The sequence below is a fragment of the Crotalus tigris genome, unplaced genomic scaffold (genome assembly GCF_016545835.1).
Source record: "Crotalus tigris isolate CLP2741 ecotype Arizona unplaced genomic scaffold, ASM1654583v1 scf7180000019365.206954, whole genome shotgun sequence".
In the NCBI taxonomy this organism is placed as follows: Eukaryota; Metazoa; Chordata; class Lepidosauria; order Squamata; family Viperidae; genus Crotalus; species Crotalus tigris.
Genome location: NW_024097501.1, coordinates 1 through 72,089, shown reverse-complemented (window position 1 = coordinate 72,089; position 72,089 = coordinate 1). Strand labels below are relative to the sequence as shown.

The window sequence follows — 72,089 nt, the reverse complement described above, 5'->3', positions numbered from 1 at the left end:
AATTAATATTTTTGCTGAGTATCTTCAAACAAATCTCAGAACGTTTTTTTTAAAATGACTATGCAAAATAATAGTCAATAAATCCCTCCAAAACTGGAACGAATCAGTCCAGTTTTGAGAGATTAAGTTGAGAGATATAAGATATAAGAGATTATTAGAGATGAAAGTTATGCCTTCAACTCAGTGGTGGGATTCAGATGTGTGAACAACTGGTTCTCTGTGTGGATGCCATTCCCAGAAGTCAGTTCTGGGCCTGGGCCAGAACTCAACAAAAAATTAGCTACTGCTTCTGCTGAACTGGTGCGAACTAGCTGAATCCCACCACTGTTCAAACTCCTTTGTTTCTTGCATCTAGCCAGATTATCCAAAACTTTAAAAAATGGTCCTAAAATTTGCTTCCCAATTAGCTATTTTTCTCTTCTGTAAGGAAAAAACGTTCTTTATCATTCTTTGCTTTAAACTATACATTTTTAATGCAAGCACATATTACTGTCTAATTAATCTAACTTCAGGATATAGTTTGACTTTCCCTTTGGCTTCTGTTTCATTCCACAGCTTGGCCAGACTGTTTACTTGCCATTGTCTTCTTTCTAGTTGCATCATTCCTTAACTCACTGTGAATCTCTTGATTTACTCCGGTCGCCTTCTCCTTTTCCTCTGTTTTTGGGCCTTTATGGACATGCCGGGAGCCATTGTTCCCATACCACTGGACAAATGCTGTCTTTCCTCTTGCATTTTATAAAAAATCTGATTGTAGTTTGAGGGAGCAGGGAAACTGTTTCAAGATTCCTTTTTGGCATTTTTGATTTTTCTTGTAAAGGAATAATAAATATGAATTTAATGTATACATAAAGAAATACATTTTTAACAAGAACCTAATAGGTGTATTGTGATTCCTAGGATTTCTGGGTATTCCAGTGTTGTACAATGCTAGAAATGGTATTGAAACACCTTTTGAAGCTCTGCCATGAGGCTCTGCTGCCAACAGCAGGTGAATTGCACAGGTGATACACACTTGCATTCATTACATAAATTCTGAACTTATCAACTCCATAGTTCCTTTGAAGTTTTTTGTCTGCTTTTTTATATTGCTGGTTGGAATCAGTGGTACGTGATAACGGAATTGATCTAAATTTCTCTTTTTCTGGTTACAGAAGGAAATTGAACTTAGTTGTAGCTCATTGCCAGAATAAATTGGCAAGGTTTCCAAGACAGTAAACTTGATAACGTACTTGCCCATAAGTGCTTGTCATATCTTTTTGTTATTTGGGGGGTGGGGTGGAGGGGAGCGCAGCCATGACACTTCAAGTATTTCTAAATTCCAGCTCAGTTGCCCCTCCGGTCAGCATGCCAATGGTAAGACATGCTGAGAGTTGTAGTGTTGCACAACTTTCCCACCTCTGCTTTACTGAGATCAATAGTCTTAGCAATCATCAACCCATTGCTTGCTTTTTCATTTCAGGGAGGAGCCATTGCCATCCTCACCGCGTGTGAAAGACCAAATGACTTTTCAGGCATGGTATTAATTTCTCCTTTAGTAGTTGCAAGCCCTGATGTAGCGACACCAATCAAGGTAAAAACAAATAAACAGGTGTTCATTTCATTCCAGGCACGCTATCTAAATATATCGGCTAAACATCTTACTATCTTGAGATAATATCGCTTTCTTTCACCAGCCAAAACTCTCCATGTGTGGCAAAGCACTATTTTCTTTTTTAAAAATACATGAATTTAAGACTCTTTCTAAAATTGAGTGTAAGAAGGCTATGGTCAGTGCTAAATGAAGATGCCCTTTTCCTCACAAAAAGCAGAATTGAAATTTAGAGCAAGAACCTTGCACTAACCTTTTCCATTTCCTGTAGATTTATTTTGACAAATCTCTCTTCTGAAGCTGCTTTTGTTCCCTCAGTTTCCAGATGCATGATCTCTGGCTAAGTTCCCATGCTATGCTATGCCTTAATGCAGTTTGCTTAGCCTGGCGTGTGAACTCTTTGTGGTTTGTAAACCATGGTGTTTGATGGATGAAGCCCTGTGACATGTTCAGAAGGCATAGTTAAAACAATTCATAACCTAGCACAGAGTGTGCAGCTTTCTTTACACTTTGAGTATCCCTAGGGCGGCACTCCAACATGCAATTGGTTGGACCAAGACAAAAAATTATTTCCACAGTTGAATGCAGTTAATAGGATTGCTCTTCTCTCCTGTATTTAATCAACTTCCCCTTTCAGTCATATTAAAAATGCAATCTGGTAACAATTTGTGGAGGTCTCTTAGAACTATAGAGACCTCAGCTTCTGTACCAACCTCTATTGGTTTGACTAGAGTGATCGATATTTTTAGCTTCACTTCGATAGACAGTTCTAAAAATAATTATTTTAAGCAGGTGATGCTGATTTATTAAGTATGGGAAGGAAAAAGTAACAACCAGCCTCACAGCTAGTCAGCTGGTATCACTTAATAGTATGGACTCATTCATGGAGCTTAATCTCAGTCTACAGTCATTTTTTATTGTGGAGAAATTTCCTCACTTGATAGTTTCTGAATGTATGTATGTCCCATACCATATACTATCACCTTACCTGATATTGTGCAATATGATGAATCAGATCAACTAAGCCAGTGGTTCTCAACATTTTTAATGCCGCGACCCCCAACCGGTCATAAGTCAAGGACTACTCAACCGGTCGTAAGTCGAGGACTACTCAACTGGTGCAGCACTGTTTGCAGAATTGGACTTTTGGCCGGCTCAGCAGGGCAGAGACAGCCTGGACAATTCCTATTGGCTTTTGAAAGCCAATAGAATTAGACTCTATTCAAGAGAGTCTATTCTATTGGCTTTCAAAAGCCAATAGAATAAAAGGGAGTAGTACAGCTAAGGAAAAGGGAAAAAAATGGCAGACTGCGTTGTTTGGCGACCCCCGTGAAATGGTCGTTCGACCCCAAATGGGGTCCCGACCCACAGGTTGAGAACCACTGAACTAAGCAGACCTGACAAGAGTATTGTATATAGGTAGTCCTTAACTTACGGTCACAATTGAGCCCCAAATTTATGTTGCTTAGTGAGAAAGTTATTAAGTGAGTTTTGCCCCGTTGTATGACCTTTTTTGCCACATTTGTTAAGTGAATCACTGCATTTCTTAAATTAGTAAAACAGTTGTTAAGTGAGTGTGGTTTCCCCACTGACTTTGCTTGTCAGAAAGTTGCAAAAGGGGAGCACGTGACTCTGCAGCACTGCAACCGTCATAAATGTAAGTCAATTGTCAAGCATCCAAATGTAAATCACATGACCCTGGGGATGCTGCAATGGCCATAAATGTGAAAAATGGTCATAAGTCCCTTTTTTCAGTGCCGTTGTGACTTCGAATGGTCACTAAATGAACTGCTATAGTTTGAGGACTACCTGTATTCCATTTCCATCTCCCTAGATCTTTATTTATTAAACCATGTGTTGCAAAAACTTGTAAAACTATTTTTGGTCAATGATTCTCATTACAGCTCTCTTTTGTCAGCAACTCTTTAAACTACTGTACTTTCCAGTGTATAAGGCGACCCGGCGTATAAGATGACCCCCGACTTCGGGGCTGATTTCCATGCCTAGAAAGTCATCTTATCCGCCAGAAACTACCGGAATTTCCGGCATATAAGACGACTTGGTGTATAAGACGACCCCGGACTTCGGCGCCGATTTCCACACTTTAGAAAGTCATCTTATACACCATAAAATACGGTAGCTGAGTTTTTCCCTGGGCTCATGAAGAACCTTCTTTAAAGGGCTACTGAAAGGAGCTACATTTTCACTCCTACCTGCTCCTAATCTGGATTGTTGCCCCTTAAATGATGTAGATAGCAACTACAATGATAACAACAGCAACAACCTGGATGTACAGCCACATAGTCTAGTCTTTACCAAGCTTTAATGAAAACTTTTTGCTTAAGATAGGTTTGGATGAATGAAATTCAAAGCAAATGTAAGACAACTGTTGCATAATAACTACTATAACTACTTACAATTAGAGCATTAAATTAGCTCCTGATCTTGCTTATTCCAGATGTATCTAAGAAAGGAAGGCTGATGGGACTGAAGATTAGCAATATCTTTATCTCATAGATATGATTGGCTAAGTTTTTAAAAGCTGAATATTACAGAGTCTGTTTTTCAAACATTCCATTAATAAGCTATTTTTGTGAGGAGGGCATCTCTCCCATATGGATAATTATCATTAATTTGTGAGGTATTAATTCAATAACACATTCTTTCTATTAGCCTGATTCCTAAGATGTTTGGGTAGGCTATATCAACAATCATAGGCTAAGAATTAAACTGTTTATATTCTGAAAAATTCAAAAATTAATAGACAATATTTGTACATGGAAAAATCAGTTTAATAGACCGTTAGGTAGGAGGGCATGTCCATTAAGCCTGAATGTCTATTAAATCCAAATTTATGTCATTTATGTAATTATGCCAATTGTATAATTTGTCATTTGTGTCAGTTCATGTCATTGGGCTTACCATATGATGATGTAAAGTCACACAAATTATACTAATTTACCTAAATCCTCTGCACTACGTCAGGTAAAAGTTCTGTCCATTGTCTTCAAAGTCCACTAAACTGGGGTTTGATAAAATGAAGTTTCACTGTATCAGAAACAGAACTCTTCATTAGCTTAAATATTCAGCAAAGTGGAAGAAAAAAGATTGGTGATATTAAACCAACAAAATCTAATTTGGTAAAAAGTTGGAGAGTCCTAGAGGGAGTATTAGATGCCACAGTTACATTTCACAACATAGCCCTCTCTAGACAGGGGCAACATCACTTGCGTTTCCTATAAAGACCTTTGAAATTGTGTCAGCTTTGAAACTTTCTGTTCTGGGAGAACTTTTATTTTATTCTTTCATCATTAATACAATATATTTTCCCACAGTCTGTAGCAATCTTTGATACAGGAGGATCAGAGAATGTTATGGATATTATTACATTTAATGGATTCATGGAAAAATCAAGGTCACAGATTTCATTTTACATTTTCCAGGAAACGTTACTGCATGCAGTAATGAATGTGTCCTTAAAATAGGCCTGGCAGAGTATTTTCTTGGCTCTTGTTGTTTTTAAGTGATGACCATTTAATTAGAAAGTAATCTACAGAAGATCAGAGATAATTTAGCATTGGGGTCAGTTATAGAATCCTATTAGTGGAATATTTTTGAAGTATTTTCTTTTCTTCTTTGGTGTCTTCATATTTTTTTATTTAACTCCCAGAAACTAGCTGTTCAATAGATCTCTTTAGTCAATGTGTACACATTTTTCTATTTATTTGTATCCCTGCTACAGAATGTGTTTACCATGTTTAAAGAACTATACTGTAAATCACATAAGCTACAATTTTCACTGTAGGAAACTAAAATACAAAGTGAATAGCAAAAAGAAGGAACCCTGGCAAACATCCCTGACTTCCCTTGAAGAGTGGAAAAGCTGGCTTTCTCTCAACTTCTTCAGCCAGGATTCCTTCCCTTTTTTGTTGTCAGGAACAAATGTAAGAGTCCTAAAGTTGGACAAAGAGGTTTTGATGCCAGTTGCATGAAGCTTTCCCTTATAAACAGTCCTGAGAATCTTTTTGGCCTCTCTGGTACATTTGGAATAAATTTGTTGGCATTCGGGAACAGATCCTCAGCTGCAATACAGTAATAATATAGTGGTTAAACTAAAAAAAAAAAGTTTCTGCCACCTGCAAAACTGTCTGCTATCATTCTTTTCTTGCCATCCAAGACACTAATTATATTTTTCTCCCTCAGGTATTTGCAGCTAAAATACTTAACTTTGTCCTGCCAAACTTGTCTCTGGGATCTATTGACCCAAATGTCATTTCCCGGAATAAGAAAGAGGTAAGAATTGTATTGCCCTGAAAGTCAATGTATTGCTCTGTGATAGTTTGGCTTCTTTCCATACAGTATGAGTAGATCATAAGTGAACAATTCCATCTTGGTACAAATCAAGGAATATATCAAGGGAATAGAACATACCTATAATACATATAAAGAGAGAATCAAGTACAGGTAGTCCTTGTCTTACAATCATAATTGAGCCTAAAATTTATGTTGCTAAGTGAGATATTTGCTCCATTTTATGACCTTCCTTGCCACAGTTGTTAAGTGAATCACTGCAGTTGTTAATTAATAACCTGGTTGTTAAGTGAATCTGGCGTCCCCATTGAGTTTACTTATTAGAAGGTTGCAAAAAGTGATCACATGACCCTAGGACACTGCATAGATATGAATCAGTTGGTAAGCATCCAAATTTTGAACATGTGACCATGGGTTGTAAATGTGAAAAAACGCATGTCACTTTTTTCAGTGCCATTGTAACAGTCATTAAACAAATGTTTGTAAGTCAAGGACTACCTGTATTATACTGAGACTGAAATGGTCTCCTCTCCAGATATTTTTATCAGCAGTCTGAAGTAGGGAAAAGAAATTACAGGAAGGATTGTCTGTACTGGTTGATGGATTTATGTGAAATCTGTGAGGTACATCTGATTCCATCAATCTGCATGACCTACTAGCTTCCATTTATGATAGAGATAAGTGTTTTGATGAGAATGGAGGAAAAGCTTAAAATGAATCATTGCAACACTGTTTTTGCCATCGCTGTTTTGAAAGAAGAAAAGATGTGGCGTTTAGCTTCCTGTAGAAGAATTACAATACATTTAAATGATTTAGGTCTCTATGACACCAGTGAGTATATGATTGGTAGGTGTTAATTTATATTTACATTTTAATTTATTTACCGGACTTGTATGCTGTTACAAGTACCAGAGTCTCAGTGGCTAACCAAGTATAAAAATATACGCAGATTTTAAAGATTCCACTTTTTCAGTAGTCACGAAGTATTCCTGTTGGCCATTTTTCTTCTATTTTTTAATTTTTTTATTCTACAGACTAGGTAAGTCCTGTTAAAGATTAATGTATGCTGATGAAATTCTGATGGTAATGTTGAAAAAAGGTATGACATCCATATAGAAACAGAATACCAGTAATGCAGTAAGAATAAAATGCTCAAACATGTTCAGTCTGTTATATTTAATATGTATGTTTAATGTGAAGGTCAAAACATTAATTTCAGGAGGATAAATTAAAGCACCTTTTCTGGGGGATATTATCACAGATTTGATGTGGAATTAAAAAAAGGAGCAGGAGCATTCTGCCTCCCAACAAGTTAGCTGAAGGACAGAGGGATAGTAATCCATGTAGCAGAAATACCGTATATTCCGGCGTATAAGGCGACCTGGCGTATAAGACGACCCCCGACTTTGGCGCCAAGTCGCATGCCTAGAAGGTCATCTTATATGCCAGAAACTACCATTATTTCTGGCGTATAAGACGACTCGGCATATAAGATGACCCCCGACTTTGGCGCCAATTTCAATGCTTTCAAAAGTCGTCTTATACGCCGGAAAGTACAGTAAATCATTTCTGCTATATAACACGACTGTCCTAAGTATCAGTATCAGGAACTCAGAAACAATGTCATGACTGCTATTTATTCTCAGGATCACTGAGAAGTAGAGATCATTTAATAGAAATTATTATTACTACTATTATTATTATCATCATCATCATCATCATCTCCATTATCAATGGGGGGAAAGTCACAATACATTGCACAATACCACGTGACGTCGCGAGTTTGACATGCCTGGTCTAGACACTCTTTCAGCCCAGTCTGCTTCACAGGGTGGTTGTTAGGAAGAGGGAGTTGTGTCCATCAGCTGGTACGCCTGAATGAAAAGATTGACTCATTGATCAATCAATAGATTAAATAATATGACTCACGCAGTGACAAATTCTGCCTTTATATCTCACACCTGGTGGAAGAATGTCAGTTGTCAGTTTTGTGTTACAATGCACTTTTTCTCACCAATTCCCCTTCCTCTGTTTTTCTCCTGAGAACACCTTTATATTACCATCCTCAATCCCTTAAGAATATTAAGTAAGTTGTCCGTTGAGCCTAATGACATTGCCTTTATATAAGGCCTAGCTGTATATTTTTCTACATTATTATCAAAATTTAAACTGCCATGCCAAATGCCCAAGAAATTATATACATAGTCAAAGCTGAATGATGTAATACAGTAAAATGGGTTTTGGATGTATCTTTTAAGCAGATTAGTAAATAAACTACTGTATTAGTAGCCATTCACCTTGAGATACCCTCCTACTATACAGAGCAGTTTTTGAGACATTTAAGAACCTAAAGTTTGACCATGTTATTTTATCTGCTACTTTTAGTTTTCTTCTAAAAAGCAATATGTAAAAGATCTGCAGTTTGACAGAAATAAGTCTCCAGTTTCCTAATATCACCCACATTCAACATTGCAGAATACAAGTTCAGATTGTGCTGGGAACAGCCGCTATTTACATGTTGAATACATTAATCAAGCAGACCAATTTCTAGTCTCTATAAATATCATTGGGATAGTCTCCAAGAATTTCCTGATTTGTTTGTGTTCATAGCAGTTTGGTTTCTAAAGCAGAAACTGAAATGTAGAAGGATTTGAGACATTTTAAGATTTTTTTTCTCCTTCTGGTTAGTTAAATCAGATGCATACTTCTGAATCTCAATTCTTTGTTATGTGCTGGAGAAGTGTTCCCCAATCTGGTGCCCTCCAGAATTCTTAAGCTACCACTAATGAGATTCAAATGAGATGGAACTCCTTAGAGTTGTAGGGTGAAACATCAGGGACACACTAGCCCCCCACCAAAAAGGCCATAGATAAGATGAGATGATAAGATAGTAAGATAGCATTGTTGTAAGACACCATTATTTTTGGTCTTGCCTACCTTAGGGAGAGAACTTCTTTATTATAGTTTCAGTTGTAAACCGAAGATTGTAATCATATTTCTACTTGAATAAAGATACATACAGATGGTTAAATGTGACTATAGTACAGATGGACATTCTGAATCAAGCCTTCTTCCCCACACTGATGGCCTCTTCTTAGATGGAAAAATATCTGAAAAACTTCATTAGTATACCAAATTTGAAGATGGGGAGCAGTCAAAATATAATTCCTAAACTGTGAATATAAGGTGGAATAATTTTAGACATTATACTTGGCTTTTTATATCACAGCAACCAATATTATTATATCCAAGATTTAATCCAGTCACAGGATGATATAGAATAGGCATCATGTGTATAACAACTACAGGGAACAGCTAAGATGGTACTTTAAGAAGTTTCATTTGTTTAAAGAGCATATAGATCTATCAGACAATTAAATATTATTAATAATAAATTCATGTGTATATTTCTACAAGCAATATTATAAAAATCCTGTAATACCAAATAATATCCAGTACAATTGGAAATAAACTCTTTCAAAAATTAGTCATGACACCAAAGGTTATCAAAATCATGGAAAAGACCTCTTGATCTTCATTTGGTCTCACATGCAATAAATAAAAGATAATATATCATCCTCTGTTTATTTAATTTATATATAGCATCTCACATATGTATCTCTGGGTGGCTCACAAAATAAAAAAAATGAGCAGCAAAAAAAGTAAGAAAAAGAAGTAATAAAGCAACAAATTAAAGCAATTAAAAACAATTAAATGTAAAATATGGGAGATTATCAATCAACAGCTTATATAATCATTTCACCTGTCCATACCTCCATGGGTTTGCCATGGAGATACAGAGTTACTGTAGAAAGCTAATGCTACATTAGCAGTTTTAAATTAAAGACAACTCTCATAATCTACATCAGTGAAGTCCAAAGGACACAATTGATTTCGACTTGTGGGGCAAATATGGTCTGATGTTACTGAGTATCAGACTGAAAAAGCTTTATTAGCTCTAAAGTGATAATACGACCTAAAAGGGATCTTAGAAATCTCAAAACAAAATCTGAAAGTATTTTTTGAAAAGAGAATAATAAAATGTACAGAAGTTATCTTCAAGACTGGATGGAACATAACTATTTCTACATACATGTTTGCACATATACAGATAGATATATAAATTACACTCTATGCTGGTTATACTAAGCTTGAGGCAGTAATTTGTCAATATATGCTGAAAGCAGAAACCTATACATTAGAAATCTATGATTGTAACAAATACTAGGATAAAGCTATTTCTCATTTAGCAGTTACCTCACTGAGCAAATGTTGACAAATATGGCATTATTTTTTTAAAAAAAAACATTTTCTGACTAATGTGTGCATTTACAACCAAATTTTGTGCACTTGGCAACAAAAGCCTTCAGTATAAAATTAATCACTTTCAGACACCGCCTGATGTAAGGTTCTAATGAACTAATTAAGGTCACAGATCTGAGCTTGTTAACTTGGGGGTTAGCATTTTTTAGAGAAGCCTGCACTGCAGAGAAATGCAGCTCAGGAAAAGATAGCTTGCTTAAGCAATCTCTCTGCCCTGTGGTGGGGGGGACTGGTCAGGTGCAGGACTCTGCCCAAGAGAACTTTATCTAAATGAGAGGGCAGCAATCTGGTCTTCTCAACCTTTCTCTGAGAGTCACGTGTTCATGTAGCAACCATTTAGTTCCTTGTTTTTTTTTTTAATATTTTTTTTCCAAACTCTCCCCCATACATCTACCGTGGTATTTATCAGATGTTAACATACATTCTTTTTACACTCATATATAAGATACTTTTAATAAAATGAAATAAATACATACAGATGACTTTTGGTATTGCTCACCCATTTCCCCTTTCACTGTATCCACACTCCTTCTTCTCTACCTTCTTTCTCCCTTTCTTCTCTTCCCTCTTCTTCCTCTCCTCTTTCTTTCACCACTCTCCTCCCCTTTCTCCCCACTTCTCCTCTTCTCCTCCAACCTTCCTACTTCCTTCTCCCCTCCTTTACTCTTTTCTCTCTCCTCTCCTTTCTTCCCTCTCATCCCTCTTCAGATACAATTCAGGGGTAATGTCCGAGCAACTCCACTCTCCAAATTCCCTATCTGTATTATATACAATAAGATTAATTTTCTCTTACATTAATACTTCTATTTATCTAACCTTCTTGGTATATACTTCTATATAGTTCCTTGTTTTAAAGAGAGGGTGTAATGCATATGAGTTTAGAGAGAACATTAAAGTGCTGCATAAATTCTAAAAATCATGTTTCCAGGTCAAGAAGCAGAATGTATATTAGCATTACATTTATTGTATCCAAACTGAAATCTGCCTGCCAGATTGTAACAAGGAGTCATATATCTGTTTACTGTCATCTAGTGGTAGCTCAGATTTTTATAGCGTAGATATAGCAATTCTATAGTTGCCAAAGTAATCAAAAACAGAAAATGTGAAACAACATCAACCATGTATACTTTTCTGTAATTAAACTTGATGTAATTACCCAAAATAGAATCCAGATAGTCACAGCAGAAATCTTACTGCAAATTTCCATTTACTGGGTTATAGCAACAAAAAAAGCAGATTGGGTATTAAAAGAAACTTATGTAAATAAATTAATGGATGGTAGAGTCACATTTAAAATATAGTACAGTTCTGATTATCTCATTCTTAAATATAAATGTCGGATAAATAATGGCAAATAACTACAGGTAATCCTTCATTCAGCTACCACAATTGGGACCAACAAGCCAGCCACTAAGAGAAGCGATCACTAAGTGAAACCATGCATGTGCTTATGATCTTATTTCAGCTTTGCTGAAATGACCTGTGAAGATCATAAATGTGAGGCTTAGTTGCAAAGTTATTTTTTGTTGGCAATCTCTATATGAGGTTGCAGATTGATTGCAGTCATTGTACAGGGCAGTCACTAAATAAGAACTACCTGTACTGTAAATAGATTTTAAGTGAAGATTATACACTTTTGATCAGAAACACGAAAGACCTTCTGTACACAAAGCATGGATATTACTATTAAATTATTCCATACTGCTCGATATCCTGCCTGGATGAAGAGAGAATCTGTGGTTCTGAGGTTTTTTAAAGTTATGTAAAAACAACTTCAATGAAAAATCTGGACTATGTTCCTTAATGGTATCCAAAAATGAGCAAATGATGCTTAGCGAAATTAATGAATGCAGACTGAAAACTGGAAAAGAAGAAAAGTGACAAAAAGAAAGATCTTTGACTTGTCCTTTATTGTCTGCCTGCATCTCTCATTAAAATCATCATTATCCTCCACAGCCTTTCTCCAGAAGCTCTCAATTTGCAACACCTTCTGGCAGTTTCAGATACGTTCATGTTTATACCAAATCAGAGATTAAAAACCAAGTGTAACCTCTAGCTATTTTTCTTCTGTTCTTTCACTTTGTCCCTTGCTTGGACAGTCATGTAATGTCATACTTGGATCAGTAACTTTCAAAAGTTGCACGTCTGTGGAGTCTCTTGTATTTCTAAGAGTTTTTAAAATATCAGTATAAAATAGGGTTAGGGGTTAAGAACAAAAAAGCTCATCTCCTAGCTAGCATTTGTGGCTTTGTACTGGGGTGGGTGAAGGGAGTATGTCATACCAATTTTTATCATTCATTTTACTTTGTGGAAAGGGAACGTCTGTCAATTCAACCACCACTCCTTTGTGATTTTTTTTTCCTTTCAAGAGTGCTTCAACTGCTGCTTTTTAGTAAACGAAACTGCTTGGAGCTATGTTGCCTGTGTGTGTGAGATGCTGTGGCACAGCACCAAACAACTGGGCAGTTTTTAGGCGAGAGTTAGTTGCTAAGTAGCTAGAAGAACCCAGAATTTTTGTTTAAATTGAAAAAGAAAAGGCAAGTGGATTTGGGTGAAAATGTCAGAGCTCCTATGAAAAATGTCAGGCTGCTGCAAAAAAATTTTTTAAAAAATTACACTTTTACTGTTAGCATAATTTTCTTTCTCCCTTGCCCCTTCCTTGACAGAGTGTGTGCAAAATAAAATCTTTCCTGAAGAAAAAGAAGGGAACAAAAGTGTATCAAATAACATACAAGAACAAAATGTGGGTGTAATATTATGTGAACATAGCAATTCTCTTACGTTAACCTTGGCTTGGAGGAGGGAGTGACATGCCAGCAGAGTCAAGTTAGGCATTTTCTGAATGTTTGACATGCCAAGAGCAAAATGTTTCCCATCCCTTGGCATTAGAGCCTCTGTTTCATCTCTTCAGAAGAAAATTATTCTGGGGCCAATGCCTAAAAGGTGATACTTCAGGGTTTAATTTTTCATTGTTGTTAATATTAATATACCAGATCTAATGGTGACTAAGTTGCTTATAAGAACTGATCTCTCTCATAAGCTGGTGTTAAAAGAAGATCTTGATAATGGCATTCCTCCAGGTAGATAGTTGGTGCAGCAGGAAATACTATATAATACATAATTGCAGTGCTCTAAGCATGGTGGAGAGGCCGAGACTAAACAGCATGATCTAGAGCTGAGGTGAGCAACTGGCCCCCTTCTGATTTGTGGACTTCAATTCACAGGCTTCCTGAGCCAAGATGGCTGGTTCAGGAATTCTGGGAGTTGAAGTCCACAAGTCATAAAAGGGCCATAGTTCCCTACCCCGATCTACAGAGTCAGATTCCCTCCTGCCACTGAACCAGTGAGCACTCATCTTTTGGCCATTCACAGTCTGTGTACTGTGAATTGCTTTGACATAATTTTTTGGCAGACATTGACATACATTTGAAATTAAAAAAAATTAAGTTTCAAATCTGAATTCAGAGGGGAAGGGCATTTGCAACCTAATCAAATGTGAATGGGTAGGTGACCATTAACATGTATCCTCTTTAAAAAATATATTTTCCAAAATGGTAGAGAAAATGCTTATCAGAAGTTGATTATTTGCTGGCTAAAATGTCTGAAATGTTATTTTTACTCCAACAGGTTGAAACTTACCGTTCAGACCCTCTGGTTTATCATGGTGGCATGAAAGTCTCCTTTGTCATTCAGCTGCTGAATGCTATTGCCAAAATAGAGCGCTCTCTCCCTAAACTGTTTCTTCCCATCTTGGTGCTCCATGGTTCACCGGACAAACTCTGCGACATCCGAGGGTCTTACTTGTTGATGGATACTGCCCCAAGTCAGGATAAAACATTCAAGGTTAACTTATTTCATTTTTGCAGGATCAGACAGTTACTGTTTTTAAAGTTGTGCTCTGTTCATTGATTCAAATGTATTAGTCTAAGCAGATATATTTTAAAAAAAATCTAGATTATAGGCATGCTTTAGCTTTTCAGGTACTGAGAAGGCCCAGATGAAATAAGTTTTGGGATGATATTCAAGTAAAACTTTCAATTTCTTCCATTCATCATAATTCAAAGCCCATTCCTAGGTTGATTAATCCCATTGATTTTAGCAGAACGTAAACATGAGATACATTCACTCAAAAATAGAAAGCATAATGGCTATTTGTAAAAATCTCACTTCTGTGAAAATGCCCAGAGGAATGCCTAAAATTCAAAGAAGCAAGTTGCATTTCAGGAAGACGGAGTTAATTAATTAGTTTTCCTTAGCACATAATTTTTAAATCAGAAGTAGATAAAAGGATCGCCCGGAACTACACATGGAAATAGCATTGAACAACAACATAAAAAAGGGATTATTTAAAATGCAGGATCCATCCTCTTGGCTATTTCAAATTTGTGTATTGCCAATAGACAATAACCCTTTGTCTGAAATGGTATAGAGTTTCCTGCTTGAGCAGGGGGTTGAACTAGAACAGTGTTTCTCAACCTTGACAATTTTAAGGCATGTGGACTTCAACTCCCAGAATTCCACAGCCAGCAATGCTGGCTGTGGAATTCTGGGTGTTGAAGTCCACATGCCTTAAAATTGTCAAGGTTGAAAAACACTGAACTAAAAGAACTCCAAGGTCCCTTCCAACTCTCTTGTACTGTTCTCTGTTAGATATTTTCCAATCTCTACTGGAGCAACTGGATACAGTGAAAACATCACAGAGAATATATTTAGGAATTTTCCTTAGGATTTCTCTTGTGTATAAAACTCTGAAACATGATTAGACGTTCCTTATGCCACATCCTTTACTATTTATAAGAAATATTTATAGATTTGAGTTGGTGGAACGATGTACATTTTTAAGACAGTCTTATGTACATGACAGTAGACATTTATGGATGAGATGACTGAATTCTAACATAATAGATGAAATGTAAATTATAAAAATTGTGCATTTTTTTACTTACAATTAGAGGGGATTAGCAAAAGATAGATTCTACTTGAAATTTGGGGATAAGAAGACATTTATGTAAAAAGACAGGGTGATAACTGTAACTAAGTAGATAAACAAAAATATATTCTGTAGATAAGGAACAGATTAGGTTATTTTTCATAGAGTCACTGGGGATAGAGGCTATTGTCAGTATACTGAGTAAATGGGTATTCCAGAAAGGAAATGCCAAATCAAAAGAGAAAATAATGGCGGTGTTAGAAAAACTACACATCTGTGGAAATGAAGGTCACAGGTCAAAAACACATAGATAGAAGGAATGGAAAAGAGTTATAGATGCAACATTTAAAAGTTGATTATCTTGTTATTATCTTTTTCTTAGTGTCTTACATAAGAGGAGGAATATACAAAACAGACAAAATAGGGCATGAAATACTTAGTGGCGTTTCAATGAATAAAATATTTCAATAATACTTTTTTTACCAATCAGATATTTGAGAAATATACATATATCTTCCAGCAATGAACAGGATTTTCATTGTTTTATAAATATAAATATAAATGTGTATGAAAGGAGCAATCTTCAGTGAAATCCCTGCATCTATGCCCCAATGTGTTAATTCATGGACACTAAAAATATTGCAATGAAGAAAGATCAAAAAGAGTTTGTGTTAGTGCTGCTTAGCAGTGTTATCCAGTACATCTGAGCACTAGGAGAAAGTATGTGATTAAAATATTCTAAAGTATTAATCCACCTTCCTAACAAGCTAAAATTTACAAATACGAAAGTCCAGATTAGTTTCTAATTGAAGATAATACTTTAAAAATTGAGTTAATTAGATAGATATAGGACAAGATGTGGCATGTTAAATGGCAAGAAAGGCATAATTGCATGTTAAAATGGCAAGAAAGGCATATATTGGAAAAATAGTCTATCAGAAGTAATTTGCAATGTGTCTTCAACTTCCTTTCTTGCATCCTGCAGGTATATGACGAAGCCTTCCATGCTCTCCACAAAGAGCTTCCCGATGTGACTACTTCTGTTTTTAAAGAAATAGAAACATGGATTGGCCAGAAAGCAGCTGAGGAAGCCCACCAATCTAAGCAAAAGCCACTCTGAAACCCGGTGTCTGGTGGTTGGGGTATACTGGGAAGGGTTCTTTTTGTTTTAACAGCCTCTCTTTGAGGGGAAAGGTCTTATAGGGGGCTCCTGAATTAACTTATTTTTTACAAGAAATTGCTGTATTACCTGGCGTGGGATGGGAGGAGAATGCCATGCTCCATTTAAAGCAGTTACTCTACAGAGGAAAGAGCTAGCAAGGACATTAGTGTGGACTTTACAGCTGGGAGTGCCATTGTATTAAAGGACTTTGTCCAGTCTTTCGCCAAACCTAGTTTTTTTGGTTTTCCCAAGGAGTTCCTGAGGTGCTGAGGTAATTTTTTATATTGCAATAATTTTTGGAATGTTTCAAAGTTTGGCATCTTCCACAGCATTCTGTTTTTACTCTTGCCAGATTTTAATTCTTCCCTCCTGTTCTTTGAAAATTTTCAAGCCTTCTAATAGGACCCTTGTATTTGACAGATAGAGATAGGATTAGGAAGCTGAGGAATTCAGAACATCTCACAATACTCAAATATATATTCCAGATAATCTGGCCAAAGGGTTTTCCCCCATACAAACCCCAACAGGCCTTGAAAGAAGAGACCATTAGATGATAGAAACAGCATAGTTTTGCACTTTGAAAGGGTGTAGTTTGTACTCAGACCATTAACATTTAGCCCCAGAGTTGACACCATGGAGAAATGAGAGTATGTAAAATAATGTATCTAGATTCTAGAAGACTTAAAAGCTTTGAAGATACGTTGCTGCTCCCAGAAGCCAAATCATTTTTCAATGCAAGAAATGTAAATAGTTGGGCTGCTTTTTTGGTCCCTGGGTTACAGATAACTTAAAGTATATAGCTGAAAGTTATATTTAAGAGAGAAATAATAAAAATAATATATAAAGTTTCTGTAGGTTGTTCAAAGATATCTTAAGGAGGATGAAAGAGTACAATATGGAATAGATGCCAAGGCAGCCATTCCTTTGCCTAATAGCTTTTATGCCAGAGAACTGCCTTTGCCACTTGAAAGCTGGGAAATAAGTAAGCACTGCTTCTCCTTTTTTCTCAAATTCCTGCTCCTACTCTGACTTAGATGTTGGCCAGACACTGGTGATGCTTGGAAGGCAAGGAAACCAAAGAGGAGGAAGAAAGAGTGGGCCTAACATAACTGCTGCAAGAATGTAAAGAAATACAGATAATTCTAACTCTCTACTGCCATTGAGAGGCTGTTTGAATTTTTGCAGCAAGTTAACGATAGGTTGAAAAAAGGGCTTTTTCAGCAGCCACAGACAAACTTCCAAATAGCACTTAATCAGCAGAGAAGGTTACTGCTGAAAATTGTTGAGGAAAGCCAATTATTATATAGCATGTACAGTGGAAGACTGAGATGTGCATGAAGGAATTTAGAGCTTCTACAATTTGGCCACCTTTAAAAGGCTGCAGAGAGATTTTTTGAATCTCTTTGCTTCCATCTATTGGTCATTTAGAGTTTTGCAGCCTAGACATAAAGGCTTGGTGCACTTATGAATGGGACAAGGCAGCTGTGTGCAATCTCAATTTCACCTGATGTTGAAGTTTCAGCCTTAATTGTGACTAACTACTTAATAAAGAACAGCAACACTAGAAAAACATGAGGGAGCTGCCCATGGTAATCACATATTTGCTATGCAGCAAGTAGCATTTTCATGAGTTCTTTAGTGGAAGAAATTCTATATTATCAACTCTTGTAAAATAGTGAGTCTTTTCTTATAATCCATTTTTTAATTGCTACTCACTACACCTTTATTGCATGAGATCAATACAATTTACAGGCTACTTCTAAATCTGAATTTCCTGTGTAGAAAGCCTGATGTTCTACAGAACTAGGTAGCTATTTTCCCCAAGAATCAGTAATCCTTTTTGCAACCATCAGGCACGTATTCACGTGATTTTGTTGCCTGCATGTGCTTTCTGTGTAGGAAAGATGTAATATTTCAAGTATCCTTCAAATATTACAACTGATGTGGCCAGTGTGAATTGGAAAGGAAAATATGGCCTAATGAATGCTAGGATACAACATTAGTAAAAACATGAGATCTCCATAGTTCTTAATTACCAAAATTAAGATGGATGAGATGAGAAGTTGGAGGAGAGTGAATAATTTACTTTTCAATATATCAAAGATTTTATACCTAATTATTTGGATGTGATTGCTGATTTATAAGTGTGGATTCATTAATTAATTTGAAAGTCAGATTAATTGGCAGGTAGTAGAGACACTAGTATCACTAGTAAGTAACCCAAAGTCAGTGGGGGAAAAAAAATCAGTTTTCTAACAGGTGCTCCAATTTTTAATAAGATCTTTTTGAGGCATTGCAAAAAAAATACTACACACAGTCCTGAAAATAAGGTATCTTTCTGGAAACCAGCACTCACTCTAAAGACTATACTAATGGTACAGTTTTTAGAATATTCTCTCTGGCTAATCTTCCAGTTTGGGAGTGGGAGAATCACACAGTATCATTATTAAAGGATTTTACACAAGCCTCTGTAAAACAGAGTTGCTCACACAGTTTGACATTCCACCTTGAAAAATAATTTTGTATTTTCATGGGCAGCTCCAAATCTATTTTTAACAATTGTAGTTGGGATGCAAAATTGCAAATGACTATTAAATGGCAGCAAAATAATAATAGATAGCTTTTTGCTGTTATATAGTGATCATTCTGCATTTCTGCAGTCCAGATATATTTTAATAAGTTCTACTCCTTCCTCTAGTGAAAATGCAAGTACTAGATGCCTAATAGGGTTTGCAGAGATTTGGAGTTGATGGGCAAAATTTGGAGGCCGTGATGGTGTTACTTGCATGCCTACTCATGCGCTGAATCACATTTTGCTTTTCACATATGGATCTCTACACAGCTGTAATTCCAAATGCATTATAGGAATCTGCAAGAGAAGCTCAGTAGGAATAACAATTGCCTGTTTTGTGCCTCTGTGTGCAAATCATCAAGATGCCTAAAGTGACATGCCTGAATTAATTCTTGGTAGCATGGATCTTATGGATCGTTCCATAGCACAAAAGAAAGGTCCTATCCACCATATATGAGAAGCTACTGTAGCTTGAAAGGGAAGTCATTTACCATTCCGTGAGCAGGACTAAGGGCGACCAAAAGTGTCTCTTCAGAGTGTGTGTGTGTGTGGGGAGGGGGATAGGCATTAAAAAAAGGGGAGACTAGTTATACTATGGCTGTAGCAAGAGTTCTATAGAAATGGAAACAAGGGTTCAAGGCAATCATAATAGAGATTATTCCAAAGATGTACAATTTAGTTTAATTCTTAACCTGTTCAAATGTATTGGGATTTTAGCTATAGTGAAATAAATCTAGACCAGTACTGCTTGTTCTGGACTGCAAACATTTAAAAAAGAAAACACCCATACACCTATAAGACTAGATACGACTTTACTGGTTCCTTCTTGCAGTCAGAAGTTTGAAGATCAGTGCCTTTGAATAACTTTGTTGAGGGAGTATCTGCTGCAACTCCTAAGCTCTGAAGCAATATAGAAAGAAGTATTAGAAATTAAATTCAGCTTTCAGCATAGTTGTATGGACTAGAGGATAGGTCTGAAATAAGAGGCTGAATCATAAGGAAAGTGAGAGTTACCTTTCAGTTATTTTGGAAGAGACATATTTGTTGGGGCAGTCAGAATGCTGTCCATTGTCCCAGAGTCTCTAATTCTAGGCCTCTTGGGTTTTTATTTCCCAAGAAGCTTGGGAAAGAGCAATTGATTTTTGCCAAGCAAGATCCAACCCCTACTGTATGTGAAATCTTACAGCTTTACTTTTTTTAAAAAAAACAAATCTAAATAATTACAATTTCTTAAGGTTGAATATAAATATTAAAAGTGGCATTTGTTTGAAATTTAAGTTGAGATTCTTACCTAAAACTGTTGCTTTTGCAGCTGAAATTAAACTTACCAAGTATAAGCTAGTTTAAATAAGGAATTGGAGAGTTTGCTATGGAAAGGGGATAATAGATTTGTAACTTGGGGAGTGGCTGGTAGGTTGCCTCCATAAATGTTCTTTGCCACATTTAAATGTCAACTTGGCATATACTCAAGAAGATTTCTCTTTCTCCCTCTCTTCCCCCCCCCCCTTCCCATCCTTTCAAGACAATTCTGAACAGGACCACAGTTGGCTTTGTTAAGACTTGCATGGGACAAATATATATATATATATATATATATATATATATATATATATATATATATATATATATATATATATATATATATATATATATATATATATACTAATTTGCTTTAAAGCAGCTGAAGTAATCTGGTACTGTTCTGATTTAGACTGCATAATTTCTGTTCTACCAAACGGTAGTATAGCCCATAAAGAGCTCGACATATTTTATATTTCTACAGTCCTGTAAACCTATATATCTCGCTAATGGACCTTCATACATAGAGACAGGTGAATTGAATTTGGATAGGTAGGGTATAAGTTCTATAGGCTAAATCTACTGTAAAATCTACTTACACTGGAAGCAAAAGAGTTTATTAACAGAAGCAGCTAGAGATCTGTATATTTGAATGCAGATAGATTTTGACGCAAGGTTAAGATTGTATTAGCTCCAAGTCACTGCTAATACACCAACAGTTTCCCCTTGAGAGCATAATTCCTCTGACAGCAATAGTTGCGTGTAACTAATGTATATCACTACTATATGCAACAAATGTGGCATGACAATTTACCTATTCATAACATGTCTGGAACCATGTTTTATAATAAGCCTGCTCTTTTTATATTAGTCACTCTATCACTTTGATGACATGACCTTATCAAGATACTTATTTTTCCAAGTAATTTCTGATTACTGTTTCTTCTTGTTTTGTTTCTGTGCTTGTTTACTCAGTACTATACACTCATATCTACACGTTTGAAATACTTGTACTTAAAGCAAGGATAATATATATAACTTAGATACTTTTGAGGAAAAAAATATATGAACATTAATAATAAAAGATACGTTTTCTGAATATGGCTTATTTGAGATTATTTATATTCATTCAATTATACCAGGAACTTCAGAAATAAAGCTTTTTACACACAAAACAATAGCCATGCATTATACCAACCTAATTTTGATACATATCCCAAAGTCTGCACCAGGTATCCCTAGAACAGAATCCACAGGAATATATTTTTCTCTAACACCATGTTATGTGCTATATGGATGCTTTGGCTTCCTAGCAAAACTGTTTTGAAAAGCAGGATGGAATAATAAGGAATTGACCTGATCTGGAGAAGTATAACTGCATGTTTGAAAAGAAACTATAAATAATGTTAAACTTCATTTCCCCCACAATATGGAACTGTTATTTCTAAAGCTATCAGACGTTCTACATCCATCCCTATTTTTTTTAAAAAAAAGAAATGTTTACTACATCTACAGTTCTTATCGACGCCATACTTTGCCCAGCATTCACACCACAATGTGTTTGTTTATTCAATTTATATATTGTCCATAGATCACTATAGATGCCATCTATTCCATTAGGGTACATAATATAAAAAACACAGCAGCCGAGCATTATAAAATGACCAGCAGTAAAGTCAAAAGATGAGCTCTTCACATACCCAGGCACAAAACCAAATTTTCAGAAGACCAGCAGAGTTGGGACTAACCTAGTCTCGGAGGGAAGGACATTCCAATGCATAGGACCAGGAAAAGGTCTCCTGGGCCCCACCACGTGACACCCAGTAGACAGCTCTCCTGCTGAACCAGTTCCTGCCCATGGAACCTTTTCATTTATAAATACTTTTGGAAGTGCTTGGGGAATTATCATTTCCCATCTAAATTCCAAGCAATTTGGAAAGGTACATGTAATGAATTTATTTACTGAATAATAAAAAGACACCAAATCTGAGTTCCGAAAACCTTAACAAAATGAATCTCAGTGAACCAAACTGAAATAGTCCCACTTTGTGCTCTCTCTCCCACACACAACTATACAAATAAAGGGAAACGTGAAAAGGCAAGTGCCTGTTTCAGCCTTCTTTCCCAAACTCCAGATATATAGCTTGTCAGGTACAGGTTTTCTTGGCACTGGCTGTGTGACCTGAAAATAATGACAACTCTTCAGGTACCCATTTCATCATTCAAACGATGAAGGCAAAGAGAACAGGAGGGAAATAACTTGCTATGCATACACACTGCCTCAGCAACTTTATAGTATAACTACCGTTCTGTTAAAAAAAAGCCATTTTACTCAAAATTCAGTGTTTTTTTTAACATTGATTGTAAGATACAAAAAATACATTGAACATCCTTCAAAGTGATTTTGCATGTTGGTCCAGAGGCAGATTAGGATAGAAAGATGGATCCCAGGATTCAGTGTAGAAAAAAACACATCTTTTTTTAACTGAAGTATACAGACAGGCAGTCTTAACAATCACTGCGTGAAATCTATGCATAAATATTGAAAAATGCCAAATTCAACTCCGATCCTTTTCCACTAGAAAGAAAAATGCAGTTGCATAATAATCAAACAAATGCTAGCAGGAAGCATCTTTTGCCCTCTGTTCTTCCAGCCTGCTCATTGTTTTTCTTCTCCAACTGAAATAGTTTTTCTATCCAGAAATATAAGATGTGTTGAGATTGAAGCATGGAAGTCAGTACTGTATTTTAAACAGCTTTAATCAAATGCAGCTTTATCTGTGTTAAAATAGTCTGTTTTATCATTTGAGGTGACTGCATGCTCCAGATTTCATTGGGCATTTCTTGCACAGAAAAAAAATATACTTTGATGAAGAACTATAAAGCCTGGCCTATTGACATTATAGTCTTACTAAGCAGAATATTTCCAACTCCTTCAGCCATTCTTGATTTCCCCTTATTTGCTGGCTGATCTTATCAACAGCCTCAAAAGTATGTTTTTATATATACTGTATATATACTATGTAAGAGATCATGATGCAGGCATTTTTCTCTAGGCTACATATCAATTACCCTGGGAAAAATATTGCTATACAAAATGACACTTGGAAGTATTTCACATACTAATGTTCAGCAGTTTTTGGACAAATTTTGAACATTTCTATTTGGAAGGAGTCTACATACAGTCTGCAGCTCTAAGAAATGTTGTTTTCATTTACTTCACATCTTTTTTTCTGAGCATTCAGAGTGGCTTACAGAGGGTCTTCTCTATGCCCTTTCTGTCAATTCTGAGAGTCTAAGTGAGCCTGGGGTCAGATGGGTATTACCAATTCCAGCTTCCTGGTCCAACACCTATACCACTACGTTACACCTTGGTGTAGTTGGCAGGACCACCCAACTCTACATAGTTCCATGCTGTCCTATTGATATGCCAATATTCAACCCCCCCAAAAAAAATATGCAGCAGTATGGAATTATTTTATTGGGGGGCAATAGTCCCAATTTTCTTCATACCAATCTTCCTGGAATTTAGGATGCAGATTAAAAAGAGGATTATGAATACATATACATAGCATACCTATGCATATTGGTGTACAAGCAGCTCTGCAGTGCCCCCACCCACCTGTCCATCAGGATTCAAAATCCTGTAGTTTTCAATCAACAGACAACTCTCCCTCCCCATCCAACAGTCTCAGACTTTTAGTGTCAGCAATGCCTGATACAGGATGTCTCCTATCCTGCCGCAGTCAAGATACCTCAAAGTCACATGAATAGAGAGGTGAGTGATGCATAAGTTTAATAAATAAATAAAGAGGGCTCACTTCTTATATATAAATAATGATATATAAAAACTCAACACGTGACCAGCATTGGTGCTGCCTTTAATTGTGGAGAAAAACAAGAGGTCCTGTTTTTGCAGCTTTCCAGGCTCTTGACTGTCACTCTCTGGTGAGTACCGCAATTTGCATGGTAAAAGAATTAAATGAATAAGGGGAACTAAACCCAACCAAACTGAAGTCTTCTGAGGGCTAAATCCAGCCTCTTCTTGACTAATGAAGGAAATCACCAGAACATCCAGCCTCGGAGCCCAATTCAGTACCTGGTGCCAACGGGACTTGTTCCTTCATTCAGCTGGATCAGACCTATGCTTGACTTAGTCCAACACTACATTGTCCTCAGTCAGCAGCCAGATGGTCCTGGCAAATTCCTAACGTGCAGAGCAGGCTGATAATGGGCCTTTCTCCTCTATATTCGCTGCCCCACCCCACCCCGCCACAGCAGCTGGTACTCGGGAGTCTGCTGCAACTAAAAAGAAAAATCCAGGTTTTAGCCATCAAGACTAATGGACATTGATTGACCTTCCCTTTTGTTTTTAAAGCCACTTCAAGTAGCTAGCATCATTGTATTTTGTGCTGATGAATTCCATAAATTAATTATGCATTATGGGAATATGTAATCTCCTTTCATTTTTTACAGACCTGCTACTGATCAATTTAATTAGGTGGCCTGAACTAGGAGGATGGCAAAGCTGACATTTTGTTCGAGACAAAAATGGATAGTTACATTGGTTCCCACTTTTCTCCAGAAAAACCGTATCTGTATTCATATTTCCCCTAAACCTTTAATCTCGTCTGGAATTGGGCAATCAAACACGTTTGTAGATTTCTGTATTATAGGCAATCAGAAGAGACTGTTGGCTTCAAAAAATATTCTGAGGGAAGCCCTCTCTAAACCTTAGAAAGTTTAGCCATAGGACCTCTAACCCAACATAAAGGGTCTCTCTTTGAGGAAGGTGGGTGGTTCAGAAATATGAAAAATAACAAACATGGGCCTCCTTCTCTAATATTTTAGAGCATTTTTTTTCCTATGCCCAGCCCTGCTGACAAAGTGGTCACTGAGAACTAAAAGCATGCATGTTTAGAAAAATGCAGAGGAATTCACTCCAGAACCTAAAAGGAAATAAGTAGATCACTACAGTCTCATTTGCATATTTTAAGCGTCCTAATGAAGGAAAATAATTGACAACAAAGCTGAGTGCATTGAACTCCTGCCAAGTGTAAAAGGAATTAATAGCCATAACTAAACAGTTATTACTTGCCAAGAGATCATTCCTAGTCAGCAGAAGAAAAAAGCTTTTCAGCATTTCCATTGCTTACAAAGCTTTTTTATCCCTGAGCTAATCCAGAGTCTTTTTCTTGTGCTAGTCCATAACAGCTGATAGCAGAAAAGGTCTGACCTTATATTGACCTTTGTGATGTCCAAAGCAGTAGCTGCTAGATTAAAGATCTATTTCCACAACACGTGAAGCTGCCCACATCCAAAAATGGGTGGGAAAGTTTTGTTATGGCTGGGCTGCTGCTACTTGCTTCTCTTCAGAATCAGTTTTCATCATCACAAAACAGATATGTTAACTAGCTATCCTTGACCCACCACAAGTCAACTCTCTTGATCAGTTTTAGCGGTTTACAATGGAATATTTAATCTGCAAAAATATGGATACAGAGCAGTTCTCACAGGCTGCAGGACAGAATCAGCCACAATTGTTTTGGTATATGCCTCTGGTTCATGGGCTCTGAGGGATTCTAAATCAACAGCAGCAGCCAACAGTATTTTTTAAGATGGTGGATCAGAACCCTGCATGAATATGACACAACTAAAAAGAGATATTAACCAGTTTTGTGGTCTGTTTGTGAATACCCACACTTCTTCCAACAGATGCTCTACTTCTAGAGTTCCTGACCTGTGTGTGTGCAATGAATAAAGGATGCTCTATTTTGTTTCCCCATCTTACCACTATTTTGACAACAAATGAGGATTTAAGGAATTCTTTCTGTGTTTTCACATGCCTCTCTCTCTCCCTCTCCCTCTCCCTCTCCCCCTCCCTTTCCCTCCCTCTCTCTCTCTCTCTCTCTCTCTCTCTCTCTCTCTCTCTCTCTCTCACACACACACACACACACACACACACACACACACACTTGTTCGCCTGTAATATTGCTGTCCCAGTTGATACCATCTGCCAGTGAGGAATTTTTTTTTTTAAATAAAATCTCACTGGTCCTTATTTGCCCTGAGTGGCTCGACATTGCAAATCAATATGATGCCCAGCATAAACTCTGGAGGAACAGTAGCTTGACTAATCTGAGAAAGAGATAAATCCCACCTATCCTAATGTTGGTAGGTCCTAGCTTTATTTTCATAGTATATAGTATGAGACCCAAAGGGATAGAACATGATCAGTTTTGGGATGTTTGCCTACAGTTTAGACAAACTTGTCTAATGATTCTGGCTTGGAGGTGAGGTAAAAGAAGGCCCGGCATTCTAGTGCCTTTCCTTTCACAGATGCAATCTAATTATAGAAATAACAACATTTCTGCCATCTCTAGTGACAAAAAAAAAAAAAACAAGCAGAAAGCAAAAAAAATCCTAGATCATGGCTGGTTGAAAAATTCTGAAAGATGAAATCCACAGATCTTAAAAGTGCCAACTTTGAGAAACACTGCTTCAAATCTCTTAGGCCACAGGTGGACAAATATGCCAATGAAGCGTTGTGGACTTCAATGATTCCTGAGCTAGTATGGCAGCCTTAGATAGCACCTCTAAAAACAATGACTGCTCAGTAAATACCATTGCCATTTTTGGAAAGAGTGGTGAAACTGGGTTACAGGAAATCTGCCCTTTTACCTATCTCTGGTATTGCACACATACCCTTGCTGCATTCTTGTCCATTAAAGCTATTTTTCCCATTTCTCCATTAATTATCAGGATAGCCATCCCATTTAGCAAAGACTCATTCTCACTCTTGTGTAGACCTGCCCAGTGCTACCATAATCTGGACTGCAAAGATCCAGTCAACCACAACTGTCAACTATCCACCATTAGCTATTCTAGATTTTTGCATCCAGTTATGGTAGCCTTACCCAGAAATCTCTCTTGATAACCCTGTGTTATCAAATAGTACAGAAGAATCCTATTTCTGTTATTCTATTCAGAGTGCAGGGTGGGGCAATCATTTTTGATACACGTGCAAATGATCATTAAATGTATTGCCACCATTCCAACCCCCTCTGCATTTCTAGTGTGCATTTCTAGTGGGATGCCCCAGGGCTCTGTTCTGGGCTCAGTGCTCTTCAATACCTGAAGGGGATAGATGGGGAACTCATCAAATTTGCAGACGACACCAAGCTGGCAGGAATACCCAACACTCCAGAAGACAGGCTTAAGATACAGAAGGATCTGGACAGACTTGAACATTTTGCTATCTAACAAAAATGAAATTCAGTGGTGAAAAAAGTATAGGTGGTATCTTGCTCAATAGTAGCAACTGTGAGAGGGATCTTGGGATCCTAGTGGACAATCACTTAAATATGAGCCAGCAGTGTGCTGCAGCTGCCAAAAAAGCCAACACAGTGCTAGGCTGCATTAATAGAGGGATAGAATCAAGATCATGTGAAGTGTTAATACCACTTTACAATGCCTTGGTAAGGCCACACTTGGAATGCTACATGCAGTTTTGGTCACCGTGATGTAAAAAAGATGTTGAGACTCTAGAAAGAGTACAGAGAAGAGCAACAAAGATGATTAGGGGACTGGAGGCTAAAGCATATAAGGAACGGTTGCTGGAATTGGGTATGTCTAGTCTAACGAAGAGAAGGACGAGGGGGGACATGATAGCAGTGTTCCAATATCTCAGGGGCTGCCACAAAGAAGAGGGAGTGAAGCTATTTTCCAAGGCACCTGAAGGCAGGACAAGAAGCAACAGATGAAAACAAGCCAAAGAGAGAAGCAATCTAGAACTAAGGAGAAATTTTCTGACAGAACAATTAATCAGTGGAACAACCTGCCTCCAGAAGCTGAGAACACTCCAACACTGGAAGTTTTTAAGAAGAGACTGGACAGTCATTTGTCTGAAATGGTATAGGGTTTCCTGCCTGAGCAGGGGGTTGGACTTGATGACCTCCAAGGTCCCTTCCAACTTTATTATTAGTTTTAATTCAGTGAGTGAAGGTGCAAACACACACATTTCCCTTCCTTTTTGTGACAGCATGTAATAAGGAGAATCAGGAGTGCTTTTATTAGGAAAATGAAAAACTAACAGTTCATATCCAGATTTCAAGTGCCAAACCCCCTGTGAGCAAGTGTGTTTAAAGTCTTTCTCTCTCTAACTTGTTTTTCTAGGAGGCAAACGTAACATGAATCAGTGACAGAAAGAGCATCTATGCAGTCAAGAATTGCATTGGTAATCAGGTTACACATACCAGTTGAGTCTGCCAGTGCAGCTTGGGACTGTTCCATGATCTCCCAAGCAAGAGGCAAAAGCCTGAGGTATCTGGGGCCTAAGACCAGTAGCCCTGCTTATAGCAGCCAGACACCACCATCTTCTGGATCCTGCAAGAAGGTAGCAATGAAGAGGGGTGGCTGATGCTACTTTTCTAGCCTGGTTGAGCTTGGTTGTTTCCTTGCAGACATTTCATTACCCAAACATTATTCCAGTGATGATGTTACCTAGTTTAGGTAGTAAAATGTCCACAAGAAAACAACTGAGCTCAGAGAGCACCAAAGGCCCCTGAGCTACAAAGATTTCCCCAGATCTGTGATACAGCAGTCATTCCTGCTTGACAATGTTTCCTTATGAGTTCCTTCCTCGTGGCTTCATGAGAACATCCATCTGCCTTATAAATCCCACAGTAGTTGTGTTTCAAAATAATTGGAATCAGTGGCCAAGGAAATATTTCCCACTGGTACACTTCCGAACCCTGAATACCTGTTTAAGCCAAAACTGTTGAACAAATAGCATTAAACATGAATCTCTGGTGGATGGTCCCTTTTCATCCAACATGCAAACAAATTGTTAACATATAGCTAGAAGAGGAAAAAAAGTAAGTAAGGCAGGATATTTCTAGCAAGATATTGAACTTTTGAATTCTCCAGTTACATTTTAAACAAAATGGAAGAACGGGGAAAGTTATGTTACCTCATGCTGAAGCTACAAAATCTATCTTTAACCTTGGCTTGAAGATAAAATGCAGGAGAAATAGATCGAAATCACAAACATTCAGACTCAAGCCCTCAAGTGGCTTGCAAGTTAAGCTCTTAGGACTTTTAGAATAACGATTGCCCCTCTCCTTTTGAAAATAGGATTTTAGAATCCTTTGATTTAGTTTCTGCTAAATGTTTTAGCATAAAGCAGCATCTATTGAGACCACTTTTGAGTATAGGTTTCTGTTTCATCAAGTTCAATTAGCTGAGCTACATAATACCTATAAGATTTGCACGCGGATCAGGACAAATGAGATGAAAATGCACGTGACTGTGTAAAATCTCTCCTTACTACTTGCTAAATTGGTCAGATTCCTGGGCATAGAAGAATGTGGATGAAAGATCTTTCATCTTCCCTGAGTCGATGGCACATAAATTTAATAGCTTATTATTGTCATTGCTATTATTTCTTTGCCTGTTGTCTCTTTCTTGCCTACCACTAATATTAAAATGATGTGTCCAAATAATGTTTACCTGCTGTGGACATAATTTATTAGGTGGCATTCATGTGGAATTCAGTGGTGGGATTCAGCTAGTTTGCACCAGTTCGGCAGAACCGGTAGCTAATTTTTTGTTGTCCAGGCCCAGAATGGACCTCCGGAAGTGGCATCCACACAGAGAACTGGTTGTTCACATATTTGAATCCCATCACTGGTGTGATTACTTGTTGGTAAATGCATCTGTCCCTAATCTTCAACCATTGGTGGGAGTGTGTGATTGTAAAAGGCAGCCAAAGTAAGTGGATGTGCAAAACTAATTGTCAGACTAAAAAGAAACAAGATCTTCTTTCTTTAAAAGTCTTCATGAATACATGGAATCTGAGGCTGTAGCCCTTTCAAATAACAAATCTTCTTTATTCTGATACAGATTTATTTTGATAGTAAACATTTTCCCCAAAATTCGTCATGTAATAATGTTAATTAGAACCAACAAACTGTATCAACCTGAGTTTGATAACACTGAGCCTGATAAAGAGCAAAAGAGAAATCCTCCTTGTTCTTTGGGAGCCATTTTGGTTGTTACTAATAAAGTTATTTCCTAGCTACAATGTTGGGATTTCTTTTTCTCATGAAACATCATGACTAAATCATTTTTGACACGACTGGACAAATATATTGCGTATCTCTTTAAAACCCTGATCATTTTTGCCCTTCAAAGAATCTGAAGTACTGACATTTCTAAACAATCCTCTGGATTTGGAAAGGGCATCTCTTTCTGTATCTGATGAAGTAGCCTATATTCCATGAAAGCCTATGTACCATTATAATTTGTCTACTCTGTAGAGCACACAAGAGTACTGCACTTCTTTTGTAATTATTACCAAAGGAAATTAGATAACTTGGACTGAACATTAATTATTGTTCTGAAGTCAAAATGCTAATGGTAAAAACAGGGATTCAAAATCCATTCTCTAGTTCAATCTATATTTTTAAATCTTCAGATTATATATTTATTGGCTGATAATAATTCAATTGTTCTATCCCATTATAATTGTTCTATCCCTTAATTTTCTCTAACTCTTTTTTACTAAATAAAAACCTCTTTCTGCAAATGTTTCTTTGCATTAATAAATAGCTAGCAGTTGTTGAGGCTCAAAAACACTAATAGGTGTCAGTCTTGCTATTTTTCAGCATTAACAATTCTATATTTAGTTTAGCAGTAGAAGAAAATCCTCTTTGCAGGCTCTGCCTATCCAGATTCATTGTTAACCAATTGGATTTAAAATGTCTGGGACCCACATTAGAACCAAGGCATTCAAGCTGAGATAAAAGGTATGGAAAAAATCTTCTAAGAAGGGAAGAAGAATATCCCCTTCACACAAACACACATACTACTGGAACAACTGGAATCAATTACATGTTAGGAACAGCAGACTACTTGTGGTCTTGTCAGTAACCCTACACGCACTACAACTCTTTCATGGTTTGCAAGACTTACAAACGTTGCTATTGCTTATACAAAGTCAGCCTGCTCTCTCTAGCTGTCAATCACAGAGTAGAAAATTAATAACCACTAATAAGTCAATAATATATGTCAGGAACAATATTGGAGCCTCTGTCAGTGGTGTTAAAGTTGCCTTTAAAAGATGTGTTTCAGACAGCATATACTTCTTCTTGCCAACCTCCAAGACAAAATGCATAAAATGAATTTTGGTAATGAAGGGCAAGGCTTCGCTGATTTGGACTCGTTTGCTGTTGTTATGATGATTATTATTATGATTGGAGCATTTTGCATGAATGTCATGCTGCACCGGAGACAATGAGAATGCAGAGCCAGCGTTACATAATTAAGGTGCAAACTATTTTCATCATCCATCCATGCACCTGTCAGCAGCAAAACCTTGGCAACTGATTATTTCCATAACCATAAATGTGCTCTATTACAAAGGCTGACATCACCATAAAATCAAGGAAGATAGTGGCCTCAAGTAGAACAATCTGAACATCATTAAGGGCTAGAAAAGCATCATTTGTTACAATCCTTGTACTAAAGGTCATGGAGGAAAGGTGGGGAGGCCCCAAAGGTGTTTTTTCAAAAGGTAACTGGACTTTCTTGGTTTTTTTTTAAAGATGTTTCGCTTCCCATCCAAAAAGCTTCTTCAGCTCTGACTGCATGGTGGGGAATGGAAGGATTTATATTCCTTGCAAGCAGCTGGTTATTTGCATTCTTGTTGAGGCCACTGGGTTGTTCCACTCCATAAATGCATGGCACAACATAGGAGAACAAACTCATCAGGACAAGATTCAGCAGTCCATCTGCATTTAAAAGACAAAAGCCACTCTGAAAGAGACAGAGAGGTCTGCTGGTCAAAGAGGCCAACTATGTCAAAATTGAACAGCCCTCAACAGAGGGGGAGGAATACGACATCTATCTCCAGTTTACAACACAGTCCTTTCAGCAGTTCCAAGAAGGCTCCACACCCATTTGTGCTACTCAGGTGACCCTGATGACATTGATAAACCTTCAGGTGGCCTCAATAACTCTCTAAAAGAATGCAAATGAACAGCTGTCTGCAAAGAGTATAAATCCTGCTATTCTCCACCATCCAGTCAGAGCTGAATAAGCTTCTTGGATGAGAAGCAAAATGTCTTCAAACAGTCCAGTTGCCTCTTGAAAAAGCACCTTTGGAACAACCATGACCTTGATGACTGAGAATCTCCATAGACAAAGGCGGGGAGGATGCAATGGGGGTAAGTCTCAGGCAAGAAGATACTTCGAAAGGGCAAACTTATAATTGGTGAAGGGATTGCGAACAATGAGTTTAAAGGCGCAACACCACACAACAAACTAAAAAGGATGGGTTGTTCTGCATTGGTTTTTAGTTTTGGAAGTCATTGTATTTTGTAAACTGTGGTTTTTGGTTTGACATGCTGTGTGAATTCAGATAATTGTAGTACATTTAGCACCTTCATTAAACAAACATGGTTAAGTATGATTTGTGACCCAGGACAGCGTCTAATTTCCCAACTAATCTAAACCATTTCCATTTGCAGCTATGGAAACACAGCTTTTCAAACCAGCTTCTCAGGAGATGATAGATTGGAAAATTAGATTCTGTAATTACATTTGCAATGTATCTAGAAATAGTTAATAGCACTCACAAATGCTAAGTGAGATTAGACTTGTCTGCTCTAATGCTCTTCAGTTGTGTAGAGTCAACACTTAAATTGTTCCCAACCAGCATGGCCAAAGGATGCATACTGTAAGATTTGAAGCATTAAATATCTGGAGGGTGTAAGGAAGAAGCCTTAAATATCACTGATTTCTAAATAAGAAATTGCACACACAGTAATTTTTGTAGCCCAGGAGATCAAGTGAATATGTGTAATGTTCTGGTTCACTGTCTGAGGCCATAATGTGTATAAGACCATACCAAACATTGAAAGAGGTGATTTGCCAAGGGCAAGCACATTTTCCAGAAGCATTGGCACAGCTTTCCCAAGTGGCCTGTCCATATACAGACAATGTGCCAACTGGGACTGCTGGTCATATACATGCATGTTCATGAAGAGTCATTTACCTAGCTGCTTCTGTGTCTCTTTTCCTTCCTTGACTTTGCCTGTTGTCAAGTTCTGTTAAAGGCTAGGGACCTTTATGGTTTCAATTATGGCCATTTTCTTCTGCTACTGTAGATTCGGATTTATAGACTAAATATATAGAAACTTGCCCTTATAGTCCCTAGTCCACAAACATGACAATTAAGTTATATGAGCCTCATAGTAAGTGGCTGTGCTTTATAATGAAGGATCCTATTCCAAGTATATCCTTTGGCTGTAAGTTTGGATCCGCCATTCCTTCCCATCTCCACCTCTCTAGCAAGCTTGAACTTTCTCAAATACCCATTAGATCGTGGAGGATGAGTAAGGACCATATGACCCATTTCTTGCTATATTGCCTCTAACTGCAAGGAGCCAAGCTGAATCAGAGAAAGAGGAATCTGAAAGAAGAAAAATTGCCTTTGTTCTCTGCTTTGTGACATTTTTTCTTCATTTTTCAACATTAATAACACAATTATGAAAATGCAGAGAATATAATGCTGACTTGAGGAAGACTTCTGCAAATCTTATAAATGTCAGTGCTAATAGGCGTTGTCTCACACTGGAACCACCTGGCCACTGTTTATTTCCACATATGTTATGTCTCCATTTTTTTAGTTTCTGGCTTGCTTTTTCCTCTGCTCTAGAAGAGTGACAGATTGCATGCTTTGGGGAGACAGAAGTTTCCCTTCATAGCAGGTAAAACTTTTATTATATGCAAGTTGTATTATAAAATATTTTATATATCTTTATAAATTATATATACTTTATTAGCAACAGATTTTATACAATATGTACAATATCCATAGGAATAGGAAACTGTTATATAAAATGTGTTGGAAATTGGGTTTTTCTTTGTTCTGAAGCATCTTGTCACACCCTGTCAGCATCTACTTCACTGAAAGATGTCTTTCTGTGTGCCTTGGAACCCACTAAAAGCAATAACTCCTTTAAGGAGGTGTTGACAGGTGCTGTTGTGAATCCCATCCTCCCTCTGAAACTTTTTGACTTGCATCCTGGTGCATAGGACCCTATTCAAGCAAGATTTTGCTGCTCCAGAACCATCTATTATCGAACAAATTTTGGTGTCCTTTCCCTGAGCCTGGTTAAAGGTTCTTCCTTTTTCAACTAAATAGCAACAACAGCTACTGACAAAAGTGGTACCATGCTTTTTTTAAAAAACAACAACAACATCACAGCTACCAATTGGCTTATAAGTAGAATAAAGAAATGATGGCTTTGCAACAATTTATTTATAGCATCTGCTGAGATTTCCCCCCCAGCCTCCCCCATGCAACCAGAGAAATTCACACATTAGAGATGGCAAAAACACCTTAGTTTGCACCACATGGGGTATAAGAGGATTTGTGTGATTTCAGGAACTGCAGTAGCGCTGGGTGGGCAGATTACCAATAGACCTAAAGGGCTCCCTGTTGATTCTCAAGATTCTAATGTCCACAAGCTTTAAAATATTTGAGAGATTTTGAGTAGAAATAGTGCCCTGTAGAAGTGCAAACCCCATTCAAAATTTGACTTTTAAAAAGTGTGTTTTAAAAGTTTCCATATGGATGATGTATACTTTTATATAATAACACACAAAATAGCACATATCTGGCAAAACTGTAAAAAATGCATTTTAGAGATGTCCATCAAAGCTATATTCTTTGATAAATATACTAAATCAATTCCATTCCATTCCACTTCTCACATTTTTCTTTTTGAGGTTCTCCTCGTCTATCGTTTTCCCCAGACGTCCCCTTTTCAGCTCATTCACTTCTCTGTGTGACTTCCTATTTATTTATTTCACATTAATGCTCCCATTGCATATGAAAGGAAGAACAAACAATTGGTTAAAAATCACTGAGTTTCTCCTACTAGCTGGTGACATGCTGAAAGGAAGGCATCAAAGCCAAAGAAGAAAACCAAGCACCTGGGCTATCATGATTGGCACAAATGGTGGTGGTGACGCAGTGGTTAGAATGCAGTATTGCAGGCTGACTCTGCCACTGTCAGGAGGTTGATCCTGACTGGCTCAAGGTTGACTCAGCCTTCCATCCTTCCGAGGTCGATAAAATGAGGACCCAGATTATTGACCCATAGAGCACTGTAAAGCACTATGGAGCAGAATATACATCTAAGTGCTATTGCTATGCACTAATCAAGACAAATCTCACCTAGCAATAATCTATAATAGATTTATTTATTTATTATTTATGAGACTTATATACCGCTTTAAGTGCAAGCACTAAGCGGTGTACACCAGTAAACAATGTGTATATATATATATATATATATATATATATATATATATATATATATTTAGGTTTTTGCTAACAAAGAATAAAGAGAGAATGGTATAGCTATTTCGAGTTCCTTTAACTCTCATCAGCCAAACTTACTCTTCTGGGATTCGAACCTGGGCTATCTGCATGTTAGGCAGATGTTATAACCTCTAAGCCACGGGTTCTCTCCCACTCTGTTAGCTATCAGGAGATAATAATAATAATCTCCTCCCCCTGTCTCTCTCCTGATAGCTAACAGAGTGGGAGAGAACCCGTGGCTTAGAGGTTATAACATCTGCCTAACATGTAGATAGCCCAGGTTCGAATCCCAGAAGAGTAAGTTTGGCTGATGAGAGTTAAAGGAACTCGAAATAGCTATACCATTCTCTCTTTATTCTTTGTTAGCAAAAACCTAAAAATGTAAAATGATGTCACAGTTAGTGACTGCTGCTTGTGGATGGCTCTAGATTGAGCTGATACAGGCAAAAGAAAAGAAAAAGAAAGAAGATTTCTTTCTCCCATATTTGGGCTGACAGGGTGTTCATTCATGGTAATATATATATATATATATATACATATATATATATATATATATATATATATATATATATATATATATTTACATTGCCCCCAACAATCTGGGTCCTCATTTTACCTACCCCGGAAGGATGGAAGGCTGAGTCAACCTTGAGCCGGTGAGATTTGAACCGCTGACCTGCTGAACACAGTCAGCTAAAGTGGCCTGCAGTACTGCACTCTAACTGCTGAGCCACCTTGCAATATATGCAAGACAGGGACTGGCAATAGGGCCAGCACATTTTATGACAGTGTTGTTTTACTCAAAGTGGAGGGAAAAATGGACAACGATCTCTTCTTTCATTTCCACTTCTGTGAGTAATCAACTTCCAAACATGACGAAAGGTAAATTGTTCTCACAGATTAATTCCAGGTCCACAACCACTTCAATTGGTAAGCATTACAATTTGAATTTAAGGTTATGGGCACCACACATATAGATCTCTGGAACCCCAAATATCTTGCAAGGTTTTGTTAACATCTTGTAAGATAATGGTATTGAAGGGTTAAAGTCATTGGCTAGGAATATTGTGAACTGTAAGGCAGCCAGAATGTTCTACTGACAAACCTTGAACTACTAAAACTTGGATTGCTTTGGTGAAGTTAGAATTATACCCGTCAATTCTAGGAAGGAGACAAAATATTCAATTATATAAGAAAAATGATGGTATTACTTCAATTTCCCTGTGTTACTTTTTCCTGACAAAGCCAGGAAAAGCTTATGCTTTCATTTTTTCACATTTTTTTAAACCACACAGGATTAAGTACTATAAAATATTGGCATTGAGGAGACCAGATTCAGAAATGATGTAAGTTCTACTCAATAGCATGCTACACTATGGACACAATTATTAGGCAACTTGTATTTTAGAGGATTAATTTTCTTATTGAGCAATTACTGTGCTTTCAGTCAATCAAAAATGCTGATAAATTGCAAACCTGAATATGTAAGAAAGTAAAAGTGAGGTTTTTGCTTTCTTAGGAGAATATGTGTACACAACTATTGGGCAACTTTAGTGTGCAGAATTATGCAACTAAATGAAAAATGAAAATTTGCCTATCTCATTTATTTGCATCATAAAGCAAGAATAATAAACTCAAAATGTACAAATGTACAAATAAACCGCCTTGTCAATAACAGTCATAAGCCTATTAATGGAATCTGTCAGTTTCTTTTTTTTATTTCTTTTTTTTTTTTTTTTTTTTTTTTTTTAATTAAAAATTTTATAAATTTTACAAAAAAAAACAAGAACAATACAGAACAAAAAACAACATATACAAAAGAAAAAAAAATTAAACAATACATATAAAAAAAACCCCCCACCCCACACCCCTCCCAAAAACCCTCCCTTCCCCCCCCCTGAGCTTCCCAGAGCAGAATATAGGCTTAAGAAATAATAATAATAAAAAAAAAAAATAAAAATAAAAATTAAATTAAAAACTTTATATTTATATATATAAAAAAGATATATATAATATATATAAAAATAAAACTTATGAAAAAGCTATATAATATTTTTGTATACCCAATCTAAATTGTATAAATTTTATCCATTTGTCCCAGATAGCAAAAAACTTCTCTTGCGTTTGTTGCTTTAAGAAAGCCGAAATCTTTGCCATTTCTGCCAGATAAGCTACTTTAAAAAACCATTCCTGCAATGTAGGCAAAGATTCCTTCTTCCAATATTGTCCAATTAACAGCCTCGCGGCTGTGATCAAGTTTAACATCAATACAACCTCCTTTGTATCACAATCTGTAACAATACCTAACAAAAATAATTGCGGAGTAAATTTTACCCTCCTTCTAAAAATTCTCTGGATATTCCACCATATTTTGATCCAAAATGCTTTTATCTCTCTACATGACCACCAAATATGATAATAGGAAGCCTCCTTATAACCACATCTCCAACATTTAGGTTGCACGTCAGGGTACATGTAAGACATTTTTTGTGGATCAAGGTGCCATCTATAAAACATTTTATAAAAATTCTCCCTTAGATTCTGTGCTTGAGTAAATTTGACATTTCTCACCCAAATAGTTTCCCAGGTGTCCAATGAAACTGGCTCACCAAAGTTCTGCGCCCATCTAATCATACAATCTTTAATTAGTTCCGTTTCTGAGTCCAATTCAACTAAAACCCCATAAATTCTCTTAATGTGGGTTTGTCTTTGATCCTTCAGTTGCTTAATAAGATTTTCATCTTCTCTAAGAAAACCCACCTTACAATCCATCTTCCATCTATCTAGTAGTTGCCTATATTGGAACCAAGAATAAGTAAAATTTTCTTGTGCTAATTCTTCCCGTGATTTTAATTGCCAGTTTTGTCCATCCCATTTAAGTAACTGTCTGTAAGACACCATATCCATTTTAACCCCTCTTTTTATTCCTTCTATCGCATGCCAAGGTATAGCCCATAATGGTACTTTAAAATCACTTTTATAATATTTTCTCCAAATCCTAAGTAAAGAAATTCTTAAAATATGAGATTTAAAAGCCCAATCTATTTTTTTATTAAATATTAAATAGGCATGCCACCCATAAAGTAAATCCCATCCCTCTAGATAAAGTATCTCAGAATTTGTCAAATTTACCCAGTCACTAATTAATGTTAAAACCACCGCATCATAATATAATTTCAAATTTGGTACCTTGAGTCCGCCCCTCTCACGGAAGTCTTGCATAATTTTGAACTTAACCCTTGGTTTTTTCCCTGCCCAAATAAATTTATTGAGACCCTTCTGCCACTCATTTAAATTAATCTCATTTTTCAAAATTGGTAACATTTGAAACAAAAAAAGAAACTTGGGTAGAATATTCATTTTTATCACTGCAATTCTTCCCATGAGGGATAATTGCAGCTTTTCCCAATTCTTCAAGTCTTTCTGTACCCCGACCCACAACCTTTCATAATTATTTTTAAATAGTTTTGCATTAGAAACAGACAGCATCACCCCCAAATATTTTACCTTATTAACAATCTCAAAACCCGTCGAGTTAACCAAAATCTGCTTCTCCTGACTCGACAAATTTTTAGGTAAAATTTTAGTCTTATTTACATTAATCTTAAAACCCGAGACCAAACCATAATGGTGAATCAACTGTAATAAGTTTACTACAGAATAATCAGGTTGCGACAAAGTAACAACCAAGTCATCCGCAAAAGCTCTCAACTTATATTCTTTTTTATTAACATATATTCCTTTAATTTCCTGAGACTCTCGAATTTTAATCAATAATATTTCCAATGTTAAAACAAACAACAATGGCGATAAAGGACACCCCTGTCTAGTACCTTTCTCTATTGTGAAAACCTCCGACAAACCTCCATTAACAATAAGTTGTGCTGTTTGTTTTTGATATATTACCTTAAGGGCTTGTAATATGTTTTCACCAAAATTCATTTCTTCCATTACTCTTAGCATAAAATGCCAATTCAGTTGGTCAAATGCTTTTTCAGCATCTAAAAATATGAGCCCTGCAGGAACTTGGTTGTTCTTATCTAAGTATTCTAATAAGTTAATAATTTGTCTAACATTGTTTTTCATATACCTTCCTGTTATAAACCCTGATTGATCTTTATGCACAAGATGATGCACCACCCTCATAAGCCTATTTACCAAAATTTTTACAAATATCTTATAATCCACGTTTAAAAGAGATATAGGCCTATAGTTTTTTGGTAAAGTAAGATCTTGATCCTCCTTTGGAATCAATGATATAAAAGCACTACGCCATGAAGGAGGAATCTCTAAACCCTGTAAGATACCATTAAAAAGATCATTTAATGGTTGAATCATCTCCTCCATTAAAGCTTTATAATAAACAGCTGTTAACCCATCCGTACCCGGTGCTTTCCCTAATTTCAATTGTTGAATTGCTGAGGCGATTTCCTCCTTAGTAATTAAACCATTAATTTCATATTTCTGATCCTCAGTCAGTTTAGGAAAACTTGCCTCAGCTAAATATTTATTTATATCTAACAGTTGTACATTAGTAGATTTGTATAGGTTTTGATAATAATCCAAAAAAGATTTTTTAATTAATTCCTTCTGAGAAACTAGTTTACCCTTATAATTTATTTTCTCTATTATTCTCAGTCTCTGTTTCTTTCTTAATTGATAAGCCAACCATCTCCCCGGCTTATTAGCATTACAAAATGTATTTTGTTTCATAAATAATAAATTGGTTGCAGCTTGATCTGCTATCAACATATTAAATTGTGACCTTAATAACTTTACAGATTCTTTAGTACTTTCATCAGAAGGATTTAGAATCAAAGCCCTTTCTTTTAGTTTAATTTCATCTTCAAGTTCTCTACGTTTCTGAGTCTGATTTCGCTTATAAAAATTATTCATTTTTATCAAAACACCGCGCATAAATGCTTTACCTGCATCCCATACCATTGACATTGAAGTCCCCTTATACATATTCAAAGCAAAATAGTCCTTTAAACACTCCTTTAGTTTTTGAACATTCTTCTCTTGTCTAAACAAATTTTCATTAACTCTCCAGGATCTTCTTTCCTCTTTCTCTTGAATCAACTCCATCCAAACTGGACTATGATCCGTCAGTGATCTAGGAAAAATCTTTACATTCTTTACTTTATTATACAAATCCGTGGTAATCAAGAAAAAGTCAATTCTTGAAAAAGATTGGTGTCTGTCAGAAAAAAAAGTAAAGTCTCTCTCCTCTTGATTACGTTCCCGCCAATAGTCCCTTAATTCCCAGTCTTCTTTCATATCAAAAAAGGCTTTAGGTAGCCTTGCTTGTTTAAGAAAAGGAGAGGAACCTTTCTTATCCCTTTGTGTATCTAAGACACCATTCCAATCACCCATTAATACCACCGATCTATAATCAAGCAAAGTTATTTTTTGGTGTAACTGTTTATAAAATTGTTCCTGTTGTTGATTTGGAGCATAAAGTCCAACTATAAGTACTTTCTTACCATAAATACCAAGTTCAATCATCACATATCTCCCCTGGGGATCTGATTCTACCAGACAAGCTGGCAGGTTTTGTTTGACATATATAACAACTCCCCCTTTCTTCCCAGGTGCAGGAGATATAAAATGAGATCCCAAACGAGCATTAACTAAATATTTCTGATCTTTAAGTAGAATATGAGTTTCCTGTAAACAAATAACATCATTGGTATGTTGTTTCAAATAATAAAAGATTTTTTTCCGTTTCTGAGGAGAATTCAATCCATTAACATTCCAGGTCAAAAACTTTGCCATCTCCCTTGGCACGCAGCCTGGAGAAGACACCATCAAACTCTGACAGAGCTGCGTGTGTTGCATAACTCTTGGGTCTTGCTCCTCCCACCGGCGGTGATGCACTTCCAGGAGAATTCTCTTTGGGCTCTTTTTTACGTTGCTCTTTCTCTTTACGCTTATAAGCTGCACGAGTCATCCTCTGCTCTTTAGCCTCCGTTTGGCGTTGCTTTGCCACTTCTATCATCCCTGCGGAAACCAAATCTAGTGCCTCAGATTGCTGCTCAGGTTCCTTAGCACTCAAAGATTTCCGACCAGATGAAGTTGAGCCTGCACTCAGGACCGAAGTATAGAAATCTCTAGCTTTGTCAACTGTGTTCAATCTGTAACGTGTCCCAGCATGGCTCAAAACGATACCCATCGGAATTTCCCATCTGAATGGCATCGATCTAGCTTTAAGCTCATTGGTTAAAAAAGCAAAGTCTTTCCTACTTCTTAAAATTTTAGATGGGATTTCCTTTAGAATGATAACATCTTGGGCGGCAATCTGAAATCTTTTGTTGTAAAAAGCTTGTATAATCTCATTCCGCAGGGACTTCTTTGTAAAGTAAATCACCACATCTCTGGGCAAATTCTTCTGCTTAGCAATCCAGGAGTTGAGTCTATAAATTTTTTCTACTTCTCTCTGTAATTCTCCTTTATCCATATCCAAAGCCAGCGCCAGATCACTAAGAACCACCTCCATCAAATCTTGATTCATATCTTCCTTGAGGCCTCTAATCCTCAGAGCATACTCCATTTGTCTGTATTGAAACATCAAAATATCTTCTTGTGAGGAGTCCACCTTCCTTTCCACGTCTTGAATTTTGTCATCTAAAGAGTCAACTTTGTCTTCCACTTCCTCAAGCCTTGCATCGAGCTTAACCACCACAGTAGCCAAACCTGAAACAGCTGCCAGTATATCTTGTCGTAATTCATTATTATTTTCTTGCAATTTAGACTTTATCCCCGTTATCTCTTCTTTGAGATCAGATTTAATTTCTGATTTAATCTGTGAAACAAATTGAGTCATTTCCTCTCTCATTTGAACTACAATCTCTCCCATTATACCTCTAACCTCTTGCACTGAAAGTCCAGGTAGAGGAGGGGAGGGTGGTGGCTGAGCCGGTGGTGCATGTTTAGATTGTTGTTGTAGCTGTGCAGTGGAAGTTATAGGAGAAGAAATAACCTTGGGTACTGAGGAAGGCTGCTGCCTCTTTGAAGCCATTTTAAAAAGCACAATTGTCACTTCCCTTTCCCCTCCAGCCAAAAAGGGAGGAGGAAAAAAAGAAAAAAAGAATTTTTAAAAAGAGACAAACTATAATCATTAAAAGTCCAGAATAAATCCCAAGAATAAGTAATAAAAGAGCAAACAATTCAAAAAAAAAAATTCTAAGCCAAAAGCAAAAGCAAAAGCAAAAAACAATCCTTAAAAAGGGAAAGTAAAACAAAAGAGAAAGGAAAAAAAAACTCCGACACTTTCAAAACGCCATCTTAAGTCCTTTCACTAGTATAACAAAGAAAAGGAGGAAAAATAGTAAAAATCAAAAGATAAAAAAATAAACACCTAAAATATAAGAAAAAGTCCTTTAAACTGCTCCGTCCGTTTAAAAATTACTCACCAAAATGCTGTAAACACGGAGATAGAAGCGGCGGTTTCTTTTGCTTCCAAGGAAGCAAAAACAGCTGGGAGGCGGAGATCAGCAAGAGCTCCGAGGGAACACTCCTTTCACCCCCTCTAGAAATAAATCCAGAGGGGGTTCAGGGGTTCTACCTCTACTCTTGCGTTCTCTATCCCTTCCCTTTGCCCGGGAAGGGATTTCCGAGCCGCGGGCCAGCTGATGCGCGCTGCGCTCCGCGGCTCTGACACTTCCCCAGCTGGACGGCTAAAAGCTAGCCGCCATCGCCGTCGCCTCCCACCGGAAGCTTCCGGAATCTGTCAGTTTCTTGATCTGTTGATAATCAACGTTTTGTGCAGCAACCACAGCTTCCCAGAAACTGTTCAGAGAGGTGTACTGTTCTTCATCGTAAATCTCCCGTTTAAGAAGAGCCCACAAGTTCTCAATAGGTTTAGGTCAGGTGAAGAAGGGGGTCATGCCACTATTCTTTCATCTTTAAGGCTTTTACTGGCAAGCCACACAATGGAGTACTTTGATGCATGTGATGGAGCATTGCTCTGCATAAAAATCATGGTCTTCTTGAAAGATGCAGACTTTTTCCTGTACCATTGCTTGAAGAAAGTGTCTTCTAAAAACTGGCAGTTTTGGGAGTTGATTTTGAGTCCATCTTCAACCCGAAAATGTCCAACTAGCTCATCTTTAATAATGCCAGCCCATACCAGTACCCCACCTCCACCTTGCTGGCATCGATTCAAACAGCAGCTCTGTGCCCATTACTGATCCAGCCACGGGTCCATCAAGAGTCTCATTAGTCCATAAAACCTCTGAAAAATCTGCCTTCAGATATTTTTTGGCCCAGTCTTGCCATTTCAACTTATGTGTCTTATTCAGTGGTGATCAGGCTTCAGCCTTCCTTACCTTGTCCACGTCTCTGAGCACTAACACCTTGTACTTCTGGGCATTTCAGGCAGGTTGCATATGCTGGAATATGACAGCACTGGAAGTTAATGGGTTCCTGGTAGCTTCACATTTGATTCTTCTTAAATCTTTGGTAGTTAATGTGCATCTTTTTTTCTCAACATGTTTCTTGCAACCTTGTTGACTATTTGCAACAAAACGTTTAATGGTTCTGTGATCACTCCCCAATATCTTAGCAATTTCAAGAATACTTCATCCCTCTAAAAGACTTTTTACAATTTTTTACTTTTCATAGTCAGTTAAAACTTCTTTTGGCTCATTTTGCCTGAGGAAAAGAAGCTAATCATTTCACACACCTCGATATAGGATGTTAATCTCCTTAGGCCACACCCTCCCTCATTACACAAATACACATCATCTGATATGCTTATATCCACTAAGCATTCAAATTTATACAGCTTAGAGTGGAAAATATGCATGAAAATAATGATATGGTCAAAATAGTCACTTGCCTAATAATTGTGCACACAGTGTAATTGTGTTAAATGTGGAATTAAATGGTATCAGATCTACATATACAAACCATTTTCCCAAGCTACTATAATCTCTAAATGGTAACTGAAAAGGATATTTTATGCAACTACTGGTAATTAAATATACCATCAGTAGATATTACTGTTGATTGGAAGACGGCATCAAGTTTGAGTCTTGGGAGTGTAAGTAACATGGAACTTTTGCAGCACTCATTTTACTATTTAATGAGGCACAGGAAAAGCAGATTAATGAAATAGACTCTTTATTGCTGCACACATGCTTATATATTAAGCTTTTAAATATATAATTATATTGCCATTCTGTAAAGCTTTACATTTTATTTTAAATAACAGAGGGCCAAGTTAAAGTAAGATCATAATAAGTCTGACATTTAAACTCTCTACAAGGCAATTAATAGCTAGGAAGACTAACAATAAATAATTAGAGATCCATTATTTTCCGAACTTCTTTGGATTTAAGGGAGGGGACCTTTCACTGTATGTTAAATAGATACTAGTCTGTTTTTATCCACAACTCTGATTTATACAAGGGAACCAACAAAATACAAGACAGACCAAGGGATAGCTCATCAAGGAGTTGTACTGAGAAACACAATAATATTGGTAATTCATTCTGAATGTACTTACATTCTCAGTACTATAAACAAAGTTTTGTTCAGCCACCTTCACTGCCTATCTAAAAGTTAACTGAATCTTCACTTGACAATATTTTTAAAAAGTTTTTTTTATTTAAAAAACCCCAAATGCAATTACCAGTAGTAATTTTCTGTGCTTATATCATGTTAACTTTACTAGATACTTGCAAAGAAGAGAACACTAGAATGCTATGTATAAAAAAGCGTACTGTGCTTTGTTTGTTGCAATAATTTACTGTTCAAATAAAAATGGAAACAGAAAAGGTTATGATTTATTCCAGTATGATGTCCATTTATTCACTGGAGGGGGCTCATAAGTTGGTACAAGAAAAATTCTTTAATATTTGCCAAAGATGTTTGCCAAAAAGAAATGTCAAGAAATCCAGCATTTTAGTTCCCTTCATTTTCCTGGTAAAACGGAGGAAAAGAAAGATCTTGGCCAGGCTTTTATTTATGGCTTGTGAATAACAGACTAGTTCCTTATGCTTTTAAATAAGCATCATTCCTTTAAGGGTGTGCTTTTCTTGGCATACTATTAAGAATACACAACGTTTTGACCTTACGTGTAAAGAGTTATCAGTGCATGGAAACTCTGCTAGAGTCCAACATCATTTTTGTCACATCAATATCTCACTAAAGTTAATCTACCAACGCAACTGCTGTAACACTTACTAACAGTATTACTGTAATATACAACAATATTTCCTCATAACGTCAGGATAATCCAAATGGGAATTTAGTTCTTTCTTTGTCAAATTTATCTAATAATGAGCACATAATTCTAGAGTGGTTGGGTGACACAGAACCCTGGCTGATCTACCTAGTATGGGTTTCATTGCATTTCCCATCCCTTCCCCCCCCCCCACTGTCTGAATGGCCACAATGTATTTTCCACCTATCATTCATATTAATGGGAGGAATAACAAAGAACATAATGAACTGGACAGTGGTGAGACAGTATTTACATACAGACTAAGATCTTAATAACCAGTCCGAATTGTCTCTTTTCAACATGAAAATATGGCATGATGATGCAGATGAAAGGTCTGCTATGCTGTTCTGAACTTAGTACTTAAACTAATCTCACAAGCTATGTATATACACCCTAGATTGAATATATACAGTAGGGGGAAACAGCACCAGTCTCATTTAGGAAACCTGCCAATCAATTACAGAGCCAGCTAGAACATCTGTTATTGACAGGTGATTGTAGACATTAGAACTGTGTACATATGGATGACCTACACCTCACTGTGTCCAACAATAGAATATTGTTAAATTTTCATACAGACCTTCACATAGGGGACCTTAATGTGAAATGACTTAAATCAAATGATGTATACCCTAAAATATTGCACTGTATATACTATGACATGTGAATATATTCTCATCTGCCATTCAATATATCAAAGGGTAGAACTAGTTAGCAAGGTGATACCTTCTATCGCCTCACAATATTGGGATCTGCACAAAACAAATTTATGCTTCCACTGCAAAGGCAAACAATGCTCCATCAGTCCATTGTGGTATCATGCAAGTACAACATAGTCACTTGTACATACATACTCCATGCTGAAATTTGGAAATCACATAAGTAAATCCCCAAGCACAGTAAAATCAAAAGAACATTACTATCTACAGATATGCAGATATACTAAACCTTCATGTCTCAGTGTCCCTATAAAACAGCAGAAAAGGGGAGAGGGCAAGTGCTTTTGCACCATATGGTGACAAAATATTTTATTTCAAGGATCAATTTTTTTAAAAAAGTAAATGAACTTGATCAGCTGATAAATCAGGCAGCTAGATTAGAAAACTGAGGGTCTGCTCAGTTCCAGCTGTGCACATTTCGAAGATTAGGCTGTAAGTCTAACAGCAGGCAATCTCAGCTTTTAGTCCACCAACTTCATATTCTTATAATTCAGTAAAAGCTTTTATTTCCTTCTTTACCCAACAGGAATGGCAATATTCTGAAGGATGGACCCATTTTCATTGAGCTTTTTTGGACTGCAGTAATTGGTTGTATGCCAAATAGTACATTCACTACATGCAAATCTTTCATCAACAACATAACATATACCTAACCATGTTTTCAAACTACAGATTCTTATGGGGACCTGTTTCCTGGAAGAATTAAAATATTAATTCAGATGCAGTAGTCATCAATGTAAAAAATAAGGAAAGCATAAATAAAACATAAAGAAATGGGAAAATCAAATAGAAAGAAAAAGATGTGAACTTTGCAGAAATGAACTCTGAACTGATACTTCATTTAATTACACAAGAAAATCTCCCAGATTAACATTCAAGTCCAATGCTAGCCAAAAGATTATCCAGAGCATCTAATTTCTGGTTAGCCTCTTCAATGGCACTGTACGTTTGAACGTTGCTGGTTATATGAAAACGGATGTCGTCCACAAGAGGAATAGAGTCCGTCTCCTGCCGCTCTTCCACTGCGTCAGCATTCTCTTTCACTGCTGCTGCAAATTCCTCAAACTCCACTAACTGAAGAAACAAGGGACAGAAAATGGATAAATCCAGAAGAATCTTTATCAGACTGTTTTCACTTATGCTGTCAATGGCAACAAAACTAAATTCTCAGAGCGCAAAATCCTGCACCCTAAAAATAACTGTTTTCACTAGCCTAATTCCGCTCTGAGAATAAGATGAAAAATGTATTTTAAAAAAAGCAGCCTTCTAACGCTATAACAAAATAATATAGTGATGGCACAAATCTTTTAAAAACAAACCTTGACCCTTGGCCTTTTAGCCACATTGCTTTTAAACACACAACTCACAGAGGAATGTTTGCAGCCTCACTCACACCATAGCAAGTATTGTCTCTACTACATGCTTCTGTTTTTCATAGCTTCATCCAATAAACTATAACAATGAAGGACTTTTTTGAATTCTGAACTCTGGGGAGATTAATCCAATACCTCGTACTGGTTTGGAGATGAGAAGGACAATTACAAAAAAATCAATTATTGGACCTTTGAAAAGCAAAATTGGGTCATGCTTGTTCCTAGTAAAAACATAGGTGAGGAATTTTGTATTAGTGAAACTGTTAATTTGGGGGGGGTGCACTTTCACAAACAAGAAATAATTTCACACCTCTCTCAAAACCTGTTAAGTAAAGAATGTTGCAACTTATGTGGGAGTGCTAATTAAAACCATTTATAAAATCAGTAAATTGACTAAGGAACAGTGAATTTCACTTAAGAAAAATTGGTGCTGGTCAAATAGATCTTCCATGTTCCATAACCAAGTGTGAAATTACACGGGAAGAAACAAGATCATTTCCTTCTACTGGGGTCAAACACCGGTGTGGACATCAATATCATCTATATATCTATATCTAATCTCTATCTTTATCTATCATCACACATACACAAACACACACACAAAGTGGATATACAATGTACTACAGGTTACTTAAAGCATAACTCAAAAATGATTTTCCCATCAATTTAATTAGAATGATAAAAGTAGCTTTCTCTATATGTCCTCTCAAAAGGTATAACATAAAATCAAGATTAAAGCAACAGGATGTATAGTGAGGGAAAAAAGTATTTGATCTCCTGCTGATTTTGTAAGTTTGCCAACTGACAAAGAAATGATCAGTCTATAATTTTAAAGGTAGGTTTATTTTAACAGTGAGAGACAGAATAACAATAAAAAATCCAGAAAAACGCATTTCAAAAAAGTTATAAATTGATTTGCATTTTAATGAGTGAAATAGGTATTTGACCCATTTGCAAAACATGACTTAGTACTTGGTGCAAAACCCTTGTTGGCAATCACAGAGGTGAGACGTTTCTTGTAGTTGTCCACCAGGTTTGCACACATCTCAGGAGGGATTTTGTCCCACTCCTCTTTGCAGATCCTCTCCAAGTCATTAAGGTTTCGAGGCTGACATTTGGCAGTCGAGCCTTCAGCTTCCTCCACAGATTTTCTATGGGATTAAGGTCTGGAGAGTGGCTAGGCCACTTGAGGACTTTAATGTGCTTCTTCTTGAGCCACTCTTTTGTTGCCTTGGCCATGTGTTTTGGGTCATTGCAATGCTGGAATACCCATCCGTGACCCAGTTTCAATGCCCTGGTTGAGGGAAGGAGGTTCTCATCCAAAATTTGATGGTACATGGCCCCGTCCATTGTCCCTTTGATGCAGTGAAGTTGTCCTGTCCCCTTAGCAGAAAAATACCCCCAAAGCATAATGTTTCCACCTCCATATTTGCTGGTGGGGATGGTGTTCTTGAGGTCATAGGCAGCATTCCTCCTCCTCCAAACATGGTAAGTTGAGTTGATGCCAAAGAGCTTGATTTTGGTCTCAACGGACCACAACACTTTCACCCAGTTCTCCTCTGAATCATTCAGATGTTCACTGGCAAACTTCAGACGGGCCTGGACATGTGCTTTCTTGAGCAGGGGGACCTTGTGGGTGTTGCAGGATTTGTACTTCATGGTGTAGCGTGTTACCAATTGTTTTCTTGGTGACTATGGTCCCAGCTGCCTTGAGATCATTGACAAGATCCTCCCATGTAGTTCTGGGCTGATTCCTCAGCATTCTCATGATCACTGAAACTCCATGAGGTGAGATTTTACATAGAGCCCAGACTGAGGGAGATTGACAGTTATTTTGTGTTTCTTTCATTTGGAAATTATCGCACCAACTGTTGTCACCTTCTTACCAAATTGCTTGGCAATAGTCTTGTAGCCCATTTCAGCCTTGTGTAGGTCTACAATCTTGTCCCCAACATCCTTGGACAGCTCTTTGATCTTGGACATGATGGAGAATTTGGAATCTGATTGACTGATTGCTTCTGTGGACAGGTGTCTTTTATACAAGTAATAAGCTAAAATTAGGAGCACTCCCTTTACAAGAGTGCTCCTAATCTCAGCTCGTTACCTATATAAAAGACACCTGGGAGCCAGAAATCTGGCTGATTGATAGGGGATCAAATACTTATTTCACTCATTAAAATGCAAATCAGGTTTTAAACTAAAAAAAAGTTAATAACTTTCCAATGCGTAATAGAGGCTTTATAGCCAAATAAGAACATTCTAATACATGTTCTTAATTACATCAATTCTCACTTATATGGATGTTAACACAATTGGCACGGAGGTTCCAAGAAGCTTAGGGATTAAATTAACTGTTCTTATGAATTCATTTTGTTCATGACAAATTTAAATCACTTCACAGAAATTCCAAGAAATTCCTTCATTTTATAAAGGTTTGGCCTGACAAAATTAAAATGGATCACACGTTGGTTAAGAACACAAAATACTGTCTTAGAACAACTGACATAATGTGTTCTTTTAGACCAATTCTCATTATTATTAGGTATTCTTTTTTTTTCTAGACTAGACCATGACTTTTTGGGTAATACGGAAACATATAAAAGTGTATCATCACACTTATCTTGAAGTGGGGAAAAAAATCAGGAATTGATAGCATCTTTGCTTTTTCAACAAATATTTTTTATTAAAAGGCATAAGCTTTCATGAGCTGCAACTCACTCCATCAGATTATTAGTTGGGAGGGGAATATCTATGATTGATTTCACTCAAAGTTGGCATTTTAGGATTTTTGTTAGTCTTCATATTTTTCTTCTATTTATTATACCTTTGATGGGATTGCTTTAAATTTAGGATTGTCTTGCTTCTGGCTAAAGATAAATTGTAATTGTACATAGTATTTGTATTTATAAAACGTTTTTAGATGAAGACACAACTTCATTTTTATGGCAGTTATCACATTTCTCACTATAACATGGGAAATAGTGTTTATTCCACTATATGACATCCCTTGCTATAGACATCCATTTCTATAGAAACCAACTGTGGTTATGGCTATAAAAAAATAGCAAATTTTACAAATAAACTAATCGCTTATTGGAACTTAGGTTTTAAAGCCCTTTCATGTCAAATGATTATTTGCAGCCTGTCAGACAAATAATATCTATAGTAGCTGTCCTTTACCTCCTTTTTATTACCTTCTCAATTATCCTTGCCATATACTCTGTGCACTGATCTTCCAATCGGGTCAGCTGGAATAGTTTTGCAATCTTCCAGATGCTGACAACACTGTCTTCATCGAGAACCTGTGCCAAAGTTCTCCCACACAGGCGCTTAAGCCCAGGTAACAGATACATATCAGCGACACAAAGCACTTCATAGGCGTTTTCAGGAGACAACTGCTGGGACAAAAGGCATCAATATAATTAAACTCAGTATGACTCAGTATTTTCCCACTACAAGACAGATTGAAAGCCCAATCTGAATTAGGACAAAAGAGATGCAGACTGTAGTACAACTTCAGCCATGGAAGTACACTTGGGACCACTCTTACGTTCTCTCCTCAACCTACATCACAGAGCTACTGTGTGTGTGTGGGGAGGGGGAATTAAAGGTGTAGTGCTATGTGTGGTGCCAACAGTTCCTTGAGGAAAGAAGTACCAGTAGTATAAATCCAACAAATCACAATCATATGAGCTGTGGTGGCACAGTGGTTAGAATGCAGGCTATTTCTGCTGACTGCTGACTGCCGACTGCCTGCAGTTTGGCAGTTCGATTTTCACCAGCTCAAGGTTGACTCAGCCTTCCAGCCTTCTGAGGTTGGTAAAATGAGGACTCAGACTTATGGGGGCCATATGCTGACTCTGTAAACCGCTTGGAGAGGGCTGTAAAGCACTGTGAAGCAGTATATAAGTCTAAGCCATATTGCTATTGAAAGATGCAACACTGATAATTTTAATGTCCACAAGTGTACACAAAAAGCTAAATCCACAGTAGTAATAGTAGTAGTTTTATTTTAAATCAGTAGATGCTATAGCATCTACTATAGATGCTATCTACTAGATATCACCATAGATATCGCCAAATAGATATCTATAGTATAAATTACTGAGAACCCAGAAAGCATCATGAAGAGAGCCCTCTTACAAGTCAAGGGACATTCCCTTGAATGTCCATTGCCTAGGCTGAAGAAAGCTACTTTTAAGAGGGAAGCAAATTCTCTTCTCAAGTTGGCTCATGATGTCATCAAAGAAATAAATTTGAAAGGTGAACTGAAATCCATTTAGTACTCTTTGGTTCAAGAAAGTATATGTCAACATTACAGAAATGTATCCTATGAAATAATTTTGTGAAAATATAACTTCTCCACAGAAAAAGGAGTGCATATTAATTAAAACTTGAAGTTGGAAGAATCACACAAATGTTTCCCTGTAATCACTACATTGTATAATGAACAATAATTCACAAACAGATATTATGTATTAACTTCAATAAGTGTCTTCTGGGATCATATTCCTCAAATCCCTCATCTGGATAGGTTTAATTTAAGATCAATAAACCTACAATATTGTTAATGATTACACACAGCATTCATATTTTCAGACTTTTTATTTATCTCATAATGTAGGTAACCTTGTTAACAACCATTCAAAGTTACAATGGTGCTGAACAAATGGTATTTATCATGGGTCTGCAATGGGTCTTACAGCATCCCTTTAGTTATGTGATCATAATTCAGCTGCTTGGAGCACACCACTCACCTTTTCAACCACAAAGTGCTTCAATGCCCCCAATCAACCTGTCTCCTCCCCAGCATCTCTGCTCTTTTGATCAGCCTGCCTGCACCTCCATCTGACCTTTATTATCTTCTTCCTCCTGCTAAGAGGTGAAGCCTCTCATGAAAGTCAGCAAGGGGTGGAAGGGGTGGCAAAGTGCAGGAGGTCAGAGGCAGCGGGGTGCAGAGTGGCCAAAAGGGCAGAGATGGGTGGGTGGGGAGAGTTGAAATATACCCCAGGTTCAAGTGCTCAAATTCTGGTCAGGCGACCACTTGGTTACTGCAATGGCCATATCTTCAAGGACTGATCTAAATAGCATTTTGTCAGCACCGTTATCATTTCAAATGGTCGCTAAACAAATGGTCCTTAAATAAGGACTACCTGTATTGTATTTGCAAAAGATACCAAGCTAGGAGGAATAGTAACATCTTAAAGAATGAAATCCCAATTCAAAATGATAGTGCAACTGGGAAAGTGCTTTTTAGCTAGCTAAAGGAAAACAAGGACAGATGGCTTGGTTGGCATCTTTACTGTTGCCCTGCAGGGCGGCAAAAGGAAAAGAGAAAGTACACTATCTCAAACAACGTTCCACAGAGCAACAGGAGCTCCTGCAACCATCTATTCTCTACAAAACAATGTCTCAAGACTGTGGAGTAACCAACATATCTTCTTGGTGCGATAAATTTAGGGAGAGGACAGACACAATAACTGGGCTTTTATGCTAGAAAGAAGTCACTATCACTATTATGTTGGTCTATGACCTTATAAAGATTTGATTTGCACTATCTTTCGCTTACGTCTGTTGAAGAGCAAATATGGTTATTCTCTAAGACAAAAAACAGGCAAAAAGCAGTTTTTGCAGAGAGCAAAATCGAATGCCTAAAATTCGTTTCAGAAGAAAGGCGGCAAGTATTCTCTGCCTTTGTTCTTGCCTTTCAGTGCATGAAGTACTGTGCACATGTACGTGCAAAGTTCCTCTGCAGTGAAATTAGGCTAGCTCAACGTGAGATATACATTCAATGTATGGGAATAAGGTCTCCATCTCACATTTTACCTATCACACTGCTACCTGATGGAACTTCATGGCTCAGATTGTTAATGTTAATTTCTCTTTCTACTTAGAAAAATAAGGCACATATCTTAAAGTTCATTTTGTCCAAAGACCATTGCTTATTTGACTGCATTATCATGAATTACTGAATGTGCGTTATCACACTTCCATTTTACACTGAACATTCACCATCTTGGGAAAAAAAGATATCTAGTGGCCTAGTGTCTATAATCATTTTGACATCACAAACACCAGACTATTGTTTCATATCCTCTATCTTTCTGAATAATTCTCATTAAACAAATCCATCATTACTTGTGAAAAATATATGTTCAGAAAGTTTCTCAGAACTGAATTATCACGATATGGTACAGAAAATATAGCATCCATGCTATAGAGTTCAGTTCCATTAAGAATTTTCTAAATTCTAAAGCTGCAACCAAGACTTTGCACTATATGCGACAAGAAAATGCAGCATAAAAACAAGTAAACTATTTTTAGCTCTGGCCAGTTTGCTAACTGTATACTGCCCTCTGCTGGCAAACTGACCACTCCGCGTGCCATCGCACTTCTGTAAAATCACTTCCAGTGAGCTCAACTCCTGCTTGCTTTATGGATCCATCCCTGTGGTATTCTTGGCAATCTCTACAGTTTTTGCTTCTGGGACTTTTTTTTTTCATCTTTCCCGATAAGCCAACAGTATACCTTACAAAAATATTCCTTGTTACTATCAGGAATACAAAGGTGAAAGAATATGTGTTAATATATGCACATGTGTGCGTCAGCATGTTGTGAGACACAGAGTGAGTCTCATCCACATATAGGGAAATAAAAGATACACATGAAAGTAAAGGCCAAAAAGATCCCAGTGGTGGTATGAGCATTTGGGACTGTTTCTCCTAAGCAGGGAGAGGGGCTCCAACAGATCCCAGGAACGACATCAGAGCTCTCTGTCCAGAAGACTGCAGTGCTAGGAACAGCCAAGAGACTGCGCAGAACCCTCAAACTCCCAGGCATCTGCTAGAGGACCTGAAACTGAGGAAGACCTATGCCACCCATAAGGATAAGAAGGGATTTTTATTATTATTTTATATATAGGGCAGGAATCCAGTAAATAGTACAAATTTAATAAACAACTTCCTTTAACCAGAACAAAAACATTAATTATATTCAAATATGCCTTTACTGCTTATTAATAAAACCTCAAGTAAAATTCAAGCAAAAAAAGGGTTAATTGGCCAAGAATCACAAAAATTGCAGGAAGATAAATATTTTAAGAGAATCAAGAAAGGATGCAAGGGATTATGTTACCCTAATTTAATGGGTAGTTTTATTTATCTTCATACAAGTACAGCAAACACCATACAATGCCGGTTCTGCCATGTTTATTTTGCTCAATAACACCATGATCCTTGCTAGAAAAAATAGTATAAAACAGGGGTCCCCAACCCCGGTCTGTGGACCAGTACTGGGCCGTGGCATGCCAGCAACCGGTCTGCACAAACAAGCAAAGCCCCATCCGCGGCATGCAGGCAGCACACAAAACCACGCACCCTCCAATCTGCAGAAAAACTCTCACCACGTAACCGGTCCCTGGTGCCCAAAAGGTTGGGGATCTCTGGTCTAAAATGCCTCATGCTGAAAAAGAAGAATCCCGGTCTCACCTCTGTATCATCACTATAGATGTAATACAGAACTCTGATGAAGATCTCCTCTGAAATGTCATGGAGAGTCACCACAGGGATACTGGGTTGGGTTTGTAGCTCCTCACTCTCTGAGAAGTGGTCCTCTAGGAGGGCTTTGAAATAGTCACTTCGGCCACAGAAAAATGCCTTCAAAAAGAGAAGATATGTACATATACACATATGTATGTGTGCGGATATGGATGTATACACACACACACACACAAAATAATGGAATCTTCTTGGTTAAAATAAGCAAGCAGCAGGATCCAGAAAAGAGTCTGTGACAAGGCATCCATCCCAAACTTTTTAAAGATCAAAAATTGATCACGCTTACCATCTTTTATCTTTATTTTTTGTGTAATTGATTTTATTGTAACTTCATTGTTGAGAGTTGGGAGGCATACAAGTTTAATAAATAATAATTTATTGTTATCCGATAACACATTCCTATTCTGGAAATTTCCTACAAGATATCACATAAATAAATGTGCATCATTGGTTCTATACAAGATCTTTTAATATTGAGGAAAACAACAAGAATCGACCCAAAGCAAATCAATGCACCCTATACCTTGTGACAGAAGAAACTGTAATTTGACACTCGGAAACACAGATCAGGATAACTGCTGAAGCTGTCGGTGCTATCAAAAGGCAACTCTCCAAAACCTACCTAAACACAAAACAGAAATAAAACAACTTTAGTATTTGACCATATATTTAATAAGATTACACTACATAAATGCACAATTATGTATATGCATAATATACAATTATATATTCAAATATATAACACAACACATGATTGGAAAAATATTGCCTTTTCACCACTTTTATCATCTTGGTGTAGGATTATACCTAAACTCTGATCAGACTTGCTTTTGACCTTAATCCCAATGACATTCTAAGTCTCCACAACCATTCCATTTCTCAGAGTATTTCAGTAAATCAAAGAATGCCCTTGGCTCTTTGGGCTTGGAGAACTGTTTGGCTATAATCCTAAAATTGCTGTCCTTAAATTTTTAAACGTATACTCTTTGTTACATCATAGATCTACAGTCTATGTAAGACTATGAGACTCTACATTGACTCTCTCAGAAAGTCAAATGAACTGTAAACCAGCATTATTCATACATACATCTATAAATACATTAAAGAGTCACATCTTTGTTGAAGTCTTGCTTTGTGCTGAGCTATTTGTTAGGCGTTCCTTTTCCTTTCATGCATACTTTATTTCCATTATACATTAATTGCTGTTAATGTAGTCAGCAATCAACCTTCATATTCACACGATAATTCAAAGCTACTTGCTTTATTACATGCTTTGTCTAATAAAGATAGCTATTCTATTCCTACTAATCAAATGACAGGAGAAATAAATGAAAAAGAAAATGTTTCTATTAGCAGAAAAGTTACCATACATAACAAAGGCCAGCAGAGAGCACCTGGCATATGCTAAATACAATACAATACAATAAACGTTGTCTAACAGGAGACTTGGTATAAAAATGATTTATGGTAAATTTTCTGTTTATAGCAAATCAGAAAATTTTGCTCCAATGTTTAGATTTACAGTCCAAAGTTCTTTATAGGTTCCACGTTTTATTAGTTTACTTTTGTTAACAGAGCCAAAAATGCAGGGAACGTACAGAAAAATATGAAAAGGATTTAACATAGAATTAAAAACACATAACGCCTGAGTTCTGAATGCTCATCAATCTAATCCACATGCAGTCAAAGGATGTGTGCAACTTCATAGAGTCCTTTTATTTGGCATGTGCTCATGCTTCAATTTTCTGCCATAGGAAGTGGGAACTTTAGCAATTTCTCTTTGGAATAAGAGTGAAAGTCATATATATTTGGAACAGTATGAAGCGCAAAGGCTCTCGCACAACTAGATATTGCAACTATTATAAAATGAAAAGCACGTTTTTTCAATATCTAACATGCCACTATATTGCAAAGGAAAACAGTGAATACTGAAGACTGGCATCCAGTATTGGCAAACACCAAATATCAAAGTTCATTTTCCTAAGGCTAGAACAAGTGGAGTCTGGAGAGCTGAATGAACTGAAACATGCACTTGTTAAGGCTGGATTGAACCCACAAGTTTTTTCATTGATATGGAAAATGATAATATTTCTATCAAACATGATGGCTACTGTAATAAAACTATCTGAGCTGGCAATATTGACAATATCAAGCCTTTTGCAAGATATTACAAAAAAGCAAGATGAAATGAGGCTATCAATTCATGTCAAAAATACAGTTGTGAGTAGGTAAACTGCCCATCAAGATTATGTAGCTCTGGTTACCCTAAGAAATATGGGTCTCCCCCCATTTATGTTCCTGTTCCTTTAATGCTTATGGAACTCAAAGTGCCATACATTTTTATATAAGATTCATCTTAGCTTTCAGCAGTACAGTATTTCATCATGATGGAAGTAATTCAGTCTATGTTTTTAAAGAAACTGTTTAGGCAGGATACTGCATGGCTACCTGAGGATGCTCAAGAATAATCTGAGACCATCTGTCAGAAGACTAGAGTTCAGACAAATGAGAACTTTGCTACAAGACAACGACCCTAAATATTCCAGTAAAACTTCCAAGGAATGGCTGAAAAAAATATATAAAGAAATGGAGGGTTCTGTAATGGCCAAGTCAAAGTCTGGATCTAAATCCCATCAAAATGTTATACAATGATTTCAAATTGGTTAAGCATGTGAGAAACAACTCATATGGCACAGCTGAAAACATTCTCCATGGAGAAGTGAGAAAATTCCTCCCCTTCAGATTAGAGACTGATAGACAATTAAAAGAAACACCTGTTTGAGGTTGTTTCTGCCAAAAGGGTCAATAATCAATGGTGCTCTTCTTGTACAGGAGGAAATGAAATATCTGTTAATTTTTTTGTTGAATAAATATGGCAAAGCCAATTCTTTATAGTTCTTTTCTGTTCAATTACATTACCTTTATTTTTCTATACTTTATGACTGAAGATAAATATTGTTATTGTTATGTATTTATTAAAAAAGAAAAAACTTCACATGGGGTGTTCTTAATTTCTCACAGGATTATAATCGCTAATATAATTGCTGTATGCCTGTAAATAAATGTTTCATTGATAGGGATTTCTCCTACAGTCTTTATGCCTTTGAGTTATGGCAGACATGTCAAACACAAGGCCCGCGGGCCAGATGCAGCCCACGAAGTGGTTTCATATGGCCTGCGAAGCCATCCTGGAAACAATGAGGAAACAGCCCCCGCTGCCTTGGCCCTGGCCCCGGCCGGCTAGGAGCCCATGTACAATTTTGTGGTGGCCATCTTGGCACTTGCTCTGGTAGACCATGCCTTGGCACTTGCCCCGGTCCCACCCCCTTCTGCCAGAGACTCTCAGATCTGTCCCACTCCTGCCCAGGCCCCCATAGGCACCCTAGCCGCGAATGATGTAGAACTGGTCACGCCCCCCAGTAGGCCACACCCACTCTGGCCACACCCACCCAGGCCCCCCAGGGCAACTGCAATGCTGATGCGGCCCTCAGTGAAATTGAGTTTGACACCCCTGGGTTATGGGATTGAAAGAAAGAAAAAACATAATGAAATGCTTAACACAATTATGTGACATAATTTTTTGGCCAAGAACCTTGATTAGTAAGAGTTACATGTTAGTGCATTTTCATATTTTATTTCCTAAAATGTTATTGGCAGATATAGGAAAATATGAAAGATATGGCTTAGAAGCAATGAAATACTGGCTCAAATTCCATTGTACTACTATAGAAACACAAGTGATAGAATTTTAGTCCTGCCTATGAATAATTTATTAGGATACTCTGGCAAAGATTTTCTTTTTTTTCTGATTGGGATTATACTATATCATGAAGGGTAGTAAAATTTTTGTGTGACTGCCAGCAGAAAATGAAAACAGATAATGTCTAATTTAGCAATTCTGGCTGCTTTTATCTAATATATTACAAAGCCTTTATTGATTTGATTTAGGTGCCACCAGATTCCAAGACAACTCTGTGTGGTTCACAATACAAAACAAGTAACAATAAATAGAACAATACAAGTAAACAAGATCAGCATCCAGCGAAAATATACATAATATAGACAGAAACACATCTAGCAAGAGGACCACATCTGTTCTATCCCAAGGCCTAGTAGAACAGCCAGATTTATAAGGCCTTCTGGAAGCAATCAGAGTGGAAGCCACACACATTTCTGAAGGGAACTTTATTCAAGAGGGTAGACACTGTGACAGAGAAGACATAGTTCCTGATCCTGACAGATGGCATTGTTTAACAATAATCATAAAAATCTGGACTGCGTCAACTCTGCCAGCTTTTAGTAGTTGGACAGAAAACATGGAAGATAGGTGGTTTCTCAAATAACCTGGCCTTATGCCATGCGGGTTTGTAATCAGCACACTGATTTGCAACTGGAAGCACAATGGCAATTAAGCTTTGAAATAAGCATGTCATGGGGGCATAGCGAGGCATGCTAAAAACTACCAGCACCAATGCTTTTTGGACCAACTGAAGCTTGAAAGTGCTTTTCAAGGGCAGCTCCATGTACAGAATGCTGCAATATTTGAGCCATGGGGTGACTAGGGCATGAGTGACTCTTCCAATCCAGGAAGCTATGCAAATACCTTCTTAGCCACAGCTGCCACCTCACCTTTGACAGGAGCTGGAAGCCAAGAGGCCACATTACATACCGATATACAACCCCATACAAGGGTAGAAACGGAAAATCCCTGGACCTGGGCACCTGAATATCCACAGCCATTCAATTTGATAGGATCAAGTTGGAGCTATTTTCTCTTCATCCAGATCCACATGGTCTCCATTCATTGGAATAAGACCTTGGCATCATCACTTGGCCAGCTCAGGATCCAAATGTATATTGGGTATCATCTTCATATTGATAATATCAAATCTTGAAGTGGCAGAGGACCACAGTTTCATGTAGTGTTGAATATAAGGGGAGAGAGTATTGAACTATGGCACTCCACAGGACTGACTGAAACCAGCCATGAAGGAAGAGAATTGCTGTAAACACTGTTCTCAATTTCCAATCTCCACAGCCTATCCAAATAAATACTATTACTGATGGTATCAAAAATTCAAAGAGCACAAGGCGAGTTGCATAAGTCTTAACCTAGCTCTGCAAAAAGGTAATCAATCATCACAATCAAGGTTGTCTCTGGGCTAAATCCTAGCCTGAGACCTTACTGAAACTGAGATAATTTGCTTTCTCTAGCTCAATAACCTTCCTTAAAAAGAGAAAACTGGAGACAAGATGTTAAATTGTTCAGAATTGTTCGATCCAAGGACAGACTCTTGAGGAGAAGGTACATCGCTATTTCTTACAAGACTGATGGCATCACCCTCTCCCCAGCCAATAATACAGCACCGACCTAATTGTAAATCATCTCCCAGGCCACCTTAATGACTCAGGGGGATCCTGGATCTAATAAATAAGTGATCAGATTAATTCCTGGCAGAATATTAAGCAAAATGTAATTATATTAGATTATTCAAATGGAGGAATACATCAAAGAGATGGAAACAAGAAATGAAATACTTCCTACCCTGAATTCTGCCGGCAAGGCGCACTCTGCTAGTAGAGCGAGGTCTTCCTGCAACTGTGAATTACCTGATGGTTCAATTGTAAGCACCTTTACACAGGTTCCTGGCTTGGAAGAAACTAAAAGAAACAAAAGCAAAAACACCAAAACTTTAAAATACTGAATATTTTATTGACATGTTCTTCTAACACGAGCTAGAGGTTGGAGTGTTACGTCTGTGATTTACATATATGTATATTTCAGAGTGTAAGTCCAGAAAAGGGAGGACATATAGTAAGAAAACATTTGTTGGATAAAGTTGCTTGCAGTCACTTATAGCTATACTGCTTCTATGAACGTGGGCTGACTTTGAAGTGGTTGAGCTGAGCTTGATCTAGTGATTCCCAGTGAAGTGGAAGGTTTCTATCCCATCTTTCCCCTAAGAACTTATAGTAGCATACCTAGGGTTCTCCCTTTACGTTATCTCCATAACGGCATCTATCCGTTATGGAGAAGTGGCATGGTACCATGAAGACCCAAATGCTTAAATCAAACTATTTTAAAGCCTGTGCCTTCCATTAGAAGACTTAACCTTTTGGTAATTAATGTTGGAGAAAAGACTACTTTTCCATTTTCCTACAGAGAATGACAGTAAGATTGGGAGACTTACCAAATTCATACACCTTTTTACATTTGGTTTCCAAGTCTTCAATGAGATCTTGGAGCTGGCATTGTTTGGCCAATCTCTTGCAGTCATTTACATATTCTACATCTATGTCCAAACATCCTGGTAAACAAAAGAAAAGTGCTAATTATCACTTCATTCTTTCAATTCATTCCTGTTATTGTTTACCAGTATCCTCTGAACTCAGTCTCTCCCTCCGTACAACCATAGCTATAAACTTAAACTCCAGCACCACCCTGTGGCTTAAAATAACACAATTAATACTTTTGTGAACAGAACAGGTTATATAGGTGTCTTAAAGTTATCTTCTAAATGAGGAGGCTTCGATCCGTAGCAGAACATCCAGATTCAGCCATAGTTTCATTCCATACAGCATTAATCTTGTGAACTCTCAAGCTTCCTCCTTCCGTTATATATTCAAGATGGACAGTATTTAATATTTATTTGTTATGTATATGTAGGGGTGTAGGTCTATACATATGTTGTACATAGTGTGTGTCATGTATGTGTTTCACTTTGAGAGCGGGCAACTAAATTTCATTTTTGATGTGTGCCATTGTGCTCACAGTAAAAAAATGACAATAAAAATGACAATCTTATCTAATCTTATCTTTATTAACATGAAGCCTAAGAAGATTCTACTCTTTTACTGCTTTTAACTCTTTATATTTCTTGTTCTTTTTTCCCATTGAAAATTATTGTTTTACAACTACCAAAAATTATGCTACTACATTTGGAACTATTTAATTCTAATCCACAGCAAAAAAAAGTTGCCACCCATGATTTCTTCATTCCCAATATCTTTCAAGAAACTCCAGCAAATCTGAAACTTTCAAAGAAAATGTCAACAGTAAATTTATGTAGAACCTATTACAAATAAGAAATAAAATCCATAGTTTTGATATATCACATTAGACTTACCTGTATAGAGATATTGCAGAAGAGAGCTAAAGGCTGCTGGATTTATCTGTATATGAAACAAATGAGTTACATATAAACATTTGAAAGAAATGATAATATAAATGAGACCTAAACTAGAAAGTAAGCAAGGCCTAGAAAATTCTGTTGGCTGAATTGGGCATCTACAGCTAGTGCAAAATGCAGCCTTGTTTGTAAAATTGGCAAGTCTCATTATGTCCTGTAATACACCTGCTACACGGGATACAGTGTTTACTAGTTGGCTTCTGGCTGTAATTCAATATGTTGATGGTTATCATCCACAAAGCTCCACATGGCATATAGAGCCTAGCAATTTGAGGGACCATAGGAGTCCTCTGGAGTCCACTCACCCTGAGTATTCTGATAGTTGGCTTACTTCAGATTCCATTAATTGGGTAAGGTCATCTATAGGGAACCTAAGAAGCAGGATTTCTCTGTTGCTGGATCTGCCTGTTAAAACAGCCCCTTCCCCACTCCAGAAATCCACTTGGCTCCCACTTTGTCCATATTCAAGCATTTTTTAAATTTCTCCCAGTCTTGGGTTAAAATGAATGGATAGCCCCCCTTGAGGGGAATGTTTAAGGATGGCTTACTGGGTGCCCACTGTTTTATGAATATTGTTTCTTTTTTACACTTGTTCTTTTCACTTTATATATCCGACTAGAGTCACTGGGAGTTGAGTGGAAAAAATAACAAGCAAACAAGTTAAAAAATTCCCTTCAGTAATTAAATTTTAACAGAAATAAGTCATCTATTTACAAACTATGTAATCAGTTGGGTCAGATTTAGGAATATCCAATATGGTGGCAGAAGCAGACTCCTTATTCCTGATGCTTTTGCCATCTTAAGGAGGACACATTAAGCTCCCAGGTAACATTTGTTGAATGTTAATCTGCACTGCAGATTAATGTATCTGAAAGTGGAAATGTGTGATACTTGTGTGATACTTCGGTTAGCATGTTCTTAATGGCAACCCATAATTCCATCACTTTGCAATAAAATTTGTTGGCATCTGTTTTTAAGTAAAAAAGTAAGAAAGAAAGTCTCAAATATAAAAATATTCAGGAAAAACAAAGATTGGGTTTCTTACCAATGGATGTTTCAGTGCTATGACATTCTTCCCCTTCCACTTAGTCTCAAACATTTCTGCAAAATATGCACTTCGAGCACCAAGTACACAGCGATGGGCACAGAAAGACTTCCCATGAACAATAAAAACAATGTCACTATGGTAACCCTGTTCTAGAAGCCTGCAAAGAGATTGAGAGAGAAAAGTAGTTTCACGATTAAACAAGAATAGCGTGGAATAATTCAACTTGACATTTATATGCAATGAAAGCATACATCACCTTTCCCTTCCCCCTTCCAAAGAAAATATTTAAAAAAGCATTATTAATTCTGAATTTGATAAATTCTATTTTTCTTATTGTACTGTTACAGTTTTTATTCTGGATGATACATTCTTAAGATATAAATCACCAGTTACAACTGTATGAAGAAAGAACAGTTTTAAACACCCCGGTAGCTTTTTTACACACTCCATCTTCTTAATCACTTAAATTCCTTGCAATCAAATCCTACACTAATCCTCTCCAAAAATCTTTAAAGAAGCCATGTCTTTCCCTGGACTTCCACAGTAAGTGCACAAACCAACTCTTCAGCTCAAAGACATATTTTACTGAGTCTATGCAGATACTGGGAAGTCCAGGCAAAGATGTGGCTTCTTTAAGGATCAAAAGGCAGCTAGGGAGAGGAACCCTGCATACTTCTATATAACATAGTGCCCTAACTTAAAATTGTCACTTTTATTGCTATGGGAAAGCATGATAATAGAAGACAATGATACAGCCCCCTCTGAAGATGACTCTTTTGCCAACATCAGAATACATCTTTTTACCGCTGAAGAAAGGCATCATAGTAGTCCCTCTTCATGCACTTTGCAGTGATCTGCTTATATTCTTTCAATACCCGCCGAATAGTATCATTTAGAGCTCCATATAAGCAACGTTCACCATCAAAGGTGTTTGCTTCACATTTTGCACCTGTAAGGAAGATCAATTTACATAATGTAAAAATGTACCAGATTACATAACACATTTTTATCAGTATTATTTTTGGCAGGATAACAGAGAGAAACCAAATAATTTCTTTTTTTTTTAATTTTTATTCATAATACAATTAAAACAACAATGGACAAACATGACATTCCAGAATGAATTTTCCAATCAGTTCCTATCATAGTACAAAAATTTTATACATTGTTCTTAACCTCTATATAAACCTCATCTTTTATACAATACAATTATATATACAATGAACAGATCCAAGGTCTAGAAATCAAGAAAGAGACATTTAAAATACAAGCCTTTGCAGATGATTTAGTTTTTATAATTGAAGAACCACTACAATCAGGGATTAGACTGATGGAAACATTGAATAGACACGGGGAAATAGCAGGTTTAAAAATAAATAAAGAAAAAACTAAAATGCTTGTCAAAAATATGACAAACACAGAAAAATGAATTGGTTGACAGAATTGGTGTTCAAATCACAAATAAAATTAGATATTTAGGGATACAACTGACTGCCAAATGCGCTACGCTTAAAAGGGATAACTACGATAAGTTAATAGAACAGATTCAAAAAGACTTTGATATTTGGACTAACCTACAGTTCTCTTTTATGGGCAGAATTGCAGTGATAAAAATGAATGTGTTGCCAAAAATCTTATTTTTGTTCCAATGTATACCTATAAAATTAGACAAGAATTTTTTTCAAAATTTGAATAAAATGATGTGTAAATTCATCTGGCAAGGAAAAAGAGCAAGGATTAAATTAAAATTACTGCAGGACTCAAAGGAAAGGGGGGGATTTGGTCTTCCAGACTTGGAGAAATATTACCAGCCCGCAGCATTAGTATGGGTAAGAGATTGGATATTACTAAAAAATAGGAGACTATTGTGTCTGGAGGGCCATGACCTACAAATAGGATGGCATGCCATATTATGGGATCATAAATATAAAGTACATAAATATTTTCGAAGTCACTATATTAGGCAAGCTCTTATTGATGTATGGACAAAAATTTGGCAACCAAATTATACCCAAGTACCTAGTTGGATCTCACCGTTAGAAATATATGTACACCAAAAATTTACTCAATTAGACAAGATCATAACATATAAAAATATTTTAGATGAAAGAGGGGAATTGAAATCCAGGAAAACCATCCACGATGAAGGGATAGAATTAGAATGGTGGGCATACCTGCAACTGCAGGCAAGATATCGGAAAGACAAAAAAGAGTTAGGCATTAAATTAGAAACAATAGAATTGGATAAAATAATTTTGGGGTCGGAGGATAAAATGATTAAAAAATTATACTACTATTTGCTAGATCAGGCAACGTACGAGGAACAAGTAAAAGTGACTATGTTGAAGTGGAGTAAGGATTTTGGTCTTAATTTTGATCTGCATATATGGCAAGAACTATGGGCAAGAAACAAGAAGCTTACTTTGGCCACCTCTTACAAAGAGAACCTTTACAACATGTTTTATAGATGGCATCTCCCACCCACAAGATTGTCTAAAATGTATACCAATGTCTCCCCTAAATGTTGGAAATGCAATTTGAAAAGTGGAACTTACTATCATATGTGGTGGGAATGCACGCGAGCTCGTGATTTTTGGAACAGGATTAAAATTTGGTTGGAAGAAATATTAGAGCAAGCGGTAGAACCAAAACCAGAACTCTTTCTATTAGGTTTAACTACGCAAAAACATGACAAAGGCGTATTTTATTTAATGCTACACATTTTAACGGCCTCCAGGCTGGTTTTTGCTCAAAATGGGAGGAACAAGGAAACCCCAACGGAAGAAGAGATCCTGCATAAAATTCTAATATGTGCTGAGATGGACAGGCTTACAATGATTATGAAAGACAAAACGGAACACGAATACTTCGAAATCTGGGGCAAATTTTACCGCTGGTATGAATTAAGAACTGCTCGGACTTCAAACTAATAGTAGAATTAAAAGATATACATAACTGTACAAATAATTTCTATAGAGCCTTTAGACATAACTGTTATTTTTAGGTCCAAAGAAAAGCTTACGAAATAAAATCAAATTCCATCCACTTAAGAGCTCATTTAAGACTATGAAGCAATATTTTAGAGAAAATAGATTTTATTGTTGCATGAATTAGATCAAGTTTCTAAAAATGCTAATAAAATGAAAACTGAATTCCTGTAGTAGAGAAATTTAGGTCCTCAGAATATTAGACTATTACATTATGCTACCCTAATTGGCTGAAATAATAGAGAAAATCAATTTACATACAAAGTACAAGAGATGTAGAAAAACAATGAACATAATTTGATTTTGTCATTTCAGTGAATTTTGTCATTTCAGTGAATTTTATCATTTGATTTTGTCATTTGTCAGTGAATTGAGTATTATATATTAATACTCTCAGCTAATAAGTTTCATTTCTAGGTGACTGGCTTACATACTGCTTCTGTTAAATTTTTTTAATTGTAAAATATCCTGTACCTGTATCCCTAATTTTAGAAAAGCAGCAAATCACCTCAGGAATATGTTCATGTATTAAGACATGAATCTGCCTTATGATTTAAACCACAATCTCTAAAGGTTCTATAGAAGTTATTTGGTTTTAATGTCTGACCTTTATTTTCTCAGGTAAACTTTCAGGTAACAAGAATTGTATAAAGTTAACTGCATTCCTTTTTAATATATTTTTCCTTGCAATCAAATTATTATGAAACAGTATTAATTCTCAAGAAAATATGGGTGAGCTACAGCTTGGTTTAGATGGATCACTATGCCAAAAGAGCTATTCCTGATTTTCAGGTTTCTTCTACTATGCACTTCATAGATTACAACAGCTGGCCATTTAAAGTGAATGTATTTCTAGTGTAAAACTTGGACCAGTTGGATCCAAGGGGAAAAGACCAACATTTCTTTGATGTTTAAAACAAGTTGAAAGGAACTACAGTTTTCATCACAGCAAGATTATTAGCCAACTTTACAGTTCCAATTCTAGAGGGCATAAAGTGACAAACATATATTTATTTCTAGAAGAATATGTCAGTCTTCTTACCACTGGCTAGAAGGTATTGCACAAGTTCTTCATGTCCACAGAGACAAGCATAGTATCTATAAAAGAGAACAGTGAGATCAGAAATAAACTAATAAAAATAAAATCTTTACAGAACAATGCATCATGAGTCCCAAAAGCTGGTCCATAGCACCAATTCTGCAATTGAATGGAAACTCTAGAATTACATGAAAGATTAGGTCTCTTCAGAGTTATTGCTCTGTTTTTTAATATGAAAAGGCCAAAGCAGACTAAAGTAACTGTATATCATATACAGGGGAAAGTAGTGAACACGAATAATCCTAGAGTTCAGATATCTTAAATATAATTTAATCTTGAGCAAGTCTGAAAGATGAGCATCCAGCAACCAGCCTCTGTTGTAAGATCTCTGGGGAAGGAGAACTTATGCTATGTGGCAGCCTGTTCCATTAGCTGACAGTTCATACAATCAAAAATTTCCTCCCAACATCTATCCTGAAACAGCTCCCTTGTGGCTTTAACACCTTCATCTGTGAGGGGCAATAAAAAATAAGTCTATGCCCTATTTCTGTGTGACCATTCTTCAGACACTTGAAGATGTTCTGGTATCTCTTCCTCAATCTCCTTTAAACATTCTTTGTAGGTTTGCTTTTCTGGCCCTTCACTATCTTGGTATCCGCTTGTTTCGCAGCCGCTTGTGACAACTTTGGCCTCTTCATCAACATGAAGAAAACTGAAGTGATGTACCAGCCAGTTCCAAAAGCTCAATATCAAGAGCCTACCATCACAGTAAAGGGACAAAAGCTGCAAGCAGTGGACCAATTTACGTATCTTGGTAGTACCCTCTCCCATGCAGTGACAATTGACAACGAGGTCAACTGTAGAATTGCCAAGGCAAGTTCTGCATTTGGCAGATTGCGGACTAACGTGTGGGACCACCATGGAATAAGCCTTGCTACTAAGCTTAAAGTTTACCAGGCAGCAGTGCTAACTACCCTAATATATGCTAGTGAGACGTGGACAGTGTACAGGAGGCACATTAGGCAACTGAACTACTTCCACATGACTTGCCTTTGTAGAATTCTGAGGATCCGGTGGCAGGATAAGATACCAGACACAGATGTCCTCTCCAGAGCAGGCTTATCATCAATTTACACTCTGTTGACAAAAGCCCAGATGTGCTGGGCAGGCCATGTTGTAAGGATGCCAGAACATCACATCCCTAAACATCTCTTCTATAGTGAGCTGTCTCAAGGAAAACGATTGCACGGGGGACAAAAGAAGCGATACAAAGACACGCTGAAAGCCTCTCTCAAGTCCCTGGATATTAAAACCATCTCTTGGGAACTTCTGGCGCATGTCGACTGACATGGCGCACCTTGGTGTACCAGGGTTGCCAGACATATGAACACAGAAGGACAATCTTGGCACAAGAGAAGTGAGCACGCCGCAAAGCCAGAGCTGTAAATGCTGAAGTAACAGTGTCTACATTTCTTTGTTCAGTATGTGGTAGAATGTTCCGTGCTAACATCAGTCTTATCAGCCACCTACGGACACATCGTTGATGGCCCATAATCTACAAGATGTCAAGGTCCTCATCAAAATCGATGGACGAACAACACATTCTTCCTTTGAACTTGTTCCCCTTGTCCTTTTTAAGGACCAGACATAGTACTCCAAGTTGGGTCTGACCAGGGCAAACTAAAATAGAACAATCATTTCCTGTGATTCAGACTTTATATTCTTATTAATATACCTAAGATAGCAATTGCCTTTTAAGCAGCTGCATTACACTGCTGGCTAATCTGTAAATTGCGGTCAGTAAGGACACCCAAATCCCTTTTAAATGTACTACTGTCAAGCCAGGTCTCCCCTACCACGTTAAGATAATATCAGGTATCTTCACTTAAGTACTATACTTTTTAAGAAGTATAAATGTTCTCTTCCTTTTATGCAAGATTTCCAGAACAGATCACATAAATAATGAACATTTTAAGCAGTAATTTCTTATGATAAAAAGCACTCGGCCTTAGATTTAAATATAACTATGTATACTTAAATGTCTTGGCTCTAGAAAGAGGTTACTGCCAGCAAACGTTTGCCTGAAGAATTCATTCTACAATAAGAGTCCTTTCCCCAGTCTCATCTTGAGGAATCAAGATAAAACAACATGTAAGTAATATTAAGTTGTCCAGAAGTTGCTTAGGCTTTTAAGGCAAAACCACCACTTCAATTTTTTTTTCCTAGATTCAGACTGATAACCAAAACAATTGTTTCAGGACTGATGTAATGCATAATATTCTGAAAGATAAAGTTATAAAGTTATTTTTGTCTACCTCATAGATAGCAGATATACTCACCAATCCCACAATGTTGTCTTTCAACTACTACTAATGCAAAATAAATTTACATACTGTAAGCTGTTTCCTCACCACCCTCTGAAAAACTGTTCTCACTTTCCCAATTTTCAAAATCAACCAAACTCACATTTCAATGAGTTAATGCTATGCTAGTGGGTATTTTGTTTTCTCACTGCAGAAACTGCCTGCAACATTTTATCCCTTGTACCATCTAGCTGGCATTTCATTTAGTTCAGCTCACTAACATGCTGTCATGGACTATGCTGTAGCATAAAAGCTCCCACATGCTCTCTTAATGTGTGCTAAGATACATCACTTCACAAAGTGGTGATGCACAGTTTGGAATCAAAAGATATATGCTAACAGTGTATATGCTTCACTTTCTGTGAAGAGAAGATTAAGAACCACAGAAAACAATTGATCAACTTGATGGAGAAAGGAGCACTTGTTGATTAGCACTCTCTTAGTTGGCAAATGGCTAACTAAGACTGAGCAATGACTGGTTGAAGGAAGTTTTCTGCAAACTCCAAACATACAAATTTGAGGCAGCATGCTACAAAAAATGAGTTCTGTAGACAATGAAGACAATGCAAAGTCACAAGTACACATTAAATTGCATTACAAATGAATAATTGAAAATCTTTATGGTGTGACAGATCATTTTGTATAATTCTAGAGATCCTTAGGTTAGCCTGCAAAATGTCAGTCATTTTGCTTCAAAAATAATATAGCTCTGAACGTAAATTGAAAACAATTATGAGAATTAATGTTTCCATGCTATTGGCTAATTCAAATTAGCAGGATTTTTCTAGCAACTTATTCAAATGGCCACACTCAAGCAATGATAAAATCTCTACTGTTACCTAGAATATTTTTTACAAAGGAAGAAAAGTATCCAGGTTAACAGAGGGGCTAGACAGTGGAGTATTATTCATACATATAACCAGGGAGAGATTACTTAAAATACTTATAACAAAAAACATTTTCTTAAAAAAAAACCCAGAAAAAATAGAAAAATGCTTCAAAAACTGAAAGACCTTAGTTTTTCTTAAATCCCTGTGTAAGGGATATCAAACAGTATGGGTGTCTCAAGGCCAAAGCACTCACAAAGGGGTACTGTCCCATTTGTCTCGGACATTGATTTCAACATCTCTCTGTTCAAGAAGGTATCTGAAAGATAAACAGACAATTTTAATAACTAAGAATGTATTCCAATTATTCACAGCTTCAGTTTTCTTTTTATTAAAAAAGTGTCCCAGCAACGGTGCCCCACCCAAATAAGTGAGATTCTGCCAAAAAATATTTTCTTCATATTACACTCATTCCATTTGTCTACCTAATGTAGATCAAATCCAACCTTCTAGTGTGTGTGTGTGTGTATCTGTGAAACAAATAACAAAAGTTCTTTAAGGTTACTTATCAATGATATTATTGATATGAACACAAATATTGTCCCTTTATATAGCATGAGAAAATAGAAGCATGCAACAAAGTGCAGTTTCCACTTTGTTTTCAGGTGCAATTCAATGTTATTACTTTTTAAATCCTTCATGGCTTGGAGCAGGGGTGTCAAACTGTCGGCCTGTGGGCTGGTTGCATCATGCAGAGGCTCTGCCCACCCCAGCTCCGGCAATGCAAAAAAAGTTGTGATCCGTCACAACATGTCATGTGATGTGGCAAGTTTGACACCTGTGGCTTGGAGTCTCATTATCATTAAGAGTGCTTACTCCACATGGAATCTGCCTGCAGGAACCACATGTTCAGAGTTCCCATTCATCAGGAATTAAGGTCGAAGGGACTAGAGACAAGCATTTTCTGCAGAGACTCTCCTATTAAGGAATTTCCTATTACCAAATATAGCATTGGTCCTTCATACCTGGAATTTAGGATATCAGCTCTATCAGAGAACATTTGGACTGGGAAATAAGGAATGCATATGCCAGAGGTGAATGGTAGTACAGTAAGGATATAATGCTATTCATCATTTTTTAAAATAGCATTCTATGATATAAATACTATATGTGT

General features: G+C 36.9%; 2 protein-coding genes across 8 annotated transcripts in view; one reads left to right on the top strand and one right to left on the bottom strand.

Moving 5' to 3' along the window:
• The window catches only part of MGLL (monoglyceride lipase), a 100,449-nt gene extending 80,784 nt beyond the window's left edge, over positions 1 to 19,665 (top strand). For all 6 annotated transcript variants that reach the window (XM_039362202.1, XM_039362196.1, XM_039362199.1 and 3 more), the window contains 4 exons: positions 1,463 to 1,573; positions 5,795 to 5,884; positions 13,853 to 14,068; positions 16,141 to 19,665. In XM_039362202.1, coding sequence (XP_039218136.1) covers positions 1,463 to 1,573; positions 5,795 to 5,884; positions 13,853 to 14,068; positions 16,141 to 16,275 — 552 coding nt within the window. In that variant the 3' untranslated portion in view covers positions 16,276 to 19,665. The remainder of the gene's footprint in view (positions 1 to 1,462; positions 1,574 to 5,794; positions 5,885 to 13,852; positions 14,069 to 16,140) is intronic.
• Positions 19,666 to 44,691: 25,026 nt separating this feature from the next.
• On the bottom strand, positions 44,692 to 71,198 carry LOC120316506 (ankyrin repeat and BTB/POZ domain-containing protein 1-like). Of its 2 annotated transcripts, none has more exons than XM_039362194.1 (11): positions 71,102 to 71,198; positions 67,729 to 67,784; positions 64,504 to 64,648; positions 63,697 to 63,856; positions 62,589 to 62,634; positions 61,653 to 61,769; positions 61,007 to 61,122; positions 55,985 to 56,083; positions 55,393 to 55,560; positions 51,100 to 51,303; positions 44,692 to 47,606 (listed from the first exon to the last, which is right to left on the bottom strand). In XM_039362194.1, exons 3-11 carry the CDS (start codon positions 64,536 to 64,538, stop codon positions 47,400 to 47,402), a joined length of 1,152 nt encoding a protein of 383 aa, XP_039218128.1. In that variant the 5' UTR covers positions 64,539 to 64,648; positions 67,729 to 67,784; positions 71,102 to 71,198; the 3' UTR covers positions 44,692 to 47,399. The 2 variants fall into 2 exon arrangements, with proteins under 2 accessions (XP_039218128.1, XP_039218129.1); XM_039362195.1 differs by having other exon boundaries at positions 51,100 to 51,300; positions 71,102 to 71,195.
• Positions 71,199 to 72,089: the final 891 nt, after the last annotated feature.

Bases quoted from the DNA above. Each gene is read 5' to 3' on its own strand.
- LOC120316506 (XM_039362194.1), bottom strand. From the start codon at position 64,538: ATGAAGAGGGACTACTATGATGCCTTTCTTCAGCG. The intron at 62,635-63,696 runs GTAAGAAACCCA...TTTCATATACAG, and splicing joins TAGCACTGAAACATCCATTG to ATAAATCCAGCAGCCTTTAG. The intron at 61,123-61,652 runs GTAAGTCTCCCA...TGTTTCTTTTAG, and splicing joins TAAAAAGGTGTATGAATTTG to TTTCTTCCAAGCCAGGAACC.